At 42.9% G+C, this 72,089-nt stretch overlaps 1 long non-coding RNA gene across 2 annotated transcripts; it reads right to left on the bottom strand.

Annotated features, from left to right (window-relative positions):
* Positions 1–50,694: 50,694 nt before the first annotated feature.
* On the bottom strand, positions 50,695–70,461 carry LOC146400892 (uncharacterized). 2 transcript variants are annotated; one of them, XR_014812774.1, is made up of 2 exons: positions 70,039–70,461; positions 50,695–53,541 (listed from the first exon to the last, which is right to left on the bottom strand). It is a non-coding gene; the product is annotated as an uncharacterized LOC146400892 (long non-coding RNA). The 2 variants fall into 2 exon arrangements; XR_014812773.1 differs by having other exon boundaries at positions 50,695–53,701; positions 70,039–70,440.
* Between the last annotated feature and the right edge of the window lie 1,628 nt (positions 70,462–72,089).

Raw genomic sequence — 72,089 nt, 5'->3', positions numbered from 1 at the left:
ATCCTTGTTAGTCATTGAGAAGGGGTTAGGGTGGGAAAACAGGATCAATGTTATGAGAGAGAAAAGGAGTAAAGAGAAAGTCAGATGCTTGAAGAGATAAAATGACCTGTCAAATTGTTAATGAATACTTTCTTAATGAACTTGAAGCATCTGAGCTTTCACATTAGCTGTAAGGTGATGTGACTTACCAGTTGTCAATTTCTTTCTAATTCATCCAGATATGAACAGATGAATCTTTTTTTTTTTTGCTTATTTACTGACCAAATAATAAAAGTCTGAAATACACGTTGTAGCCATATTTCTCACTATTTTATGTTCTTATTTAAAGCCTACATATATTTTTATAATAAATATATATTATATACTTATGTATTATGTATAATATTTACTTATGTTATATATAAACATATAATATACTTAATATTTATATATTTATTTGTATATTTTTATTGTATGTATTTGTATAAAAATACATATGTATTTCCCCCAAAAACTCTGGAGTTAGTAGAATGTGTACGTAGGTCTAGAACTTTACTTCTTTTGAAACGAGTAGTTCAAGTTGTTCTTATACTTTCAGACTTTTGAAACTTAATATGTTATTAAGGTAAAATAAAAGGTATAAAGGAAAAATTTTACCCGTTATAAAGGTAAAATAAAGAAAGACTATAACATGCAACTGTGTATTGAGAAGAGAAGAAGGGAGAATGGGAAGGAAGAGGAGGAGAGAGAGAGATTTCCAGAGATTTCTAGAGCTTTCCATTTGTGCCTACCTAGTAGTCCCAAACTTGCATAGCACCTATAGTTGAGGAGAAAATTAATTAGCATGCGGTGGCTTTGACGTCAGTTACACCCACCCTAACTTCTCTGTCTCTGTGAAAATGAAGGAATATGAAATGTAGGGCCTTGTGTGAATTAGGTATGAAAATTGTGTGAGAAAACATAAATACCATATGTGAAACCTCCTAATACAGAGACTGGCAGCTGAAGGGGATCAATAGACCTGCATTTCTCTTCCACTTCTTTTAAAATTGTTCTTTATTTTTTCTAAGTACATGATTTAAAAAAATATTTTCCAGTGTTCTGTAGGTTAATTATTGCTCTTACCTAATAATATCCAATGAAAAATAATTATTCATTTAATTATAGATGCTAATAGCTCTGATTTCTGTCCTAAAGATCCACTTAACATGAATTTCATTGTAGGAAGAGTCTTAATAATTCACTGAATCAGCAATTCTAGGAGTCATGGTAGGAGGGAAAAACTATCAATAATTTAGCTGGTATTTAATTAAATACTGGGTTTTTTTAGCTGAAAATAGCCTAACTCTGATAGTTATACATGATGATATTCAAATTCAACAGATTCAGCCTCACAGTGACAGAATTCAGCCTCACAGCCTGATAGAATGCCGTCTGTCCAGGAACACCAGTCTTTCTCCTGATGCTTTGAGTCTTCACGTAGGGATAGACAGAGACTTTCAAAACGCTTTTTAAATCTTTGCAGTTAGAAACATATCTATCTCTATCTTTATTTTTATCTTGATTTCTAGCTCCACCTCTGTCTCCGTAGCCATCTTCATCTCTGTGTCTCATCTTCCCATTATACATGTCTCCCATGTATATATGTAGCATTAGTAGTATGCTGCCATTTAATATATGAAATATGACACAGTCCATTTCAGTAAGTGGAATAGTTAGCAGAGAATTATATTAAGAACCAGTCTGAGCTAACATTAACCTTTTCAGAATGATATGTGCTTCTTTGGTGAGAAATAAGAGAAATGACCACATTACCAAAATTTAATATAACCAAAAACATACAGGCAAAAACTAAGGTCATAGTCAATTTAATTGTTCTTCTGCATTAGGAATGACATATTCCTCTTGAAAAAGGAAGTTTAAGCATACTGCTTTAGTTTAATATGAAAGGAATACATGGCAGCCAATCTATGGTGCAACACTTTTATGTAAAATTCTTCCATTAAGTTGTACTCTAATCAGTATGCAAAGGAATTAGGTTTTGTTTAATCTTAGAAAATTCACTGACACCATTTTTAAAATATCTTGTATCATTTCTACTTCAGTCTTGAAAGCAACAGCTATATGCTTTTTCTTGCCTTAATGATTAATGACTTAATCATTATACGCTTTTTCTGAACCTTGTTGATTAATGACTCCCTGGACATCCACCCTAATAAATGCACCAAGTCTCTCTAGCATCCTTGTTTCTTCAGTTTGACCTCATTCTGGTGGTTAATGACTGATAACACATGGCTCGGTTATATGCCTAATCATCAAGGGGTGATGGTTGCATGGCTTTTTAAAGGGCCATGAAACCAAGAGGTTTATGGTAAAGGCACCTCTGGGAACAGCCCATGTTTTCGTCTCTGTGGACATTGTGAAGGTGCTCTCTCTTTTCCATTTCAGGTTATGGTTGTAGGTTTAGGGAAGTCATTCAACTTAATATCTTCATGGCACTAGCCTTCCTGGGGAACAGTTTAAGATGGATGCTGTTGATTCCTTCGAAGGAATTGCAGGGGGGTGGGAACTATGCAAGGGTCCTCTGCATTTGGTTCTGAATCCTGACACTACAGACAAGACAAAGGGAGCAAAGTTATTTGAAAAATCTCAAACCAGAGAGGAAATAATATTTAGAATAAATAAGGAATTTCTACAAATCCCTGAGAACAAGAGCACAAAAAGAATATGAATAGGAAATTACCAGAAGGTGAAAGTGAGGAGAGAAAATCTCACTTAAGTTCCACAGAGGAACATGTTCAAAAGATGCTCATCGTAGCAGCATTTATGGACCTTATGGATTAAAGCATAAACATTTATAGTAATAATTTATGGATTCCTGGAATCATCCAACATCCACTGGGGGAAAAGTTGAGGTAATGAAGACCGTGGGGGTGCCCTCTAGGAACTCCTATGTAGCAGTTTGAAACTAGAATTTTCTATAGTGATATAAACTGATGGTAAGAACAGAATTACACAAGTTGTGTTAGAATCAGGATGTAATGTATATTTTAACCTCATTTATGAACGCTTAAAATATACATTCACAGAACAACAATGCATGTTTTGCAAGAGGCGGGACAGGAATGGAAATGGGAGCAGTTCATCATTATGTAGAGCATCCCAGGAGCCTTCCTGAAACAGAGTCCTTGGAGTGGAGTTCATTGAATTCCAGCTCTTGGATGGAGAAGTATCCATATGGGAACACAACTTGCTTACCAACTAAACTGGAAGGTAAAATAAGTGTACTTTCTTCCAATCATATGAAATTGAATTGTTGAGATACTACAGCTAAGTCTGTACCTGGAAGACTAGAAACCTGAAGGCCTTGCTCGTAAGAACATGGGTCGTGGCCATGGGGTGCACAAGAGCCCTGCAGCTTGAAGACCCTAATTCCCCAATCCCTTGCATCTGTGGTGTAGAGCACGAGCTGAAGGCTCTGTATCTTTATCTGTAAATCCTGGACACATTCAAGGAGTACAACAATTTTTTTTTTAAATCCCTCCATGGTATAACTTCAGATTGCACTTTCTGAAACACGCTAAGCCTTCCTTGGAGATTCAGAGACTTTGGGTGGCATGTAGACCAAATCCTAATCCACTGGGCCCAGTGCTTCAGCAAAACAAATCTGCCAGTAGACCTGGTCCACCCAAGACCATCCTCTCCCTGGACAAGCTTGTCAAAAGTCGGGTGTGTGAAATGAGCCAGAAAGACAAAGACAAATACCATATGATATCCCTTATAACTGGAATCTAATATCCAGCACAAATGAACATCTCCTCAGAAAAGAAAATCATGGACTTGGAGAAGAGACTTGTGGCTGCCTGATGGGAGGGGGAGGGAGTGGGAGGGATCGGGAGCTTGGGCTTATCAGACACAACTTAGAATCGATTTATAAGGAGATCCTGCTGAACAGCATTGAGAACTTTGTCTAGATACTCATGTTGCAGCAGAACAAATGGTGGGGGAAAAAAATGTAATTGTAATGTATACATGTAAGGATAACCTGACCCCCTTGCTGTACAGTGGGAAAATAAAAAAAAATATTAAAAAAAAAAAAAAAGTCGGGTGCTGCCTCTTTTTACTGCTTCGGCTAACAATTGGAAATCTCCTAATCTCTAGCCCAAGTCTGTCACTGTGGTGACCCGGGTCTGTCACTAGGGGTACCAGCGTGACCCTCTCCATCCTGTCTTCCTGTACCTGCCTTTCTGTGCTCTATTGCTATCATTGTATTGGGTCTCTCTGTCCATTTTTCTGTCCAATTTCTATGACAAGACATTGTGTTCTAGCATGTTGGCTTCCGTGACTTTGTCTCCTTTCAGATCATTAATTCACAAGTACTAATTGTCGTTGCTTAGATCCTAAGTTTGCGAAGCTTTTTATATTAGAAGAGAGAGCGTATGCTTGATAGGCTGGGAAGAATAAACATCACAGACCTTTTTTTCTGTCCTTCTGGAGTCAGGCAAGCCACATTCCAATAGGCATTTTTCTGTTTTCCTGGTCCTTCAGTTACTTATAATGAATGCATTTATTTTGTAATACCAGGGATTACACATCATTCTGCAAAGGGCTCAAGGGAGCATTAGAATTACTTAGTCTAAAGGCATACATTTTGTCCTTTATTCTCTTTCTGTCCCTGGTTTTATTTATTTATACTGTTTACTTTTCAGTCATGTTTTTGAGGCAGGGAATTTCCAAGCTCTTTGAAATCTGATTTTACATTTACTTTTTTCTGCTTTGATGAGGACCATTAACTTCTGGAAATGGGACTGTGCTTTCATTTCACAGGCTCACTTCCAATGCCTAGTTTCATTTTTCTCTTCTCTCTTTGGTCCTAAGGCTTCAGGTTGGCAGCATAATGGAGTGTGTCATGTTCCTTTTATGTTGAAAGCAAATGACTAGAGGCAACTTGTAGCACTTTATTCAAATTAACCAACACTCTGTGAAGGTAGAAACCCTCAAGGGACAGATTTTCACCATGAATTTTATATTGGACAACCTTGGATTAATGGATTAGCCATTAGCGTTGGTAACTAACATCTGTGTATGGGGATTGGGTTATAATTAAGCAACATTTAATTGACTATGATTTTATAGATTATTCAGCCTATAGAGGGAATAATTCGTGCTCTACTCTGCATTATGTTATATTTGTGTTTCTGTCTGCCTTAGATATCTGTGAGCTTTCTGATGTGCTCATTGCCTTGCACAGTATCTGGTAAATAGTAAGCACTAAAAAAAATTTGTTGAATGGCAATGGACAGGCAAAGACCATAGGAACTTAAGGCAAAGAGGGTTTTTCAGAACTTATAATTGCTAATTTCCACCTATATATATTTTTTTTTTTAGTTTTTGCAAAGCCAGTTGAAAGTGAAATGCCATACCTGGCTTTCTCCAGCTCTGATGTTGGGTCATAAATGAATTCTTATTCTTTTTTTTCCTCCACTAGTGGCATTTTTTTTTTTTGTCTTTGCTACATCAATATTTAAAAATTTTTTTTAAATTAAAAAATTTTGTGTGTGTGTGTGTCTTTATAGGGCCTCACCTGTGGCATGTGGAGCTTCATTTTCCTTGTCTCTATAATGGAAATAACAGCCTCAATTTGTCTCAGTTGTAAGGAGACTCAGATAATATGGGAAAGTCCTTTGTGAAATACACAGTTCTATACAAAGTAAGGATTTATTTTTATTATTTTTTTAAAGGCTGAGTACATCATTCTAGACTTAATATTTATTGGGTTGCTCATTTAACGTTGTTGCTCATCTGTGGATGGTGCTAGAATTTTCAGACTATAGGAGTTTCTGTCATGGTCAGTGGTTGAAGAACCTGAATAGTATCCATGGGGACTTGGGTTTGATCCCCTGGCCTCACTCATTGGATTAAGGATGCGGTGTTGCCGTGAGTTGTGGTGTAGGTTGCAGATATGGCTTAGATCCCAAGTTGGTGTGGCTGTGGTGTAGGCCGGCGGCTACAGCTCTGATTTGACCCCTAGCCTAGGAACCTCCATATGCCACAGGTGCGGGCCTAAAAAAGCAAGAAAAAAAAGAGTTTTCAGACTACACCCTCATACTAAGCTGGAGCCGACAGAGGATATGTTAAGCAAACATAGGTTCCTATTTTATTTCTGCAGCAGGTGCTCCAGGCTCTGTGTAGGATGGAGTTTCTCCTGGAAATACCGTGGGCCCAGATCTGATGTGCCAATCAACCCTAATCATCTCCAAGTCTCTCTTCCCATCCTTGATCTTTCATTAGGTTTGAATTCTTTATTTTTTATTACCTATTGAAAACCGTATTTGCTGAGGAAAACAGTATTTGTTCACTTAAGCTATAGACTGTGTACATCATAGGAAATGGGATTTTGCCCAATAACCAAGGGTTAACTAACTCATCCTCTCCTGGCCTTATTAACCTAATTAGGTAGCCTCTCTTTTGTACATGTGGGTTGACTGCCTCAAGATTCTTGAGAAATTGAACTTGATGATGATATTAATTTCAAAACATTATTTGATATTCAAAATATCAGTTAATTTCAAATAGTGAACTTGATAATTAATTTCAAAATACATGCAGATATCAATACATCATTGATTCATTGATGAAAGCATCATTAATTTCATTTTCAATATATTCTAAATCCTATAATAAATGCTAGTGTTGCAAGACTAGCCCCACTTTGACCTGCAGCATATGGAGGTTCCCAGGCCAGGGGTTGAAATGGAGCTGTAGCCATTGGCCTACACCAAAGCCTCACAGCAACATGGGATCTGAGCTTCGTCTGGGACCTACACCACAGCTCACCGCAATGTCAGATCCTCAACCTTAACCTGAGCGAGGCCAGGGATCAAACTTGTGTCCTCATGGATGCTTGTCAGGTTCGTTAACAACTGAGCCACCACGGGAACTCCAGAAATATTTTTTAAAGTACAATAAAAGAAAATGTGGGAAGAAGAAAGGATATTTTGAACGCTTATTTTCCCTTTCTGTATTTTCCCTGACCTGTGTAAGCCCGGGACAATGTGCTCAGGTGATATGCAAACACTAGGCTGTTTTATATAAGGGACTTGAGCATCTGTGGATTTTGGTAGCTGTAGGGCTGCTGGAACCAATCCCCCATGGATACTGAGGGAAGACTATCCTTTCTTTACAGAGGGCTATGTATTGTCTAGTCAAATCTTCATAAATCTACACAGATCTGTTGGTGTTAGAAGCATTGGTTTAAAACATACTATTAAGAATATTATAGTTCATTTAAGTGGTCAAAAGAAGGAACGTGACAACCAATAAAGCTTTGACATTTAGTTGTGCTGCAGGTTCTGTAGACTCTTGTTACATTTACCAAAGAAGTCACACCTTCACATCCAAGAAAAGAAAATTCCATGGTAAGACATCAATTCACAATTTAAAAAATTGAACAGTCCTTTGCAATTTTAGCAAATGATGTTTTGGCTTACATTTCATGATTTTATAAATGTGCGATGTTATTAAATGTCCCCATATTTAGAATTCAGTTGATGTACTCAAGAAACAATCAAGGAGTTCCTATCATGGCTCAGCGAAAACGGACCCGACTAGCATCCATGAGGATGTGGGTTCGATCCCTGGCCTTACTCAGTGGGTTAAGGATCCAGCATTGCTGTGAGCTGTGGTGCAGTTTGCAGATGTGGCTCAGATCCCGCATGGCTGTGGCTGTGGTGTAGGCTGGAAGCTGCAGCTCTGATCCAATCCCTAGCCTGGGAACTTCCATATGCTGCAGGTGAGGCCCCCCCCCCCAAAAAAAAGAAAAGAAAAGAAAAGAAAAAACCAAAGAAAGAAAGACATTTAATCAAGGCTCTGATCAGTCATATATTTGTGATGTTGAGTTCCTTTTTGGCAGTGATTTTCCCATAGGGAAGTTGTAGGGCAGCAGAGGGGGAAAGAAACAACAAAAATCATCTTGATCTAAGGATAAAATACCTATGGCAATAACAATAATCCCAGGGAACAAGTGGTACCCGTCACAAAATGAGTATGGAAAGGTTTCATGGATTTCGGAGAAGGGCGATTTCATTTCTAGCTGTGGGAAGGAGAAAGAATCTAAGAGCCTAATGGGGGAGGCAATTTGTAGGAGAAGGAGGGGAGGGACCTTCCAGGGGAGAAGACCTGTAGCCTCAGGTGTCTGCAGTGAAGGTGGGCTATTCAGGAGCGGACTGAGGCCAGATGGTGATTTGACCTGAGGGTTACAGAGAGGAGGTGAGTGTGGGCAGTTTATGTGGGCGGGGGAGGGGGAGGGGCATGATGGCAGTTGTGATTTAGGGTGATGATTTGGGCAGCAGGATGAAAAGAAAGACATGCAAAGCTTATGTTTGGAGCTGCTATTTCATGTGACTGCCTCACTCTCTGAAGGGGACACAGCCAAGCAAAATCATCCGTGACTAGAAACAGCACAAAAGCCTGCCTCTCCTGCAGGACACAGGCCACATGGCTTGAACCAGTGTGTGCACTGATTGAGACAGAGGGAAAGAATTAAAATCCTAGGACTATGAATGTCAAAAGGACCTAGAGAGCATCTAGTTAATGTCCACTATTTTATGGTGAAAGCAACCGAGACCTGCAGAGGGAAAGTGACCTATAGAGGCAGCTAAGAGCACACTTGGGACTGTGGCACTCACTGGGTTTCTCTCAGAGCAGTGGGCTCTTACGGTTTTACCTGTTATTGGTCAATCTCCATTCCTCCCTCCAGCCCCTGGCAGCCAATGGTCTACTTTCTGTCTTCATACTTTTGCATATTCTGGATATTTCATATAATATGATTTGGGAGAATATCTTCCTTGTGTTGACTGCCTTTGAACTGGGACATCCGCTTTTTCCTGCATTTAGATGCAAACGGAAGCAATGACTCTTCCTGGGTCTTGAGCCCACCAGCCTTCAAATGGAACTATGCTATCAGCTCTCTTGAGTCTCCAGCTTGACGACTTGCCCTGCAGGTCCTAGAACTCATTAGCCATCATAATCAAGTGAGCCAAATGCCTATAATAAATCCCTATCTATCTAGCTAGCTATCTAATCTCTCTCTGTATGTATCTGTGTATGTCTCTCTCTATATCTCTGTAGCTACATATCTCTCTATATAATTCTATATATATATATATCTATATGTTTATAGCACTATCGATAGCTCTAGAGCAATCTATTATATATATATACATATACGTATATGTATATGTGTATATATATGTGTATGTATGTGTGTGTGTGTGTGTACGTATATATATATATATATAAAACAGAACTATTGCTTCTGTTTTCTGGAGATTGCAGACTAATACAAATGCCTTGATAGCTTCCTCCCTCCTTCCTTCTCATCACCAGGGCCCTCAGAGAGTGGGATGTTAGGGTACCTCTCTTTGAAGTGTTGTTTCTCCCTCCTTCATGGATTTTTTTTTTTTTTTTGTCTTTTTGCCATTTCTTGTGCCGCTCCCACGGCATATGGAGTTTCCCAGGCTAGGGATCAAATCAGAGCTGTAGCCGCCAGCCTACACCACAGCCACAGCAATGCGGGATCCAAGCCGCTTCTGTGACCTACACCACAGCTCACGGCAACACTGGATCCTTAACCCACTGAGCAAGGCCAGGGATCGAACCCGCAACCTCATGGTTCCTAGTCAGATTTGTTAACCACTGCGCCACGACGGGAACTCAAGTTCATGGATCTTTGATGCTGACATGATGAGGCTGGTGTAAGTGGAGTTCTGTGTTGGCCAGAAGGTGTTGAAGAGAGTTTAGCAGAGGGAGGTGTCTCAAGCTTCTTGGGGCCTGCCCTCTATGGAAACTTGATGATCAGAAACTTTGTTTTGTTTTTGTTATGCCAGTATTTTTGTTTGTTTGTTTTTAAAAGTTTTATTGAAGGAGGGTTGCTTTACATTGTTTTGATAACTTCTATATACCAGCTCCATTTCAACCCCTGGCCTGGGAACCTCCATATGCTGCAGGTCAAAGTGGGGCTAGTCTTGCAACACTAGCATTTATTATAGGATTTAGAATATATTGAAAATGAAATTAATGATGCTTTCATCAATGAATCAATGATGTATTGATATCTGCATGTATTTTGAAATTAATTATCAAGTTCACTATTTGAAATTAACTGATATTTTGAATATCAAATAATGTTTTGAAATTAATATCATCATCAAGTTCAATTTCTCAAGAATCTTGAGGCAGTCCAACTAACATGGCAAGTCAACCCACATGTACAAAAGAGAGGCTACCTAATTAGGTTAATAAGGCCAGGAGAGGATGAGTTAGTTAACCCTTGGTTATTGGGCAAAATCCCATTTCCTATGATGTACACAGTCGATAGCTTAAGTGAACAAATACTGTTTTCCTCAGCAAATACGGTTTTCAATAGGTAATAAAAAATAAAGAATTCAAACCTAATGAAAGATCAAGGATGGGAAGAGAGACTTGGAGATGATTAGGGTTGATTGGCACATCAGATCTGGGCCCATGGTGTTTCAAGTTTTATTGAAGGAGGGTTGCTTTACATTGTTTTGATAACTTCTATATACCAGATAGCAGAATCTTATCTTTGTGTTTCATTTGTTAATTTCTCAGATGACAAGGTTGGACTTGTAGGTTTCATACTGTTGCCCATAAGGTTGTTTCTTTATTACCTACCATATCCTCTTAAAACCAAAAGTTTAGATGATAGATGACAATAAAGCCATCACTGCCTTCTGTCTGCCTTTAGGGCTTATTTCTGGTTAACACTTACTACCCTTTACACTGGGAGTGAAATATTCCTGTTTCTCACTCCAAAAGAGGACTCAGTCACTTGCACTGGAGATTAATCCCTTGACTTCATGGGCTTTGATTAAGCCTTAAAACCTGTGTGTAGATTTCATCTCCAGGAAAACTCAGCTCACTTTTGGGGTGAAGACAATGCCCATGTTGGTTTGGCCTCGCATTTGCACACACTTCATTCCTTGACATATGTTTTAATCTCCTGCTCAGTTTTAGGCCCCTAAGCTCACAGGTTTTATGCTTGCCTCTGTATTTCCCATTCTTATTATCACAGCTCTCAGAAAATACTGAGTAAATAACAAATATTTGTAAATGGATATCTTACTGTGATATCGCCTCTGAACTTCAGGCCAAATGCCCATGGAACATGAACTTTGGGTGTTTCAAAGACACCCCATGTTGTGTTCTTTCTCTAGATTTTCATGTGGCTCACTCTACCCAATGTTCCCTCCTATCACCCCATCAAATAATTGCCCCTCTCCAGTTACTGTCTCTGTTTTATTGCAGCTGTCCTGACATGAAATTTTATTGAATCCAAGAATCTAAAAATGATTATGGCATATAACCAACACTCAATAATAAGAGTTTGTAAATCAATGAATACCAAATCACAGTTCCCTAATAACCTGGTTATCACTTCCATTGGTCCTTGTCACAGAAAATGTTACAAACAGTCACCAAGTCACTTAAACTAGAGATCCAGGGGTCATTCTTTCTTATGATTTATTTATTTACTTATTCTTTTTCAGCTGCACCCTCAGCTCATAGAAGTTCTCTGGCCAAGGATTGAATCCGAGCCACATCTGCAACCTATGCCACATCTGTGACAATACCAGATCCTAAATCCACTGTGCCAGGCTGGGGATTGAACTGGCAATGCCACAGAGAGAAGCCAGATCATTAACCCTCTGTGCCACAGCGGGAACTCCTCTTATGGTTTATTTTTAAAATTTAAGTTAAGGTATAACTAACATTGTATATAATACACTATCATTATATGTTCTGTTTGATGAGTTTTGGCAATTATTTACCCATATAACAATTATATATGTTATAATTATAATAATTATGTATATTATATATTATATTACATTACATTATATTATATTATAACAATTACCAAAATAAGACAGACAACATTTGCATCACCCAGAAATGGCTGTTGTGCTCTTTTCCAGTCAACCCACTCCCCAAAGTAGATAACTTTCTGACTTCTGACACCATAAATTCATTCTACCTACTTTTTAAAACTTCATTTAAATGAAATTATACACTATGCACTCTTTTGTGTCTGGGTTCTTTTGCTTAACTTTTTTTTTTTTTTTTTTTTTGCATAACACATTGTAGTGAATGTTGCTATGTATACATCAGTAATTTGTTCATTTTTATTGCTGAGCACTCTTCCATTGTATTAATATATCATAATTAGTTTACCCATTCCCTATGATTGGTACTGAGGTTGTTTTCCAGTTTGAGGTTATTATGAATAAGACTTCTGTGAACATTTTTGTGCAGTCTTTGAGGAGTAACCTGTTTTTATTTCTCTTGAGTAAATACTTAGGAATGTGTAGGTTTGGGGGTCCACAAGACCACCCAGAGGTTCAGTAATTCGTGAGAAAAACTCAGAACTCAGCAAACTGTTATGCTCGTGGTTATGGTTTATTACACTTTAGAGATTAAAATTAGCAATGGGAAAAGACTCATAGATCAGAGTCCACGTGTGAGCTCTAGCTGTTTTTTCCTCAGTGGAATCCAGCTGCAGTGCTCAGACATTGGTATTTCCAACCAGGAAGCTCACATGATCCTCACCATCAAGCTTTTTATTGGTGGCTGGCCATGCAGACACAACTGACTCTTCACATGATGACTCTGGTTTCCAGCCCTTCCAGAGGTTAAGCTGATACTGTGCGGCCCACACAGATCGCACAGACTCACACATAAATCATTCTCAGGCCTGGCTCAGGGCAAACAAAGACACTCCTACCAGAAAGGATAATCCAAAGGATTAAAGATAATCACCCAGAGCTGAGGGCACACAGCCAAACTTGTCTTTGAGGAAGATTAATCCTTTACTGCACAGAATATATCTGCTAGGTCATAGGCAGGTTTATGTTCACTTTATAAGAAACTGAAAAATTGTTCTCCAAGAAGCTGTACCTTTTTACATTCCCACCAGCAGTGTATGAGAATTCCGCTTGTTTCACATCTGTACCAACATTCCGTATTGTCAGTCTTTTAGATTTTAGCCATCCTTAGCAGCTGTGAATAGAATTTCACTGTGGTTTTCCTTTTCACTTTTCCTATAATCATCATAGACATGATGTGTGTACCTTTTAATGCTCACACCTTTTAGTAAAAATCATTTGACTTTTGTGTGTATGTTCTCAGAAGTCATTTTTGAAACCTTTTTGGCCTTTATATTCTATATCCATTCCTTTAGCAAGCCTTCTTGATTTCATCTCCAAATAGTTCTATGCTTTTTTTCATCTCTACCACCACCACCCTAAACTAAGCCCCCTTGAATCTCCATCCCAAACTCCTATAATGGCTTTTTTTTTTTTCATCCATGGCATATGAAAGTTCCTAGGCCAGGGATCAAACTGGCACCACCACAGCAACCCAAGCCACTGCAGTGATAATGCCAGGTCCTTAGCCTACTGTGCCACAGTGGAAACTCTCTGTAGTAGATTTTTAGTAGTTTACCTATATCCTCTATGACCTCCCCCTGATCCAATCTCTATTACAGCTTGAATGATCTATTTAAAGTCAATTTCTATTATTTTATGATCCTTCCTAAACACACCAAAATAAAAGCAAAATCAAAACAAAACAAAGCAAAACCAGCTTCATGGCCTTCCCACTTCTCTTGGGAAAAAGGCATTTCCTAGCACAATGGGTAAGACTTGCAATGTCAAGCCCTCATATACGCTTCAGTCTTCTTTTCCATCCTTCTCAACCTTGCTTTCTATACACCAGTTGTGCTGGTTTTCTTTCTATCCCTTGTTTTCACCTCTTGTGCTCCTCTACCATAGAGTTTATATTTATACTGTTACTTATGCTTGGAATCTCCCCCTTTCTTCTATTTTTCAGTAATTTAACTTATTCCCATCTTTCATAGTTCAAGTCAAGTCTCACTGGCTCAGAAAAGCCTTTCACAACCTCCTCGACTAAGTCAAATTCCTCAGTGATGGGAATTCCTGGCACTGCATAGCTCTTCTCAGGAAGATTAATCACAGCTGCAATTCTAAATTTATTTGTATGATTTTTGATTAGTGTCTCTCTCTGTGTCTCAGTGCCAATAGAGGAGGGCTCAGGTATGCTGGAATCAACTCTAAGAACCTGTTGTGGGCCTCTTTTCCTAACCTCACAATCAGAGACAGCACGCTGATACCCTGAAGTTAGCCAGCGTGTGAGTATTCATACCTTGGAAATTGGCAAGCACTATAAGAAGTATTTTTCCCTTACTAAGGAGCTTGAGGTTTGAATGTTTCCTAGCACACTACTAGAAGAACCAGATTCTTTTTTCTCCACCGTTGTATCCTCACCAAATGGGAAAGTCCTTGGCCACATTGATTTTTCAATCAGTATTTGTTGGATAAGTTGGATAAAAATCCAACTTCCTTGGGAATTTTTTTTTCTCTTTATCATCTAATTCTCTTTAGTGTTTTGAAAGGAGGGCAGGAGTTCCTGTCCTGGCTCAGCGGTAATGAACCTGACTAGTATCTATGAGAATGTGGGTTTGATCCCTGGCCTCACTCAGTGTGTTAAGGATCCAGTGTTGCCATAAGCTGTGGTATAGATTGTGGATATGGCTCGGATCTGATGAAGCTGTGGCTGTGGTGTAGGCTACAGCTCTGATTCAACCCTTAGGCCAGGAGCTTCCACATGCCACTGTTACGGCCATAAAAATATCAAAAAAAGAAAAAGAAAGAAAAAAAGAAAGAAAGAAAGGAAGGAAGGAAGGAAGGAGGGAAGGAAGGAAGGAAGGAAGGGGTGCAGTGGTCTGTTTAATATTTTTGACTAGGTTGCAGCAGTAAAGATAATAATTTTGTATTTATAATTGTTGCCTTTTTTCTAGATGGCCTATAGAATAAATTCCTCTCTTCTCTCATGCCCCAAACTTGCTGGCTCTTCAAAGGCCTCCTTGTATATTAGGGCAGATCAAGTGACCTAGCATAAGATGAAGACAGGAGATAGTAGTATATATGCTCTAACATATATGCGTGCGTGCACACACACACACACACACACACACACGGAGTCAGTGTATATATTCCAACAGAGAAAATACATAAAAATTTATATGGCCGATACTCATGAATGGAAATCACTAAAGTTCCATTTCCGCTCTTCTTATTCAAGTTGCACTGGAATTATTTTCTTTAGCGTGTGTGTACTGTCCTGGGGAGAATAGTTCAGGGCTCAGTTTAAGCTGCTAGCCAAGTTAACTGCTGCCTATGGGGCTGCTGCAGCCTGACACAGCGGCAGGTTTTTCAAATGTGAGTCATTCCATGTTATTATCACAGTGCTTGTCATGACATCATGTGGTAACACATCTGAAAGTCAATTGTATTAGTATTTGTTATATTTCATATTTTTTCTTTAAATTGGGCAGCTTTTAAAACCTTAAATTTACTTGAAAGGCATTTTGTATCATGCTTCTAAGTGTTTAACCCCCTCCCAAGTTCCCATTAAGCTAGCACATAGAAGATGTCCACCAGGAGTTCCCATTGTGGCTCAGTGGAAACAAATCTGACTAGTAATCATGAAGTTTTGGGCTCGATCCCTGGCCTCGCTCAGTGAGTTAAGGATCTGGCATTGCCATGAGCTGTGGTGTAGGTTGCAGATGTGGCTCAGATCCTGCGTTGCTGTGGCTGTGGTGTAGGCCAGCAGCTGTAGCTCCCATTCGACCCCTAGCCTGGGAACTTCCATGTGCTTCAGGTGCAGCCCTAAAAAAAAAAAAAAAAAAAAAAAAAAGGGACAATGTCCACCAAAAGCTGTCTCATGGACTGCCAGTGGTATTCTGGGCACACTTTGGGAAAATAATTAATAACATAGGATGTAGATTTTGGAGTTATCTACATTTGGTTTGGAATCTTAGTCTCCCAGAAGGCAAAGCTCCCTGACATCCAGGGCAGAGAGTGAGAGAGATGCTATTCAGAGCCGGATGACGCAGGGTGGACCCCTGGGGAGATGTTCCATAGATTAATTTCTTCTTCCATTTACTACTCGCCTTTATTCCTGGCTTGATCATCTGTTTCTGGCTCTTACTAAGCATATTTTTATTAGGATGCAATTGTTACATCATAAAATACATAAATCTTAAGTGTATACTGATCAGCATTTGTTCATTATTGCTTCTAGATTCACTGTTTGAATTGAATGTCTGAACATCTGACCTCTTGGTATCAGATTTGATGTTTACCAAATGGCTGCTTTTAGGCTTCTCCGAGTTCCTTTATTCATACAGAGAATGATGGATGAAGCTGAGTTAAAAGTACTGAATGATTACTGTCGTGAAGTCCTACCCAAACATTCTTGCTAGTAATATTCTTTCCATCATTCTTACTACCTATATGAAAATGAGGGCTTTCTGACTTGGCCTAATCTGTACCTTACTATCCACACCTTGCCCAGGGACACATAGCATCCTTCTTCTGTGGGAACTACTTAGCAACCAGCAACTTGCAGTTCAAACTCAGCAGCTCTCTGGGGGCAGATTCAGAAGTGTGAAACAATCAGCCAAGGGTTGCTGATTTGTGTTTCTGCCTCAGACTGCAAGAAATTAGCCACCTTTGGGATATTTCCACAGCCAGCCCTTGAGTCATGATCAATCAAAAGCAGAAATCAGGAATTATGATAAAAAGGACCATGCTTAGACACCAGGCTGCCGCAATCCATCCATCAACAGAATGTAGTTCCCCTGCTGGCGCAGTGGGTTCAGGATTCCACAGCTGTCACTACCATGGCACAGGTGCAATCCCTGACCCAGGAAATTCCACATGCTGTGGGTATGGCCAAAAAAAGAAAACAGAGCCAAAATGTATTGTTTGCCTACTGTGAACTTGGCCATTTTGGTATCACCTCTGCGAATGCTCTCCTGATCACACCAGTCCTCACCGACCTTCTTACCCTCTGAGCCCTGCTCTTGTGGGCTTGCTGGGCTGCTGCCTCCATCACAATGAACCCTTCTCCTGTGATCACATCTTTCACAAGGGCAGTGTGCAACCTTGGGAAACACAGTTATCTTTGTTACAGTTTTGCGAAGGGGCATGTCTTGTTTTCATAAGTTCTGCCCCTCAATGGCCACACAGAACCATGATCAGGGAGTTCCTGCCATGGTTCAGTGGGTTAAGAATCTGACTCGGGAGTTCCCATCGTGGCGCAGTGGTTAACAAATCCGACTAGGAACCATAAGGTTTCAGGTTCGGTCCCTGCCCTTGCTCAGTGGGTTAACGATCCGGCATTGCCATGAGCTGTGGTGTGGGTTGCAGACGTGGCTCAGATCCCACGTTGCTGTGGCTCTGGTGTAGGCCGGTGGCTACAGCTCTGATTGGACCCCTAGCCTGGGAACCTCCATATGCCGAGGGAGCGGCCCAAAGAAATAGCAAAAAGACGGAAAAAAAAAAAAAAAAAAAAAAAAAGAATCTGACTCTAGTGGCTCAGGTCACCGCAGAGGTGCAGGTTTGATCCCTGGCCTGGCACAGTGGATTAAAAAATCCAGTGTTGCCGCAGCTGTGGTGGAGGTCTCAGCTGTGGCTCAGATTCAATCCCTAGCCCAGGAACTCCCATATGCTGTGGGTGCAGCCATAAAACTAAAAAACTTTTGAAAAGAACCATGGTCAATTCAGTGGCAGTTTGGGGGAAAAATATTCTTACTTAACATAAGGAAGAACTATCTTACAGGCAGAAATGTCTATGAGCCAGATGGCTTCTCTAAGAAAGCAAGTATCCTCTAATAGGTATCATTCAAGCAAAAGATACACAATCATCTGACAGTGATGATGTAGGCAGAGAATCGGAAAGTTCAGAAGGGCAGTTAGACTAGTTGAGCTCCGAGTCCCTTCAGATAATAGATTCTATAATTCTATGTATCCCAAAGTGCCCTGAATGGTTACCTGCACAAGGCATAAGCAGTAGAGTGGGAAAAACAAGATCTGCAAGCCTAAATACTTAGTAAATGGGCTCTTCTAAAAACCAACATTCTCTACTGGCAGGCTAATGAAGTGTAGAGTTAACTAGTGCTGTGTTAGCTATTTAATTGAAACTCTTAGATATAGAGAGTGGGATCTTATGGCCGTCATTTATTAGGTTAAGTCACAACCGAAGGCATCCTAGCATTTTTACGGGGTCAGCTAGCATTCCAATCAGGGAGCCCAGAGTCCAGAGGTCACGCTTATAAATGGTTCTGCTACCTGGAGGGGCAGAGGACTTATGAACCCTGGGCATCCGTCTATTTGAATCCTGCTTTGTTCTTTACTAGTTATAACAGCTCAGGAACTTAATCTACCTGCCTTCCAGTTTCTTAATCTATAAAATGGGGATGATATTAGTGAGTTCCTTATAGGATGCTAAGAGTGTAACATGAGTTAATAAGGCTATAGTTTTTAGAGTAGCATATGCCACATAGTAAGTGCTGTGTAAGTGTTACATGAAATCAATTGCCATTAGATGCCTTGCTTAATAACATGCCTTAATGTCAGAAATGGGTTCTCCCTAGTGAAATTAAAGGTATTCAACTTGTGTAGATTGGTTAGCATAACCTAAAGACACTGTCCTTCCACCCTTACATGAACAGGCTATGACAGCAAGGCTTACAGGGCAGCCAAGGTTCAATCCTTAATTATCCTCGGTTCAGCACCTGAGTCAGAGGATTCTGGTTTCCTGATGCCAATTGTACAGGAAACAGATTCCTACCTCCAAAATATTGTCACTGTGTCTTGATGAGACATTTAATATATGATGGTCATTGGAAGAGTAAAAACACAAAGTACTGGAATCAGGGAGTTTGCAAACCGATTGTATGCTACCTGGTATGCCTACTTGAGAATGAATATTTGTGGAATCAATATATTTCTGTGACAGATTTTGTTCTGAGACTTGTTTTCACGAGAGCCCAGTGGAGAGGGTGTGGTAAAAAGCTAACTCTCACCCCTATCAAATGTTTAGAGTACGATTACCTACAAACACGGTCTGTCCTAAGAATTGCGTGGGACCAAACTGAATTAGGTTCACTTCACAAGAAAGAGAATAGACTAGGGTATATCAAGAAGCCATGGTTAAGTATGATCCACTGAACCCAATCATTCAGAAGGATCAAAGGAGACACGGGGAGTCTTAAGCCTCTGTAAATGCATGAAACATAGGTACCAATAGTAATAATGATGCTAAGGAGAAGGTGAGAGCGACTGAGATTCTAAGGAGCAGGAATTCAAAGGTTGAATGAAAGGGGTGATATCAAAATATGGAGAGATTAGAAATTAGTTAAGCTGATTTGGGCTGGGCAGACAGTACCCAGCCTCCTAGCATGGCTTCTCTCAACACTTCCAACAAACACTGGCCTGCATGCACATCACCAATGATTGCCTAGACCCTGAAGCCAGTGACCTTATCTCAGTTCTTTCCTTTGTTCATCTTTCTGCCATGTCTGCCCTGTGACATACCTTCCCTTTTGGAAGATGGCAAACACAAAGCCATAATGTCAGCCTCGGGCCTTGAGAGAGCTGGGGCTGGAGATCCAGATTTGCAAAAGCAGAACTGTTGATGCTGCGGTAAGGGCGTGGGGATGCTGTGCTGGGTGCCCGGATGCGACCTTAGATGAAGATGGCCTTGGGAGGGCAGGGAGGGAGCTGGGCAAGGCAGCTCGGAAGACAGGAAGGGGATCAGGATCTCAGAGAGCGAAGCCTAAGGGTGCTGTGGGTCGCGATGCGCTGCTGTGAAGGGTGACTCTGGCAGTTGTCAGGGCTGTGGCTGTGTCGCCTTGTTTGCGCAGAGAATAAGGAGGACAGTGGATAAGCTGTGGGAGGCAGTGGGAGAAAAGGAGTGACGGTGGACCTGCCTACTAATTCATTAACTCCATGGATGCATCCGCTAGAAAATATCCATGAGTCACCGAGAGAATGATGTTCCTTGTCTTTCTCTGCCCTCTGTTTTTAATCTCCTCCCGTAGCTCCCCTTCCCTGCTTCACGGGTAAATTCAATTACAAAATGATGGAACCTGTGTGTCTCTTCTTGACAAAGCATAGGCCCTGTTGCCATGGGACTCCCTGCAGTTTTCCATTATGAGAATTATTACAAATATACGTGCACAAGAAGAGCAGGTGAAAGGACTCATCCACATGAATGGGTAATTATATTTTTTACAATCCTCTCTTCTAATCAGTGGGAAATATTTGCATGGAAAGCATTTGGACTTAAAAGTAATTGGTTTAATTTACACTGTGTTTCTGCAGGGTCTGGACACCCCTTATGAATCAACTTTCCTTCAATTTTTTAATAGAATGTAGAGGACAGTACTCTAGTGAACGGTGGCATTCATCCATCTAAAAAGATGTTTGCAGAAAGCTCCACATGTGCTGGCAAGGGTCTCAGTCACTGGAGATGTAAAAATAAGCAAAATTAAAATTATCCCTGCCCCCTCCCCTTTTTGGCTTTTTAGGGCCACACCTGCGGCATATGGAAGTTCCCAGGCTATGGGGGCGAATCAGAGCTGCAGCTTCCAGCCTACACCACAGCCACAGCAATGCGGGATCCGAGCCACATCTGCCACCTGCACCACGGCTCATGGCAACGCCAGATCCTTAACCCATTGAGCAAGGCCAGGAATCGAACCCACGTCCTCATAGATTCTAGTCGGGCTCATTACCACTGAGCCACAACGAGAACTCCAGACAAGTTTTAATTTGCTTTATCAGCTGTTTTGCTTAGATAAGTTTTTAAATCTGTCTGCCTCAGTTTCTTTATATATAAAATAGGGTTGCCATGAATATAAAATACTGAGAATGCAATTATACTCAACAATGTGTTCAAGTCAGATGTATACAAAAATATTTTGAAAACTAGAAAGCAACATACCTAATTAACACATCAATTACTGCGGGTTCGAGCAATTGGAGGCCCTTTGGTTTGTGAATTGTATGGTGTGACTTGCCTTTGGAGGAAGAACAGTCACATCTGATGGATAAACTCCTCCTTGTTGCTGGTGCTGGGGGTGCATTGGGCGTTACTAACCCCACCTCCAGGAGCCTCACCCACTGGGAGTTTATTTGGCTTCCTTGGTTTATACTCAGCATAAAGAGTCTAAGTGAACTTTTAAAACTCTTGACTCTGCCCTATATCATGCTTACGAAAAGCTAAAATTCCAGAGTTCCCATTGTGGCTTAGTGGGTTAAGAGCCTGACTAGTATCCAGGAGGATGGGGATTCCATCCCAGGCCTTGCTCAGTGGGTGAAGGATCCAGTGTTGCCACAAGTTCCGGCTCAGGTCATAGATGCGGCTTGGATCTGGTGTTGCTGTGACTGTGGCGTAGGCCAGCAGCAGGTAAGGTGCAGCACCCCCACCCGGCCCCCAAATAAGGATCTGCCACAAGCATGACAAATAAATAAATAAATAAATAAAATTCCTTTTTAACATTTTAAAAAAGCTTTTGTTATCATTATGCTTAGTTTCTTTTTCTTTCTCTTCTTTTTGCTTTTTTTTTTTTTAGGGCCACACCCACAGCATATGTAGGTTCCCAGGCCAGGGGTGGAATTGGAGCTACAGCTGGCGGCCTACACCACAGCCACAGCAACGCAGGATCTGAGCCGGGTCTGTGACCTACACCACAGCTCACAGCAACGCCGGATCCTTAACCCACTGAGCGAGGCCAGGGATCAAACCCACATCCTCATAGATACTAGTCAGGTTCATTAACTGCTGAGCCACGAAGGGAACTCCTGTTGAGTTCTTTCTGTTAACACAAAATACATGGAAGTTTCCTGCCACCTTGCTCTGCAAAGCTAATCAGGTCCAGGTTATTTTATGAGGATGGAATGTGCGTGTTAGCTGAGGTCCTCGAGATCTGCAGAGCAATGAAAGGGAGATCATCCTTACACTGTCCTGATATGTGCTGGGTCAGGGGTAGGAGATATCAGGGCTGGTTTTGGCAGAATGATCACTTAGGAGAAGCAAAGTCTGGGAAAACAATTACACAATTCCTTCCAGTCTTTGTGAATAAAGTCCCATAAGTACTAATGAATGTGTGGATTTCCACAGTGAAATTAACTACAAACAAATGGGAGTGCCCTTCGTGGCTCAGCAGTTACCGAATCCGACTAGTATCCATGAGAATCCAGGTTTGATCCCTGGTCTTGCTCAGTGAGTTGGGGATCTTGGCGTTGCCATGAGTCATGGTGTGGGTTGCAGACGTGGCTCAGATCCCGCATTGCTGTGGCTGTGGCATAAGGCAGCAGCTGTGCTCTAAAAATGCATGTTGGCTAAAGGAATGTGAGGAACGAAGGCGTCACAGTAGAATTCCCTCCTCTCCCTTCTTGTTTTAAATCCATTTCATGAAGTGATGAAAACAGATTGCTCTGGCTCTTCTGTTGTATAGACCCCATTCCGTTTGTCTGTGGAGTCCAGTCAGCTGGGGATGACAGCCCATTCATTCATTGCGACGTCTCATTCCACGTTACATCCTTGAAGGCTTATTCCTGTTACTGATAACCTACCTGAATTCCTCGGGAGGTCAGGATGGCTGACTCCTCTGAGACTGAGTCTTCAGGAGTTAATTAATAATCTCTCAGTCAGTTCTCAGGACACCCATCACTCCATGTTGGTGCTAGTATTACATTGGTGATATATTTTCCCAAAGGTCCTTTGCCTTTGCCTTCTGTTATGTTCTGTTTGTACCAGAACAGATTGTCAATTGTTTTGATTGTCAATTTGCCAGATGGTTGCCAGAAGTCAGTGTGTCGAAGGCTTTAGGTATCTAATGGCCACTTTCCACATTTTCACTTCAAATATTTGCATTTTTTATATCAATACATACATCTGTCTTCCTAGGGATGGTTTATATACTAAATCGAGACGGATTCATCACTAGGGATGTATTACTCATAAAATGAAAGAACATTCTAGTTCTAGAATGAAACCCTGGACGTTTAGATTCCTACAAGTGAGAAAGTCAAGCCTCATTATTTCACTCATTTGCTGATGCCTAACGGCCGCTTGGGATGTGAACTGGAAAACTTGAACAACTTAATAGCCCATGAATTAGATGACACAAAAAGCAGCAGAATTTAAAAAAAACAACAACAAAAAACAAAAAGCAGAATTTTCTTTCAAAAAAGGCATCAAGATTAGGAGACGTGTCCACAATATTTTTAAAGGTTCATGAATGATATTTTTAACTGTGACTACATTTGGTACATTTGTTTATGTCTCTGCGAAAGTATGAACAACAGTGGACTAAGATTATAGTAAAAAAAAAAAAAAAATTGATTTTTTTTCCTGAAGCATTTTTTAGTGTGTGTGTTTCAGGAAGTGAGACCATGCAACACCCAAGAAGAGGCCCCTCCTTTGCTCTCTCCGTGGTTAACCCTCAAGCACCCCTGAGATAAGTCACAGATCCCCAGTCCAAAGCTGACACTGAAGGCCCTTAGGGACATGGAGGAAATAGGGTTTAAATGGCAAAAGGCGGAGTTCCCATTTATGGCTCATCGGAAATGAATCCGACTAGTATCCATGAAGACATGGGTTCAATCCCTGGCCTTGCTCAGTGGGTTGGGGATCTGGTGTTGCATGAGCTGTGGTGTAGGTCGCAGACATGGCTTGGATCTGGCACTGCCTTGACTGTGGTTTAGACCTACGGCTGTAGCTGTTACTCGACCCCTAGCCTGGGAACTTCTGTATGCCACAGGTGCAACCCTGAAAAAAAGGCAAAACGGGATGCTTCCAAAAGCCTTTTTAAAAATGCTGGAGAGTGCAAAGGAGAAGATGAGAAAGGAAATAGGAGAACAACTGCAATGATGAGAACAACTATTACCTCTCAAGTGCTTACCGCTTGAGAGCAGTTTGCATCGTCTCGTCTGATGGCGAGTTTCCTTAAAGCTTGTCCTGGCCAACTTGTGGGATGGAGGACATCACAGGAGAGCCAACTGAAGCAGCACCTGGCCCACCCGTGCAAGTACCTTGGTGGCCTTGCTGCCTGCGCACCAGGAAAGGAAAAGTCTCATCCTGTAGGGCATAAGTCGAGAGGACAGGCTGGCCTCACAGCTCTGGAACTGAATAGTTATCTTGATGAGACGAGATGGCTACTCTAATTAAAATATGGAACATCCTTACAAGGCTTGATGACTTCTGACTCTTTTATTGTCTGCAGCTTATTTGAAAGTTCTGTAGACAAAAATCGCCACAAAGGATGCTGCAGTTTAAAGCCATCAGCCTGCAGGCACCGCAGATTGTGTGCCTTGAGGGGAATTCAGGATGGAGAAAAACTGGATCCTGGTCCTAGATAGTTAAGCTGCATATCAAAGGAATGATTCGATAAGCCCAGACTCTTGCATCTTTTCATGCATGGAAAAGCACTAAAACCATTAACATGAGAGGTCTGGTTTTTGTGATTAGCAGCAACCTTTTGATGTTCCACTACCTGTTTTTTCTCCAGCAAAAACTCCTAAATACCCTTAGGACTTCGGAATAGTCCCTCAGAGCTATCTGAGAGGCTGCCTCCCAGGCTAAAGCTACATACAGGCTGTCCATTACCTGCACCCTGAACCTTCCGCAAATGAGCAGAGAGGTAAGACCAGATTCTATTGCTACTTCCACAGCACTGCGTTTCCCGCTAAGAAGGCACCAAACCTGAGAACAAACCCCTTTTTAGGGGGAAGATGACCGATAGCACATATTTCCTTTGCAACGACAGTTTTCAAGTTAAACTTTGTTCCTTTAATGGTTTTCCCGTTGCAGCTGTTTGCTGGTGACTGTGCCCTGGAGCATATGCTCTATGTCCCGGTGGCGCCCCCTAGTGGCAAAGAACTTCTAGCTGATTTTTGAAAACGGCCTCCTAGATGGAATTTCTAAATCACGTGACAAAAACATTTCATGACTGAAAACAATAAATTTATTTATTTATTTATTTTTAAGGCCGCACCCACGGCACATGGAGGTTCCCAGGCTAGGGGTTGAATTGGAGCTACAGCTGCCAGCCTACACCCCAGCCACAGCACTGTGGGATCCAAGCCATGTCTGGGACCTATACCACAGCTCACCACAACACCAGATCCTTAAGCCACTGAGCGAGCCCAGGGATCAAACCTGCATCCTCATGGATCCTAGTCAGATTCATTAACTGCTGAGCACACGGAAGGGAACTCCAACAATAAATGTATTTTTTAATTGAAAAGCACGTAGGATATTTTAAAATGCTTATTCCCATATTTACTACTTGAGGAATATTCTCTTATAAAGGTTTGTCCTAAAACCAGGAAGATTCACCCACTGTAATTTCTCATTATGACTGGTCTTAAAAGCCAGTGGCCTTTCGACATTCACATCCTTTTACTGTTCAATATTCTTGAAGATAGAGGGCCCCATTCGTCCCTGTGGCCACAGAGCCTGTCAGCTCACTGGGGGCAAAAGCTCACTGCTTCAGCATTGCAGCACCAAAGGGTACATACACACCAGCATTAGTGCAAAACATCTCTTCACTGTTCCAGCTCTACCCCAGCTTGGAGGATGAGAACTCACAGTCTGTGAAGCCAGGTTGGTGAAGAACACATTTCCCACAGACCAAATGTTTGGTTTGAGGTTTTGCTTAGGAAGGATAATGAATACAACTGGGCAAAGCGGAGCGTTTCATTGTGAAATGGCTTCGATGTGCTTTCACAGAGGTAAGCATTTCATATGTCTCTTCTTAGGAAACGGCTTTCAGAGTTGGTGGTCTCAGAACATCACATCAAAACGAAGTGTTTGCTCTGTTTTATTTTGCATTGAATTTCAGCTCTCTGGGAGTTCCCGTGGCGGCAGTGGTCAAAGAGAGGAGAAGTGGAGGTTTGATGCCCAGAACGTGTGACCTCTCGGTGAATCACCGTGGCTGCTTGGATTGGAACCGTGGAGGTGAAGTGAGCGAGTGGGTAGATCCTGTTGCACCTCAGGGGTCCACGCGTCCCCCTGGAGGGGTGAAACTCTCTGAGTGGCTGTGCTGAACCCTCTCTGCTGAGTCCCTGAGTCCCTCCCCAAGAATTGCCATTGGCTGGAGAGAGCACCTGGCCCAAGTCACCCAGGCACCTCCCCAGTCAGCTTGAGTCCAGGAGAGAAAGGCCGGAGTGCACAGAAGGGCTCTTCCACTCCTGAGCTCCCAGTGGGATCACGTCCAGCTCCTCTCTCTCTGCCCCTCTTCAGTCCTTCCTCCCCCACACCCCTGTTGGTGCTGAGGGGTCACCCCAGGAACCCTTCTCCTAGGACCTGTTCCTGTGGGAGCCCACATGGTGACACACACAGAGTAATTTGGGCAAATTTAACGGCACCATGTAAAAAGCTCTTTAGGATACTTTAAGGTTTGAGGACAGCGTAGAACAAAAGAGTGGCTAATTCATACAAGAACATTTTGTGTCCCTGTATCTCAAGAAGGTTGGAAGGATCGTGAAAGAGAAAGCACTGTCAGCAGATGTGAAGCTACTTCTTGAAATTGTTGACTAAAAAAAATATGCACAACCTACAAGTTGAGAGTTATGTTTTATTCAGTGGACAAAATGAGGACTAAAGTCCCAGAGGCAGCATCTCAAGGGACCCTGAGAAAACTGCTCTGAGGAGGTGATGGGGGAGCCTGGATGCGCAGGAGTTTTGCAGCAAAGGGCAGAGCCTCAGGAAGAAAGTTTAGTGTTAGAAAAGAAAACTAGGCACGTCAAGGTATGGAATTTAGCACTTTTCTCTCTATGGAAAGATGCGAGGTCCAGGCTTCCTGAACTCATTCCTTTGATATTCACCTCAGCTCTCTGGGGCCAGTGTTCTGTGTTTTCCAGTCCTGGCGGCTCAGAGTGGCTGCAGTCTGATGGCCTCTGGGTGGCAGGTGTTCTTTGCTTCCTTCCTGAGGTCCCTCAGGTCTCACCAGGATCAAAGGTGGCTGCAATCGCTGATGACTGTGACATCATTTGTTTACTGACATGGCAGGCAATATTTTACTTCTCAGAATGATATATCAACTGAAAGCAAAGTGTGAGTAAACCATCTGATGTCCCTGGACCAGTGCCTTTCTTATTTCAAATCTCAGTTTCTGCGTTTTTTAAAAAAAAAGTATTCGTTTTGCTACAAATGTCCACATGCCATTTATTGAAACAGAGTCATCAGACGATGATACAGGAAGGAACCTGTTCACTCACCTTACAATTTTGTGTTCAAAGAAGCCCATCATTTCCCCGTTAAGTGAGAAGAAAAGCATTTGATTTATTATCTTTAGGAGCAATATGTGCTTAAGTCATAGAGCGAGAAGGAAAAATAGAGTGCATTTTTTCTATCTTAATTTGTATTTCTAATGGGAGCAAACAGTTTAGAGAAGGCTTTTCAGCTCTTTCCACAAAGGAATCTCCATTTTTATGTAAATTACCTTCGCATAATGGGGTTTGTTCCCCAAATTCTCTTAAGGTCTGTTCCTGATTCCTCTCATTTGCAGACACTACAGATGATTAGAAAGGAAAAGTGTTGCCACATGCAAGACTAGGAGCCTTGACTCTTTTTTCTGTTATGGATTATAATAATAATGTAGATGCAATAAAAATGTGTAATAATGTATAGATAATGTATAACAATGTATCGATAATAATGTATTAATAATGTACACAGAGCAGACAATAACTGTGTAGGTTTAATGGGTAATTGGAAGTAAATATGGAGATTGGCTTACATCCCAGAAAGGCTGCTTATCTTTGCGGTGCTTATTCTTTAAGCATTTTAAGCCATTGGGGGTTTCTTTCAGGTGGGCATTCAGTCAGAAGGCATTGCATTACACACCTGTCTCTACTTCAGCCTAATTTGGAGTTATTTTATTCCTGATGTGTCCATATTGTTATAATGTATGAAATAAGATTTATATCATTTATTTAATTTTTTGTAATTTTATGATTTTTATTTTTCCATTATAGTTGATTTACAGTGTTCTGTCAATTTCTACTGTACAGCAAAGTGACCGAGTCATATATATATATATATATTTACATATTCTTTTTCTCACATTATCCTCCATCATGTTCCATCACAAGTGACTGGCTATAGTTCCCTGCGCTATACAGAAGAATCTCATTGCTTAAAGATTTATATTCTAATAAAAAAGGAAGGATAATTCTTTTAGGTAGAATTCTTTTGCTACCAGTTATCACATTCTTGCATTATCATTATTATTATTATTATTATCTTTCCTTTTTGGATAAGGCAAAGTGCATTCCTAACGCCTCACTAATTTTCATAAATTTCCTGAGGGATAGACTGGGCAGATTTAAACATTTTTTTCCCACTATGGGTTGGGAAGTTGGGACATAGAAAGTGTGGCCCTCACAGCACATATTTTACTGGGACACAATGCATTGCCGTCGTACTTGGTGGCAACCAGAAGAGTATAAGAAAAAAGACAAAAGTCTAATTTTCTTTGTTTCTTTCTCTCTCTCTTTCTTTCTCTCTTTCTTTCTTTCTCTCTTTCTTTCCCTCTCTTTCTTTCTTTCTTTCTTTCTTTCTTTCTTTCTTTCTTTCTTTCTTTCTTTCTTTCTTTCTTTCTTTCTTTCTTTCTTTCTTTTTTAGGGCAGCACTGCAGCATATGGAAGTTCCCAGGTAGGGGTCAAATCAGAGATTCAGCCACGGCCTACACCACAGCCACAGCAACGCCAGATCCAAGCCTTGTCTGTGACCTACACCACAGCTCACGGCAACATCCATCCTTAACCCACTGAGTGAGGCCAGGGATGGAACCTGCATCATCATGGATACTAGTCAGGTTCTTTACCAATGAGCCACCACAGGAGCTCCAAAAAGTCTAATTTTCATGAAGGTCAGAAAGTGCAGCAGAAGTCCACTAGAGCCAATTTTATAGTTCTCCATTGGTCATCATTGGACTTGAGGCTGATTTGAAATTTTATTTTCACTCTTTGTGGAGATTGTTAACATAAGCCCCTTTCTGGGGGAACAAATTGAACTTGCCAGAGAACATTTGACATGAACTTTTTTTTTGTCTTTTTAGGGCCACACCCGAGGCATATGGAGGTTCCCAGGCTAAGGGTCTAATCGGAGCTGTAGCTGCCAGCCTACACAACAGCCACAGCAATGCTGGATCCGAACCGTGTTTGCAACCTACACCACAGCTCACAGCACGCCAGATCCCTAACCCACTGAGCGAGGCCAGGGATGGAACCCGCAACCTCATGGTTCCTAGTCGGATTTGTTTCCCCTGTGCCATGATGGGAACTTCTAAAATGAATCTTTAGTGTTGAAAGGGAACCATATCTATTGGTTAAAGAAGGGTCAGAACAAACTCTACTTGAAACTAAATATGAGCAGTGGGTCCTGGAGGTTTAGAATATATTACAATAAAGTTTTTAATAATAGTAATACAAAACATGGTTTTAACTAAGTGAAAATAAAACAAACAAAACCCCAAATTACTTGTGGGGTCTATGAATATTTTTAACACCAATTTCCTCTTCCTCTTCTGAGTGGGGAGGCGGCAGGAGGAGTAGGTCTCTTGAGTCATAAAGAACTTCTTGAAAAGTATTGAGAGTTTGGGAAACCTGAAAAGACTGTTGTGAAAATAAAGACCAAAGATGCAAATTTTATTATCATTTTCAATATTATTATTTTTGCCCACATCCACGGCACATGGAAGTTCCCAAGTCAGGTATCAAACGCAAGCCACAGCAATGACCCAAGCCACTGCAGTGACAATACTGAATCCTTAACCTGCTGTGCTGCCAGAGAACTCCCAAAGAATCAAATCTTCAATATCAACATCAAATGCGATCACTGACATGTGGAATCTAAAAAAAAAGGGACACGAGGAACTTCTTTGCAGAACAGACACTGACTCACAGACTTTATGGTTTCCAAAGAAGACAGGTTGGGGGTGGGGGGATGCACTGAGGGTTTGGGATGGAAATGGTATAAAATTTTGTTGGGTTGATCATTGTACAACTATAAATGTAATAAAATTCTTTGAGAAAAAAAAAGAATCAAATCTTCAATGAAGTCTCCATCGCTTGCTATTGATGGCGCATATGGAGCAGCAAGAGAGTCAGGTGGACATCCTGGCCTTGGCAATGAATCACTTAGTTCACGAGAATTAGGTTCTTGAATTGATGAATATCCTTTTATGCTTTTATGTGGAACCAGCTAAGTAAGTTGAGCAAGGAGACCCGGGTCTCTTAAGTCAGTAAGCAAGGCTTGCTTTCTTTGCCTTTTTCTATTTTTTTTTTTTCTTTTTGTTTGCACAAATTGTCCTTTTCCTTTCTCAGTCAACAGGACAACCTTGGCTATAGCCATCCTGCATCAAGGGTGTTGGCTTTTAGCACCAGAGCAGAGAGTGGAGGTCCCTTCATTCCCATATTAGAATTCAAAGCCTGGGGGCGTTCTCATTCTGTAGAGGTGCAGCATGATGGTTTCAAGAAGTGTTCCCATTACTGAAATCAATACTGCAGTGACCTGCTAATATTCCCACTTTCATCATGCTGAACCCACAAGGACTAAAGAAACTTTTCTTATAACTTTCTTCTCCATAGCAAGTCATAAATATTTCAAGTTATCAATGAGGCACTTCCAGTGAGAGTTAGCATCCGTGATTCACCTTTGTGAAGAGGGAATTCAAAGTTTCTCTACCCCAATGCCCCTTTCAGAACTCTATAGGGAGGTGTTAGGGCAAGAACTTCCACTCTCAAAAGCAGATGCAAATGCTAGGAGGTTCATTTTTTTTCTTTTTCTAGAGCTGGTGTTCTCTAAGCAGATCACAGGGATGCATTTTCTTCTGTGTGTTTGGACTTTAGAATCTGGGCTCGGGAGTTCCCATTGTGGCTCAGTGGTTAATGAATCCGACTGGGAACCAGGAGGTTGCGGGTTCCATCCCTGGCCTTGCTCAGGGGGTTAAGGATCCGGCGTTGCCTTGAGCTGTGGTGTAGGTTGCAGACACAGCTTGGATCTCAAGTTGCTGTGGCTCTGGCGTAGGCCGATGGCGACAGCTCCGATTGGACGCCTAGCCTGGGAACCTCCATATGCCACGAGAGTAGCCCTAGAAAAGGCAAAAAAAGACCAAAAAAAAAAAGGGAATCTGGGCTCAAGCAGCCCCAGCCAGCTGTCCGTTTCACTTTTGCTTTGTGGACATCCTGACTGGTTGCAACAATGGGCACATGCCTCCACAGACCCCAGATTGCAGGAACTGCTCATTATGTATGACAGTGCCAGTTTGGACTCACATACCATTGCCAAGGCTGCCAGAGTGAAAAAGGAAGATGCACAAAAACGTGTGCTGTGCAACATAAAAGAGGCTGCATGGAAACAAAACCCTGACTCTTGCAAAGACGGCAGGTAGTTGCCTGCAACTGTTCTCACCCAACCCGGCCTGCTTCCTGCTATACCCTAAGAGAACTTAAGGTCTGTGATTCTTCATCTTTGATTCCCTCCTCATCCCCTAGGCTCCTGCAGCCCCGAGAAGTACTCGCCCCTGGGCTTTGTCCGTGGCATGCTAGACACTCACAAATATGTAGAAAGCACACTTCTATGTCATAAATCTAATACTAGGCAAACATTTTTCTTAGCCTGGGTTATGCTCATTTCATCTTTGTTTCCATAATTAAGCTGCCGTTTGTTTAGCCTATGTTCTGTGACTTAGGCACAAACTTGTATGGGGCTGGGAACACTGCAGTTTGTAGTTATCCTACTTATTGAAAGTCATAGTTTCGGTATGAAAGCAAAGAGATGCCTGAAAGGAAGTGACAAAGGGAGGGTGAGATTGAAGATGGAGAAAAAGTCAGAGGAAAAGAGGAATGGCAGAAAAATTTTGAGGATAGTTGAGATGGTTTTGCGGATAGCTAGCAAAACTGCCAAGCAAATACTAAGGGGGGAAGAATGAGAACAAAAACCGGACCTTCCTGAGAGCAGAGAACGTCAAAGTGGAGCAGCGAGAGCGACCACGTGGGGTCGCAGCTACAGAACCTTCCCTCATTTGCCTCCCCTCCTGCTTTGAAGGACTCATTCTCTCCTCCCATTGTCACTCCAACACAGAGCAGTGACACCGACAGCACTAACAGCCTGAGCCCGGCCAGAACACAGGCTGGGACTTGAACCCATGTGCTGGGACTCGAACCCAGCCTAAAGCCAGATGGGAACTTGAACCCATGGTTTTAAATTAAAATCACTCACCCGGTGTCTGGACTCACGGAGGTTCAGGTTCTTCGTGCCTCTGTTCAGAAGGAATTCAGCGAGAGACAAAGTGATCGGCAAGAAGTAGATTTATTACGATAGGATGCTTGTGAGAGATGCAAGCAGGCAGGCAAGGAGCCTCTGCCCCAGGATCTGGTGGGCTACAGTTTATCATCCAAGGGGAGTGACGAGGCGGGGGTCGGAAAAGACCATCTCTTCCTCCTTCTTGAGTTGTAGCTCCTCTTTAGTATCCAGTAAGAGAGTCTTTGACCTTGTAAGGTCAAACTCGGACGGTCATGGTACTTCTTCAAATCAGCAGAAGGGTGGTCCTTCAACTCCTGCCCTTGGTCTGAACCTGAATGCAAACCTCACCCCTTCCCTCACCCAATGACGTGAGGCAATTTTCAAACCCCCACTCGTCTAGCAAGCCTGCTTGCTTTTGATGCCCCTCTTGAACAATTATTCTCTTACGGGGTCTCCTAACATCCCCTAGGTTTTCCTCTCTATCTTTGGTCCCTTACTGGGACGTCTACAGCTACCTGTGCCTACTCCATTCCTATCTGTAGTCTTTGCTTTTTAGTTCATTTTGTTTTCAACACAGCTTAGTATCACTCAGAGTAGTTCTTTTGAACACTGAACTGAAGGGCTCTGTTTAAAAAGAAACCTTCCCCCACGGCTACCCCTGGACCAACCAGGATGGGAAGATGCCATCACTGGAGTTGCCTTCTCTTCCCACAGCCTGTAACTTCATGTTTTGCACTTCACTGATTGTCCATGGGTCGACACTCCATGTATCCTTTGTGGAAATCATCCAATTAATTAAACATGTTGCTTCAAAGGATGCTGCTGTGACTTCAGAGACAAGCCTGGGCCACCCTAGGAAGCCGTTTTGCTTCATGTGCTTGCTTCTGGGTGGAGCACCCTTTGAAGCCCCAGATCAGACTGAGAAGGCAGTGGATGCACCAAGCAGCCACTCAATGCCCTGACATCCTGTGGGGGTTGGCACATGCTTTCCTGTCTGACTGGCATGAGGCTCCAGGCCACCCAAACCTGTTCACTTTCCAGAGAGCTGGCCGTTCTCTATCCAGTACTGTTGTGTCCTAGCTTATCTGCATTTGTTAGTGGTATTATTATTATTATTTTGCGGCCTATGGAAGTTCCTGGTCCAGGGATTGAATCTGAGCTGCGACTGTGACCTACACCACAGCAACACCAGATCCTTAACCTGCTATGCCACAGTGGGAACTCCTAGTGGTAATATTCTGTATTCTGTATGTGTAATAAATTTTTACCCTAAGGTGAAAGAAAAAAGAAACTTTAATCAGGAAGGCGCAACAAGCTCCATATTAAACATTTTTCCTGGACGGGCTAAATTCCTAAAGATTGTAGCATCCCTGTGAATGCCTCGGTATTCCCAGGAGCATTAACAGGAACTGTGAGCATCCGTTGATTATTATTTAGGTGATGTGGCAGTGCGTTATTTTTCTGGGATTAGTGATTAGCCTAATTAACAACTGTTTAATTCCATGTTTATTGCTTGCCTTACATATTTTGTGTTCCACACTTTTTCTTGATTTATTCTATTTTATTTGAGGATTGAGGTTCAATAGCTATTTTAAACATGGTGTCCTGCCGGGAGTTCCCATTGTGGTGAAGCAGAGATGAATATGACTAGTATCCATGAGGATGCAGGTTTGAACCCTGGCCTCACTCAGTGGGTTAAGGATCCAGCACTGCTGTGGCTGTGGTGTAGGCTGGCAGCTGTAGCTCTGTTTAGACCCCTAGCCTGGGAACTTCCATATGCTGCAGGTGCGGCCCTAAAAAGCAAAAAATGAAAATAAAAAGACACGCTGTCTCGAATGCCTTTGACACCTCACCACCACTGTCTGTGGTATCCGCCTCCAGCTGCTAGGGCTTGGTTCCTTACAGTTCATAGTGGCTTTCTTCTCGGGACTGTTACCTATGGCCAAATGGGAGCCAAATCAATGGGGTAGTTATCTTCTACTTTTCCCCTTCCCTGAAGAGCCGCCCAGTGACCGACTGGCATAGGGATGCGGAAAACTGCCCTCTCGCACGAAGAGAGGCCATTCCTGGGGTCTCAGGTCAAGGCCACTTGCTGGCTCAGTAGCCCCCACCCCCATGCTCCTCCTAAGAGCCCTCCCTTTATAAACCTCTTTCCCCAAAATACCCGCCTCAATCTCCAACCAGGCACTGTAATATGTACAAATAATAGATTAAAAAATGCACACATCCACGTTTTTATTCCCAAGTGGAGACTTTGGGGTGTATATTTTGGACATGTGAAAACAGTGCTTTTTTTCTCTCTTGCTTTTATCTAACTTGAACACTATTTGCAGCTGAGGCTGTAGCCACAATACTCTTTGTGCTAAAAGGGTCCTCAACTATTGAATCATCGTTTGCTGTCTGTGAATCTGTCCCACAGAGGTGGATTTCAATCAGATTGGAGAATTCTTGAGAGATGAGGTTTTTTTTAATTCTGGAAAGGGTGTGCTTTGGCATTGCTGGCTGGAGCCTCAATCTCCGCTTGGGGTGGTAGATGTCTGTCTCTAACCCACTCAAATCATTTATTTTTCTTTTTCTCTTTTTTTCAGGGTTGCACCTGAAGCATATGGATGTTCTGAGGCTGGGGGTCCAATCGGAGCTACAGCTGTTGGCCTACACCACAGCCACAGCAACTCGGGATCTGAGCCAAGTCTGAAACCTACTCCACAGCTCACAGCAATGCCGGATCCTTGACCCACTGATCAGGGCCAGGGATGGAACCCACATCCTCTTGGATACTAGTAGGGTTAATTTCCTCTGAGCCACAATGGGAACTCCTTTGAATCATTTCTTTATCGATGGTCTTGCTTTGTAGGTGTCCTCCAACTGGGGACCTAGGGGACTGAAGAAGCAGCTTTCATAGAAACAACAGGAGGTCACACTCCACAGCCTTCTCTCTGCCCCTGGGGAATATTAGGGCTACATCTTGCTGACTTTCGTTACTGTGCCCCATACCTGCAAAGCCTCTCTCTTCATTATCAGCTATTTCATCTCCTTCCCTCCTTCCTTTTTCCACTTGTAAGGATGAAGTAGAGTGAAGAATGCCAGCTCTGGGGTCTACCTGCCTGGGTTGGATCTGCCTCCCATGCTCCTGGCTCTGGCTCTTAGAGCAAGTCCCTAAGTCGCTCTGAATTCGTTTCTTTATCCTAAAAGCATTTGCTTCCTGGCATTATGAGGATTCCATGTGTTGATGAGGGTAAGACATTTAGAATGGTGCCTGGAGCTTTGCAACTGCTTGTAGATCATCATCAATAGTTATTAATATCTAGTAGTTATTCGGACTTCACCCAAGGCACTCTGAGGGCCACAGAGATGGGCCTCTTTGTTCCAGGCAGGAGAAAGTGAGCTCCTTAGAATCCAGAGACCCTGCCTTTGGAGGGGCCCTCCCTTCCCCTTTCCCCCCTTTTTGTCCCCCTGTTTCATGCTGTCACATCCTTCCCTTTGTCTGAGGCAGATTCTTTGAAATCTCATACACTGACTCCATGGTTCAGGGCCTGCCTGGGACTCACAGGCGCCGGGACTGACATGTTGAATGAAGTGCGTCCTTTACAACCCTGCCCGCCAAAGTCCTTGACACTTTTGAGGTAGGAGGTAGATGGGCCCCTGGGCTGAGAACATCTGGGACTTGTGAGGCTGAGTACACTGGGCCTGGCTTCTCTGACACCTCAAGGAGAAAGTTCGTGGCAGGAGCTGAGCTCTGCTGGCGTAGAAAGATAAGATGACCATTCAATCTCTCCTGGGGTCCAGGACAGCTTCCCAATTACGTGTGTGCAGTGAGACTCTTAGGGGTCAGAAGGAGAGGAGGTGCCAGGCCATAATAAGTCCTGATACCGTCCCAGCATCCTTTGCTCTGGAATCCATATTTGCCAAAAGATGTGCACACATATCAAGGAAGATCCTATGTCCAGTCAGGGGTGAGAAATAAAACAAGATAATTGGCTAAAGGTAAACAAAGACCCAGAAGAACTGTCCTATATAAGCGACTTAAATCACCTCTCTGGTGCGCTCCTCACTTAGGGGGATGCCTGCACCTGCACCCCTCTTTAGAGTGTGTATTACTGCTTTGCTTCTGACTTAAATAAGTAAACCACTTCTCTGTGCTCTCCCACGTGTTGTCCTGTGACTTTTTTTTTTGTGTGTGTGTGTGTGTGTTTTTGCCTTTCCTAGGGCCGCTCATGCAGTATGTGGAGGTTCCGAGGCTAGGGGTCTAATTGGAGCTGTAGCTGCCAGCCTACACCACAACTCACAGCAGTGCAAGATCCTTGATCCACTGAGCAAGGCCAGGGATCGAACCCACAACCTCATGGTTCCTAGTCGGATTTGTTAACCACTGAGCCACGACAGCAACTCCTATCCTGTGACTCTAACAATAATCTTTATACCTGCTTTCAGTCTTTGCCTCCTTGAAACATTCTCATTTTCAGCCGGGAGCAAGAATCTGGGCAATTCTGCTTTCAGTCTCTAGCTGGTCTAGTGGACAGGATTCCTGGTTTTCACCCAGGCTGCCCAGGTTCAATTCCTGAGCAGAGAATTAAGATCTCGCTCTGAGCCTCCCTCCTCGCTGACTCTCCGAGATCATGTTGGCTCTCTCTGAGTGGGTGCAGAGATCCTTGACTCTAGACAAATCTTCCTTGCACTGGCCAATTAAGTCAAGAAGTGTTGTTCTGACTAGTGATATTTACTAAACTTTTAAGACACTGAATTATTTTCAGGTTCAATGCTCTCCTCCATCCTTAATTTCAGTCTGAATTTCGACATGATTTAGCTCAAAATTTCCTAAAACTGAGAAAATTGTTTTAAAAGGTAGAAAATTTCATGTAATGGGAAAGAACCAGAGCACTTAGGCAGATGGCATTTCTTTTAACATATTCTATTTAAAAAAGAATACTTCATACCTGATACAGAAAATAGGTTATTTTCTTTTTTTTGGGGGGGGGGGTTGCACCTTTGGCATATGGAAGCTCCTTGGCTATGTATGGGTTGAATCGAAGCTACAGCTGCCAGCCACAGCCACAGCCACGGCAACACCGGATCTGAGCCTCATCTGTGACCTACACAACAGCTCATGGCAGCGCTGAGGTCAGGGATCAAACCCACATCCTCATGGACACTAATCGGGTTCTCAACTCACTGAACCATGACAGGGACACCTCTATTCCTCTTTATCAACAAACTCATTTTCTTTTTCTGATAATACAAGCTATACATGGACACTAAGGCAATTTAGTAAACAAGGCAAAACAAAAAGTGTGAATTACTTACAATCTCACCATATGCAGTGAGGCACTTTTCATACTTTCATAACTTCTTTGGATTAGAAAAAAACATGCCATTATTACACTTCCTTTTTTTTTGAACATCTGTTTTATATAATTTAATTCCCATTAGTTTAATAGCTATAAACAAAGTGTATCTTTTCCACTTAAATCCTAAGTGCGCAAAGCACTTAAAATTTTCACATAGATGGAGGTAATTATTAACTACAAACCAAGATGCTTCAAGGATTTTTAAAATCAGTGTTCTGGAAGGAAGAGAGAAAAGCAGGGACACTGGGCCATTCCTCTAGTAATCCTTTTGGTCCAAAATATAAGTATAGTATTTTGGAGTCTGAATCGCTCATTCCAATCATCTTATTTCAGCAAGGAGGAAACAGAGGCTTGGGCAGTTTGTGCGCTTTGCTCAAGGGCACACACTTTCCAGTTCTCTCCTTTGCTGAATTTTCCCATTAATGATCCTCACACTGGCCCTTCCACCTTTCTAGGTACATGAACCAGATTCTGATCTTTCTGACAGTGCATATGAGCAGTTTTCCCCAGAAAAGTGATGTGTCTTCTACCTCTGTCTTTGTAATATTATTTTTTAGATGAACTGTGTCAACATCCATTCTATCTTGATGATTTCATTTTCTGAGAATTTGGCATTGTCTACGAGGATCTAAAGCCAATGGGTGCATTTAGAACCATCATTTTGAGAGCTATCCTAGGGACATAGATATTCAAGCAGTTGCTTTGGGAAATCTTTCCTGGCACAGCTGGCTTCCAGCCAGGGCTAGATGGCTTGCCCTGTATCTGATGGCTTGCCATGTATCTGAATTGAACAAACTTTCGGTTGAAGAGTCAGCGTTTAATTGAATATTAGTCTTGGGTTCAGCACTGTCCTCCAAACCTCAGTGATTATTATGAAAACATTTTTATCTGTCTCAGCATGGACTCAGTTTCACATTTCAGCTCTCATTTTACTGTTGTTTCTTCTCTGGTCTTTTTATTGCTAAAACCAATCTTGAAAAGAACGAAGTTTACTATGCTATAGTTGAGTTAACTACAGCCTGTTGGCGATCTTTTTACTGTCTCTTTAGAAATGCACTTTTCGAGTTCCTGTCGTGGTACAGCGGAAACGAATCCTACTGGGAACCATGAAGTTGTGGGTTCGATCCCTGGCCTTGCTCAGTGAGTTAAGGATCTGGCGTTGCTGTGAACTGTGGCGTAGGTCGCAGATACAGCTCCGATCTGGTGTTGCTGTGGCTGTGGCGCAGGCTGGCAGCAAAGCTCCAATTAGACCCCTGGTCTGGGAACCTCCATATGCCTCGGGTGAGGCCCTAAAAAGGACAAAAAAAAAAAAAAAAAAAAAAAAAAAAAGACACACAAAAAGAAATATATTTTTAATTGAAGTATAATTGGCATGCAATATTGTGTTAGTTTCAGACGTACGAAACAGTGATTCAACGTTTATATACATTATGAATTGATCACCAAGTTTGATCACCTAGTCATCTCTCATCAGGCAAAGTTATTACAATATTATTGACTGTATTCCCCATGCTATAGATGACTTCCCCATGAATTATTTATTTTATAACTGGAAGCGAGTACCTCTTAATTCCCTTCACCTATTTTGTCCAGCCCCTCACCCCCAGCCCTCTAGAGACCCCCAGTTTGTTCTTTGTATTTCTATTTGTTTTGTTTTATCTGTCTATTGTTGGTGATTTCTGTCCAGTGTAATTATTGTATTTCTTTTCCTTTCTTTGCACTTTGCTTCCCTTTCCTTTCCCTTTCTTTCTTTCTCTCTCTCTCTTTCTCTCCTTTTTTTTTTTTTTGCTTTTTAGGACCATACCCTTGGCATGTGGAAATTCCCAAGCTAGGTGTCCAATCAGAGCAGCAGCTCCTAGCCTATGCCACAGTCACAGCAAAGCCAGATTCAAGCCCCATCTGCGACCTACACCACTGTTCGCAGAAATGCCAGATCCCTGACCCACTTAGCAAGACCAGGGATCAAACCTCGATCCTCATGGATACTAGTCGGGTTTGTTACTGCTGAGCCACTGCAGCAATTCCCGATTATGCTATTTCTGTACATCTGTATAGAATAGATAATTGTTAGGACTTATGAATTAAGGAGAGACATCTAGACTTCAGAAGAAATGGAATATCCCTGAAAATTCAAATCAAAGGTCAGCAGGTTTTGAGGCAAAAGTCAAAAATTGGAGGATATGAGATCACTAATGTGTGGAATCTAATAAAGAATGATACAAGGGAACTTGTTAACAAAACAGAGTCAGACTCAAAGATTTCGGAACCAAAGGGAAAATGTTGGGGGGGCTAGTGGTGGATAAACTGCAAGGCTGGGATTGATATCTATACCTATATATCTATGGATCTATGTATCTATATCTGTATCTACTATTTCTGGAATAGATGAGTGACAAGGACAGGACAGAACAGGGAAATCTACTCAAAACTCTGTTGTGACCTATAGGGGAAAAGAATTTGAAAAGGAATGGATATAGGTATGTGTTTGACTGATTCACATGGCGGTACCCCTGAAACAGATACAGTATTGTAAATCAACTATATTCCAACAAAATTTAATTTTAATAAATAATAAAGAATTGTCCTAAAAAGAAAAAAAAAAGCAGTTTGGAGGAATATGAAAGAAGGTGGTTGAGTGAAAATTTTGAGCGAGTCCCCAGAGGTACCCAGTAAAAGTAGGAGCTGAAGATCAGAAGAAAGAATCTTTGGTAGAAAGAATATCTAAGAAATTCACTTGAGGGAGCTAAGCCTGGGTGGGAGCAAAGTAGCTTTAAAATGAGAATACACATTTCTTGGGAACAGAAAGAGAAGGATTTGGCTGGAAAGAGGCTGAAGTTTTGAGAAGGCCTGAGTAAAATCCCTCCAGCTGGCCAAGGAATTTTGATTTCATTTTTCCCTACAATTGTAATGGAAAAACAAAACAAAAACAAACTACCCTTAACCATACAGAAAATTAACCATTATATCATTTTTTTCTTCGGGATTCTTTACCTTTAAATACACTGGACTAAAATGATTTTTCTGAGCACATTATGGATGACACATTTTCTAAAATATGAAATAATAAAATTGCAAAGGACACTAAAATTTCAGGCTGTATATTTTAATTTTTTTCTCAGGAAATCTCTAAGGTTTTTTCTAGAGCATGAAAATTTCTGGCAATTTTTTTCTCTCTCTACTAGATAGAAATTCTTTGAACCCAGGAATTTCCCTACTTGCTTTATTCAAACATATAACCATATAACAAATATTTATTAAGTGTGTTGGGTGGGTGGCATATCCTACTCTTTTTTTTTTTTTTTGCTTTTTGCTTTTTAGGGCTGCACCTGCGGCATATGGAGCTTCCCAGGCTAGGGGGTGGAATCAGAGCTGCAGCTGCCAGCCTACACCACAGGCATAGCAATGTGGGATCCAAACCACGTCTGTGACCTACACCACAGCTCATGGCAACGTCGGATCCTTAACCCACTGAGCAAAGTCAGGGATCGAACCCACATCCTCATGAATCCTAGTCAGGTTCATTAACCACTGAGCCATGAAGGGAACTCCCTTCCCTCCCTCTTTTTCTCAGTTACCATAAGCACCTTAACATTTTAAGTTTATGTTTATTTGAAAATTCATTTTGAAAATTTATTACTTTATGGGGTACCGTTCTATGAGTTTTGACAAATCATAAAGTTATAGACCCACTACTGTATAGAACAGTTTCATCATGTCACAAAATGCCCTTTTGCTGTCCCTTTGTAGTCAAACTCTCTCCCTACCCTTAACCCTGGCAGCTACTGATCTGTCCTCTGTTTGTTCCGTACAGTTTTGCCTTTTCCGGAATATCATATGAGTGGAATCATACTTTGTACTTTCGGGGTCTGACATCTTAGACTCACATAAGGCATTTGAGATACAAAAATGTTCATGCAGAAGTTTGCATTGTGGCTCAGGGGTAACGAATCTGACTAGCATCCATGAGGACTCGGGTTCAATCCCTGGCCTCACTCAGCGGGTTAAGGATCCGGCATTGCCGTGAGCTGTGGTGCAGATCACAAACAAGGCTTGGATCCTGTGTTGCTATGGCTATGGTGTAAGCCTCAGCTACAGCTCCAATTCAGTCCCTAGCCTGGGGATCTCCATATGCCATGAATGTGGCCCGAAAACACAAAACAAAACAAAACAAAATGTTCATGCATCTATCAATACATCAATATTTCTTTTTGTTACTGAACGGTATTCCACTGTCTGGATGTACTGCTATGTGTTTATAAATTCACCTATGCACCTATGGTAACACTTTGGGGTTATTCCTTTTTTTTTTTTTTTTTTTTTTTTTGGCGTTTTGCCTTTTCTAGGGCTGCCCCTGCGGCATATGGAGGTTCCCAGGCTAGGGGTCCAATAGGGGTTGTTTCTAGTTTTGGGCTTTTATAGTAATGTTGTTGCAAATACAGTTATACAGGACTGTAAGTTTTTATTTCTCTTGGGTAACTGCTAAGGAGGGATCATTGCTCATGTGGTAAGTATATGCCTGAATTTATAAGAATCACCAAAGAGATTTCCCAAGTGACTGTGCCATTTTGTATTCTCACTAACAGTACACGAGAGTTTTAATTGCTTGGCATCCTCTCCAGCATTTGTGTCTCACCCACAACCTCCACCTCCTCTATAGTATTTAAGCACTATTTACATATCTTTTATGGTTTTAATTTGAATTTCACAGATGGCTCATAGTGGTGAGTGTATTTTCATGTGATTACTAGCCATCTATTGTGTGAAATGTCTGTTCAAATCTTTTGCCCATTTTTTAAATTGGTTCTCTTGTTTTCATATTGTGGATTTTAAGAATTTTTAAGGTATTTTTGCATATACATTTTAATCAGATAGATGATATGAAAATATTTTTATCAGCCCATGTTTTATCTTTTTATTCTATAAAAAGTGTTTTTTTTTCCCATGAGGCAAAAGTTTTAAAATAAGTCCAATTTATTTTTTATTTTATGAATCTTTTTAGCGTATTATATCTAAGAACTCTTTGCCTATTCCAAAGTCAAAATGATTGTCTACAGTGTTTCCTCCAGACTTTTATGCATTTATTTTTTCTACTCAGGTCTATGATCTCTTTTGAGTTGTTTCTTGTAGAGGTATGAGAAATAAGTCAGGAATCTTTCCCTTGCATATGAATATCCAATGTTCTATCATCATTTGTGGAAAATCTGTCCTTCCTCCATTGCAATTGCCTCTGTCTTTTGTCAAAATCAATTCTAGACCTACTGGGACTCTCTATTCCTTTCCATTGATCTATGCGCATTTTTTTCTTTTTCTTTTTTTTTTTTTTTTTTTTTTTTTTTTGGCTGCTCCTGCAGCATGCAGAAATTCTGGAGCCAGGGATCTAACCCACATCACAGTGGTGACCTTAGCCAACAGCAGTGACAACACCAGGTTCTTAACCCACTGAGCCACGAGGGAACGCCTCAATTTTTTTTTGTCTTTTTAGGGCTGCACCTGCTGCATCTAGAAGTTCCCAGGCTGGGGGTTGAATCAGAGGTATAGCTGCCAGCCTATGCCACGCCACAACCTAGGATCCTAGCCGTGCAACCCCAGATCCTTAACCTACTGAGCAAGGCCAGGGATCGAACCTGCATCCTCATGGATCCTAGTTGGGTTCATTAACCACCAAGCTGTGAAGGGAACTCCCCTCTTTGTAGACTTTTTGGTGATGGCCATTCTGGCTGGTGTAAAGAGATAGTTTTGATTTGCATTTCTCTAATAATTTGTGATATTGAACATTTTTCATGTGTTTTTTGGCCATCTGTAGGTCTTTTTGGAGAAATGTCTATTTAGATCTTTGGGCCATTTTTTGTTTTTGTTTTTGTTTTTTTTTGGTATTGAGCTGCAGGAGGTTTTTATAAATTTTGGAGATTAATCCCTTCAGTCACCCCATTTGCAAATATTTTCTCCCATTCTGTGGGTTGTCTTTTCATTTTGTTTAGAGTTTCCTTTGCTGTGCAAAAACTTTTAAGTTTAATTAGGTCCCATTTGTTTGTTTTTGTTTTTGCTGTCAAGACTCTTAAGAGGTGGTAAACTAATTTAAACTTGAGGATTAGGAAGTGCAGAGATTTAAGGAAAATTTACCTTTATCCTCACTCTTGCTAGATCTGAAATAGGTATCTATAGTGGAAAATAATTTGAAGAATTCTGTTAGTGGCTCCTCTATGGAGTAAAATGACTAATTAGTTGTTTTAATTGATAAGATCCTCAAGTAATCTCTCCAGTCTTTATCTATTCTGCCAGCCCAGATAATAATGAAAGCAGTAGTATGTAACCTAAATGATTCTCGACTATCTTTTTTTAAATTTTTTTGTCTTTTTAGGGATCTACTTGTGGCATATAGAGGTTCCAGGCTAGGGGTCCAATTGGAGCTGTAACCACTGGCCTATGCCCCAGCCACAGCAACTCGGGATCTGAGATGCTTTTGCAACCTACACCATAGCTCATGGCAGTGCCAGATCCTTAACCCACTGAGCAAGGCCAGGATACTAGTCAGATTCATTTCCACTGAGCTACAATGGGAACTCCAATTCTTGACTATCTTGAAGTCTATTTCTGCTTGTCAACTCATCTCCAATCCTTCAGTTTGGTAACTTAATGGCAGTGGGACCGCTTGCTGTGCCTTTCCCTGGAGGAATGGTACAGCAAAGTCACAAGGCTCAGCCTCCTCCAGCTTCTCTCAGACATCTGCCTGCCCAAAGCCCTCAGGGTTCACTAGACTCTTCTCTTCCTCTGCAGGACTTTCATTGCCACACTGCTCTCCTTTCATCTCTTCCTCCTCTTCCTTCTAAACCCCATGTTCCCTACCTATATGTGACAGTTGCTCTTGCAGAGCCCCTGTAACTGGTCTCTGATCTCCAACTTTATTTTTTTTCCTTTAGCTTGGCAAATGAATAAAAATGTCTATCCTAGTTTTAATAAAGTAGTATTACTATGATTACCATTGCTGTTATTCATTTCTTTTTTTTTTTTTTTTTTTTTTTTTTTTTGTGGCTGTGCCCATGGCTTGTGGAATTCCCTGGCTAGTGGTCAAATTGGAGCTGTACTGAGGCCTATGTCACAGCCACAGCAACATGGGATCTGAGCTGCATCTGCCCCTACACTGCAGCTTATGGTAATGCTGGATACTTAGCCCACTGAACAAGGCCAGGGATTGAACCCCCATCCTCATGGAGACTGTGTTGAGTTCTTTTTTTTTTTTTTTTTTTTTAATGATTTTTACATTTTACATTACAGTTGGTTTACAGTGTTCTGTCAGTTTTCTACTGCACAGCAAAGTGACCCAGTCACACATACATGTACACATTCTTTTTCTCCCATTATCCTCCATGTTCCATCACAAGTAATTAGATATAGTTCCCAGTGCTATATTGCAGGATCTCATTTCTTATCCACTCCAAAAGCAATAGTTTGCATCTATTAACCCCTGATTCCCAGTCATCCCACTCCCACCCCCTCCTCCTTGCCAACCACCAGTCTGTTTTCCAGTCCATGAGTTTCTTTTCCGTGGAAGGGTTTATTTGTGCTATATATTAGATTCCAGATGTAAGTGACAGCATATGGTATTTATCTTTCTCTTTCTGTATCTTGTGTTCTTAACCCACTGAGCCACAAGGGAAACTTTGTTATTTTACTGTTACTACTTCTGCCATCGTCCTCACCAATGATAGGAAAGGATTCTAACTACTTTTCATTGAGTACTTACTACTACTCGAAAAGCACTTCCCATGCCTTTTGAAAAAAGGAATTCAGTGGTCAGCTGAGGGTCACCAGTTATTAAGTGGAGGCAGGATTTTAGCGTGTGTGAGTTTGTAGCTTATAATTTTTGCACTCTGATGTCATTTAACTTTATGTGTAGTATGCATCTATTTGGGCTTTACAAAAATGCCAGCTTTCTTCTAGTGTATTAATTTGAGTAAAGTTGTAGTCACTTTTCATTGACTTTTTCTGGGTGCCCCTGAAATAAGTGGTGGGCAGGATACCTCATTTCACTGTCTCTGGCAGAAAGAAATGAATGAAAGCAGGTGAAAAAAATGCACCTCTATCCAAGGCCAAGGGCATATTGAAAGCAGGGTGGTACTAGCATAGGATGCCCAAAGCCTGCACAAAGCCCCCGGTGATAAATTTTCATGTGTGTATCCCTTCCCAGCTCTGATCACTGACTATATGTTGGTAGCTGAAAATCAGATACATTGAGGTTATTTATGCCACATAAATTAGCAAATGCTACTGTGTGAGTTTTCTGGCACTGCATGGCAGGACTCTGTCATCAAGGTTTCAGAAGGACCATGCCCCCCAGAGGCTCTGGGGCCGAATCCATTCCTTGCCTCATCCAGCTTCAGTCCTGTGTCCACTTCACTCTAATTCCTCTGCCTCTGTGGTCATGTACCCTCATGTCTTCTGTCTCTAAACTCCTACTTTCTCTCTCTCTCTCTCTTATTTTTTTTTTGTTCTTTTTGCCATTTCTTGGGTTGCTGCCACAGCACATGTAGGTTCCCAGGCTAGGGGTCTAATCGGAGCTGTAGCCACCGGCCTACGCCAGAGCCACAGCAACTCGGGATCTGAGCCGCATCTGCGACCTACACCACAGCTCACAGCAACGCCGGATCCTTAACCCACTGAGCAAGGCCAGGGATCGAACCTGCAACCTCATGGTTCCTAGTCAGATTCGTTAACTACTGAGCCACGATGGTAACTCCAGGAGTTCTCATCTTATGGCTTAAGTTCAGTAGGACTCAGGAGACAAATGACACTTTGACACCTATGTGTCATTTGTTTTCAACGGCTTTCACAGTTTTCTGAAGCTATGAAATAGGCATAATTCATGTTTATAGAGTTTTTTGGAGCAGAAATTGTATCAATAGTTCTCCTCTCTAAATTATCCCTCAGAAGTTTGTATTTCCTGGGAGGGTGGCGGGGGAGGGCTAAGACAAACCTTGATATATACCAAGAATCAAAGGGAAAAAAAAAATCAAAGTTTGAAATGCTTCATAGTGTATAACACTTTGAAACAAAACAAAGACTCAAAAAACATCCATTTTTCTGAAGATACAATAATACACCGAATAATGATTACCAGCAGATTTTATTTTAAATCCGAGCTAATACTCATTGAAAAAAGCCGCACTCTTTCTTACCCTCTTATTAAATTGATTTTTCAGAAGCCACCCACTCTGAGAATACTGACGTTTTCTAGGCAAATAGCTAATGAACTTCTATTGTGGAGCCCAGGTTCAAGATTGGGATCTAAAAGACACACCACTATGAAACTGTTAGAAACACACAGGAAAGGGATTGGGACATTGCCCAAAGGAAATGAGTCAGCCGGAGGGGAAGTGTTTTCTTGTTTGTTGTTTTGTTTTTTCTTTTTGTAGTGATGTTTGGCTCAGAGGCAGAGAGCACCCTTGGAAAATCAGAGCATGAATGCCTTGACCACTGGGCCACTGTCATCCTTGCTGGCATGTTCAGGGCCATCTAGGGAGCATCATTAAAAGGATTAGACTTTTAACATTGACAGTAAAGAGAAGCGGGGGAGGAAGGAAAAAAGGATGGTTACTTTGCATTTCAGTCCCTTTCTGAAGCTCATTTCCTCTGAAAAGATTTTTGATCATTTTCTTACCCACTGCATAGCCAAGTACTGGCCCTGCTGGGCCTGATCAAAACACTGGGGTGCTGTCCAGCCCTGGGGTTCCAACCCTGTGGAGTTTATGATGCTTTAGGGAAAAGAAGGCATATAAACGAAAGAACTAAAGAAAAGTTCAAGGTCATAGCTGAGTAAGGATTAAATGGTAAGGAACTGACAAAATGCTTTAAGAATTCAGTCAAAAGACTAAGTGTGGTAGCTTTGGATCCAAAGGAGATTTTGTGGAAGGAATAAGTCTGGAAGAAAGGGGCAGGAGTGAGATGAATAGAAAGCAGCGATTCCGGAAAGGTGATACCAGAATACTGGTTCTTGTTCGTGTAGCCGAAGAATGAACTTCAAGAACACACAGGCAGGAGTTCCTGTCGTGGTGCAGTGGTTAATGAATCCAACTAGGAACCATGAGGTTGCAGGTTCGATCCCTGGCCTTGCTCAGTGGGTTAAGGATCTGGTGTTGCCATGGGCTGTGGTGTAGGTCACAGACACAGCTTGGATCCCGAGTTGCTGTGGCTCTAGTGTAGGCCAGCAGCTACAGCTCTGATTAGACCCCTGGCCTGGGAACCTCCATATGCTGCGGAACAGCCCTAGAAAAGGCAAAAAAACAAAAAAACACAGGCAGTAAGCAAGCAATGTCTTTACTGCAGGAAAGCAAACAGCTCCCAGGTCTGCTGGGAGGGGGGAGAAGAGCCCCCCTCTATTGTCCTATAGGAGTTTTTATCCTTTAAAGATGGGGGGTACCAACCTGGGGTCCAGAAAGATGTGGTTTTCTCCCATTGGCCTTGCCCAGTTACCTATGTCAGTCCTTGTCCAATGGGGTCTTAGGGGTGGAAATGTCCCGTAAGTCTCATAGTTTCTTTGTCCTTTCCTTCCCCTAAACTGAGTCACAGGGAGTTAGGGATTTGTGTCCATCTGGGGGTAGGTACACCCCCATGGTAAACAAGGCCTGTGGGGTTGTTACTCCCTGGAGCCCTGAAGCCACCAATGTTTCCCAATAGCCACATCAGAGAATGCATGGAAGCCCATGCTCCTACACAGACTACCTGAGTTAGGATTTGCCTCAGCAGGAGAGAAGCATTTCAAACAGCAGGAGTGTTGCGACTAGGGTTCCCCAGCACAGGGATAAGGGCGCCCCTGGTGACCGGCTCACAGTTGGGGCCCAGGCAGCATGGCATGGAGAAAGGCAACAAGGATTAGAAAGATCCTGGGCAGGAGTTCCCGTCGAGGCTCAGTGGTTAACGAATCCGACTAGCAACGATGAGGTTGCAGGTTCGGTCCCTGGCCTTGCTCGGTGGGTTAAGGATCCGGTGTTGCCATGAGCTGTGGTATAGGTGGCAGATGTGGCTCAGAGCCCACGTTGCTGTGGCTCTGGTGTAGGCTGGCAGCTACAGCTCCGATTAGACCCCTGGCCTGGGAACCTCCATATGCTGGGGGAGCAGCCCAAGAAAAGGTAAAAAGACAAAAAAAAAAGAAAGGAAAGATCGGGGGCAACCATTACATGAGTGCCAAGCCAGGCAGGCCCAATTCTGGTCCTTTCTTGCTCTTTATGACAGATACCATCAGAAATTAATGAATCTTTATGGTAACCATTAGGAAAAGCAATGAGACATTTAGAATTAACATATACACACTACTATATATAAAATAGATAACCAACATGACCCTATGGTAGAGCACAGCGAACTCTAGTCAATATTCTGTAATGACTTATATGGGAGGAAAATCTGAAAAAGAATGGATATCTGTATATGTATAACAGAATCCTTTTCTGCCCACCTAAAACTCACACAACATGGCAACTCAACAATTACCTTCAATAAAAAATAAAAATCAAATTAAAAAAGAAATGAATAAGCCTCTAATTTGGTTCCATCTTACTGATTTGTTGTTCCTTCATTCCCATTATTAATAAAAATATAAAAGGATTCTAGAATATCGTTTGTGCAGTTTGCTGGTGTTTTAAGGCAGGCCTTTGATCAAGCAGCCTGGAAATCAGGTGAGACAATAGCCACAGAGGTGGGCGCTGGGACCCCCAGGTGACCTCCCAGGGCAGGGCGGACTGGATGGAGAACTGAGGACCTTGTCCTGTCCTGGGAATCTCTGGCTTATTTATTTATTTATTGTCTTTTTGCTATTTCTTGGGCCGCTCCCGTGGCACATGGAGGTTCCTGGGCTAGGGGTCGAATCGGAGCTGTAGCTGCCAGCCTACACCAGAGCCACAGCAACGCAGGATCTGAGCCACGTCTGCAGCCTACACCACAGCTCAGGGCAACGCCAGATCGTTAACCCACTGAGCAAGGGCAGGGACCGAACCTGCAACCTCATGGTTCCTAGTCGGATTCGTTAACCACTGTGCCACGATGGGAACTCCTGGCTTATTTATATTAGCTCTTCTTTGATCAAACAGGACAATTGTGCCCAGGCATGTCGATAAGGGGTGTTCTTTTGGAGCGCTGTAGTTCTGAGAATTGAATCCGTGACAGGCAGGCAGGGAGGAATTGCTCTCAAGTGCCCTGAATACAGTTTTCCAAAGTGGTCTTGTTTCTCGGAGACACCCCATGGCAGTGATGGCACCTCTACAATTGACCAGCTACATCTGCCACTGCGATTTATTCTCCTCGCAGAGCAAAGCCCAACCTGTCTATTCCCTGACTTTTTTTGGAACTTAATCGTCCCATGCTGCTTGACTCTTTCTTTCCCCAAGTTCCTTCATGTTCTTATTTGTCAGAATAGTATATGTATTCCTATGTTACCTCACATCTTTTTGTGAAAGGAAGTAAAATGCAAATACATAATACTTTTTTTTTTTTTTTTAGTTTAAATAAGGAATTATGAGGGAAAAAGCCTAGAAGAAACCAATTATGGTATTTATCTGCCAAGAGATAGGATTTTTTTTTTTTTTTTGTCTTTTTGTGATTTCTTGTGCCGCTCCAGTGGCATATGGAGGTTCCCAGGCCAGGGGTCGAATCGGAGCTTTAGCCACCGGCCTACGCCACAAGCCACAGCCACGCAGGATCCAAGCCATGTCTGTGACCTACACCACAGCTCACAGCAACACCAGATCCTTAACCCACTGAGGAAGGCCAGGGATTGAACCCGAAACCTCATGGTTGCTAGTCGGATTCGTTAACCACTGAGCCATGACAGGAACTCCATGCCAAGAGGTAGGATTAAACTTACCTCTGCAGTCTGCTTTTAAAGATTTTCCAAAAGCGGAGTTCCTGTCATGGCTCAGTGGAAATGAATCTGACTGGTATTCATGAGGACAAAGGTTTGATCCCTGGCCTTGCCCAGAGGGTTAGGGATCCTACGATGCTGTGAGCTTTGGTGTAGTTCGAAGATGTGGCTCAGATCCTGCATTGCTCTGGCTGTGGTGTAGGCCGGCAGCTGCAGCTCCTATTAGACCCCTGACTGGGAAACTCTATATGCTGTGGGTGTGGCTCTCAAAAGACAAAACAACAACAACAACAACAAAATCCAAACACCTTTTCAAAAGAAATAACGTATATTTGAGATGCGATTTAATGTTTGTGCTCCATGTCGGGAATTCATTTACCTTTAGCCTAGGTTCACAGGTGGCTTTTTTCTTTTTCTTTTTTTTTTTTTTCTTTTTCTTTTTTTTTAAGGTTGCACCCTCAGCATGTGGAAGTTCCTAGGCTAAGGGTCAAATTGCATCTTAAGCTGCCGGACTATGCAACAGCCACAGCAACATAGGATCCGAGCCTCGTTTGCGACCTACACCACAGCGCACCTTAACTCGGGATCCTTAACTCACTGACCAAGGCCAGGGATCGAACCCTGCGTCCTCATGGATGCTAGTCAGATTTGTTAATCACTGAACCACGATGGGAACTCCACAGGTGACCTTTTATGGCAGTTCCTCTTTCACTTTGCCTCAGGGGTGTTCTCATTCCCTTGTTTCTAGCTCTTGATGTCCCAGTTCACTTTCAAGGTCATGGACAGCAGGTGTTCCCAGCCCATCCAGGATGCCCTCAAGGCCAAAGCCCTGGGACATGATGGGCACAAAGCCTCAAGGGGAGATGAAATTGTTGGCGTGTGTGGACTCAAAGCCAAGGACACTCAGTCGCACGCACTTGATGGTTGGCAGCCCGCCAGGAGGAATGCTGAGGTTTGGGCAGGTAGCCGTTTCCAGACCTGTGGACTCTGCTGAGTTGTCACCAGGCTACCACGGTGCTAGAGTTAGTTGTGTGGGGATTCCAGACCTTTGTGGGCTGTCCCTTCTGGGCTCACGCATCCCAGCCCCGGGTCTGCTGTGAGATGGGTCAGGGATGGTGTCAGCTGTGCAGCTATCTCTCCATCTTCCCCGCCAGCCCCTCCCTGTTTTCACACTATTCCTTCCCCTTCACATTTCTGTCCTCATGGGTGCAAAGCACACAAAACATGGTTACCCTCGCTCTTCAGTAAAGTAGGACTGCTTAGAAACACAGGACCAATTTCTCGGAAACTTTCCAATACATAAGATAAGCAGCTTTCATCACATCTTGGTGAGTCCCTTTTTACCAAGGGAGGTGAGGCTAATTTTCCTGAGGAGGCAAATTGACAACAGACGTGCCCCAATGTGATGCTGTTATGTTTTTTGTTTGTTTGTTTGTTGTAGGGTCACAGCCACGGCATATGGAAGTTCCCAGGCTAGGGCTCAAATTGGAGTTGCAGCTGCTGGCCTGCACCACAGCCACAGCAACACAGGATCCTTAACCCACTGAGCGAGGCCAGGGATCAAACCGAGTCCTCATGAATACTAGTTGGGTTCGTTACTGCTGAACCACAATGGAAACTCCCAAAGTGATGTTATGAAGTCGACTCCCAAGAAAAAACAAATGGGATTGAATATCATCCTGATTTGATTATAACAGCACATCATAATCTTAGAGATGATTATTAAAATCACATCATGGCTTTCCTCTTTTCTCAGGGCACAGAAGGCACAATTCTTTTCGCCTTTTAAAAATTAGATGTTTTCCAAACCTGGCCATCTTGATTGTTTTTCCTGTATCCTCCTCCAAATTCTCATATTTTTCATTAACATTAAGCCCTTTACTCGGTGCTCTGTGAAGGCTCTGTTGGACGCAAGTTCATTCCAGGGTTTTAGATACCATTTTGGTAACCACTTATGCTTTGCAGAATTTAGTTTCGTAATTTTTATACGGCACTGCTTTGCTAAGTCTTGACTGGCCTTGCTCCATGACATGGAGACAGCCAACCCTTCCTTAAGGCAGTAGCATTTCAAATTGTTTCATGCCTTTCCTGTAATAAGTACACCCCAGAGTACACTTGTCTGAGCATCTGGTTGGGGACACGCTGATGAAAAGATACATCACAGGCTGATCCTCATCACTTATGCTTAATCCACTCTTCCCTTCCAGATCTTCCTCAAAGAGCGCCAAGGCATTTTGCAAGCTCCCTCTGTCTCTTAGCACCTTACATGTCACACCATTGCTTTCTGTGACTCTGCATTTCCAGCTCTGACCCAGCTTCCAGGACTGTGGGGGCAAAGAGCTCCTTGTTTCCTTCTAGGTCACAAGGGCTGTTGTTCTTTGGGCAGCAGCTTCAGGCTGAGTGCTGAGATGGAGGTGGAGGAATAGCTCAGAGAAACTACCTCTCGGGGTGCTAAACCACTGTGCTGCTGCCTTGGGTGGTTTTTTTAGTATCTATTTTGAGATGCCACATGTTTTAGTTGTAGTAGAAGATTGGCTGTAAGTTACCTTAACTCTACCTTAAAGATGGCTTAGTCGAATAGGGTTTCATTTGCCTTTTATAACAAGACGTCTGGAGGGGATGGGATGGGTGGTAGCAGCATCAGTTCAATGGCTCATGAACACCGCCAGGGATGTAGCATCATCCTTCTTACTTCGGCTGCCCTTTAGTCTCACATCTTTCTTCTCATGATGTCAAAATGGGATCTACAGCTCCAGATGGAATGTCAGCAATGCATGGGTACGAGGCAGAAGAGGAGCCGAAGGTCAGAGCACCCTCTCCTCTCTTTCCTAGAAACCTGAGGCTATGCTTCGTTGGCTAACATCTGTGGCCAGACTTGTCCATGTGAGAAACCAGGCAAGAGATGAATTTTTCCAGTCTCACTTGTGGAGAGAAGACAAGAGAAGATAAGTGGAGGTGGATGCTTGATCACCCAACCAAAAGTGCTGCAAGAAGGAGGTGTTCCAAGGTCACGGTTTATAGCAGTCCCTTTAGAGCAGTTTATGCTGACCTGCTGTAGATGGATCTTTCAAATTATGAGGTAGACAGGTCTCCACTCCTGAAGATGAAAATGCCAGATAAACGTTCTCCCAGGCTTCCTTGCAGCTAAGGAAATCTCTGGGAGAAAGAGAGGAAGAGAAATTGAGCCTGTATCCAGCTGTACTTGAAGCCAGTATTACGTCCTGCCACTCTTCAAAGCTGTTCAGGTACATGGGTCAGTATACATAAGTCACCCCAGTTTTTTCCTTAAGACAATTTGGGTTGAATTTTCTGATACCTGAAACCAAAACATCCTGGTTAATGCATACTCACAGTGCAATTTTTCTGGTATGAAATAACAAAATTTCTTCCAATGGTATTCTTTTTTTTTTTTCTTTTTTAGGGCTGTTTCCACAGCATAGTTCCCAGGCTAGGGGTCAAATCTGAGCTGCAGTTGCTGTCCTGTACCACAGCCGCAGCATTGCAGGATCTGAGCCACATCTGTGACCTACACCACAGCTCACAGCAATGCCAGGTCCTTAACCCACTGAGCGAGGCCAGGGATCAAACAACATCCTCATGGATACTGGTCAGGTTCCTTACTGGTGAGCCACAATGGGAAATCCAGTATTCTTTTTATTTTTAGCAACTTTATCAGTTTGCTGAGACCAGTTAAACCCCCAAATATTCGTCCCTTTTTTTCATTACCCCCCTCCCCCACATCACTTAAGCATGGTATCTGTGTTGCCTTAAAGATCTTTGGTCCATAATATAAATCAAGAATGTACATAAAATTACATCTAATTTTACTTGATACTTTTGCACATTTACATTGTTCTAGTGACTATTTGAAAGATGTGGTAATCAGCCTCAAACGTGGCCCCCAAAGGTCCTTCTTCCTGATATTGATCTTTATTGTCCTTTCTCACACTGAACCAAGTTGATCTGGTACAACCCACATAGAAGATCACATATCATTTCCAAGACAGGAGTTTCTGTCTTGGGATTTTCCTCTCTCCCTCTGTCTTCTCTGGGGAAATCCAGCTGGCGTGTTGTACGCAGCCCCATGAAGATGTGCATGTGGTGGGAAGCTGAAGCCTCCAGCCAACAGCCATGTGAGTGATGTGGAACCTTCAGCCCCAGCTGAATGTCAGCTGTTTGCAGCCTCAGTTGACACTTGGAAATCGACTGACACACATCAGAAATTTCCAGAATCTTAATCATAGAAACTGTAAAAATTATAGTTTGCTTATTCTGAGCCATGAAGTTTTGGGATGATTTTCTGCACGGCAACAGATAACTCATATAAGTAGGCTCATAGTTGACAATACAAGATGAAAACATTAAATAGCCACGTGAAGGAAATGGGATAAAGGATGGCATAATGGTGACAGGAGCGATGTTTGAATATAAAATACATGCTGTAAGTTCCTGTTACTTAGCTAGAGGTCAGCCACTAATTTGTCCTAAGAGTTTGGCAATCAGTTCAAAAAAGGGAGACACGGTACAAACCAGAAAGAAGTCTCTCCAATAGATTTTCATGCAGAGAACATTGTACAGTATCGTAAAAAGTTTCAGGAGGAGTTCCCCTCGTGGCGCAGTGGTTAACGAATCTGACTAGGAACTGTGAGGTTGAGGGTTCGATCCCTGACCTCACTCAGTGGGTTAAGGATCTGGTGTTGCCGTGAGCTGTGGTGTAGGTTGCAGATGCGGCTCAGATCCCACGTTGCTGTGGCTCTAGTGTAGTCTAGTCGCTACAGCTCCGATTCGACCCCTAGCCTGGGAACCTCCACATGCCGAGGGAGTGGCCCTGGAAAAGACACACACACACACACACACACACACACACACACACACACACACACACACACACACACAAAGTTTCAGGAGTTTCCCGTTGTGGTGCAGTGGAAACAAATCTGACTGGGAACCGTGAGGTTGAGGGTTCAATCCCTGGCCTCACTCAGTGGGTTAAGGATCTGGCATTGCCATGAGCTGTGGTGTAGGTGGCAGATGCGGCTTGGATCTGGCATTGCTGTGGCTCTGGCATAGGCTGGCAGCTGAAGCTCTGATGTGACCCCTAGCCTGGGAACCTCCATATGCTGCGGGTGTGGCCCTAAAAAGACAAAAGACAAAAAAAAAAGTTTCAAAAACAACTTTGCAGAAGTAAAATTATTCATTCATGTTTATATAGTGTGTAATAATCCTCTTAATTTGTAAGAAATAAAATGTTTCCCTTCAAAATTGGGATAGACTTAATTCTAGACCCACAAAGTGGGTCCAAGTATACAAAGCTCATAATATAAAGAAATTGGTGGGAGTCAGACCTCACAATTCAGATTTTTCTTCCATAAGCACTTTTTTAAAAAAAATAATTTTAAATTAATTGTTTAACGTGAGAACGCATTGGTAAGAACTAGGGAGAAGTGGGACTTGTGATTATGAAACAGTTGTATTTGATCTATAAAGCTCTGGAAAATATACCCCCCAAATGTTCCAGAAAATGTTCCAGGTCTGCCTTCATGTATATATAAGACAGCTAGAAAAATACTACAAGAAAAAAGGCAGCTAACTATTCACTTCCCATATGGATTTGTTAGATCTGAGGGTTTTTTGAGGAAGATACGCATCAGCACATAAAATTAAATATGGTAAATTTGAGTGCATTATAATCATGAGAATGAACTTGCAACAAGATGAGTAAATTCGGCATTGTGCTGAAGTTGCCTGGTGCCAGCTCACTTCCCACTCTGTGATCAATGACTTCTTGCTGATAGCTTGAAATCACGGTACCAGCACACAGATGGATGAATTTCTCATATAGACTGTTACACAAACAAAGCAAAAGAGTCTATAGATTATGATTCCAGGAGTTCCTGTTGTGGCTCTATAGGTTAAGGACCTGACTAGTATCCATCAGGATGTGGGTTCGATTCCTGGCCTCACTCAGTTGGGTTAAGGATCTGGTATTGCCTCAAACTGCCGCAGAAGTCAGATGCAGCTCACATCTGGCGTTACTGTGGCTGTGGTGTAGGCCAGCAGCTACAGCTCTGATTTGACCCCTCGCCTGGGAACTTCCATATGACACAGCTGTGGCCCTAAAAGGGAAACCAAAAAAGAATATTATTCCATTTATATATAAGCTGCAAAAAAAATAGGCCAAACTGATCTATAGTTGTAGAGGCCAGAGAAATGATTACTCTTGGGGTGGAAAGAGGGGGGTGAATGGAAGGAGCATGAGATGGGATCCTGAGGGTGTTGCTAAGATTCTATTTCGTGATTTGACTGTCAGTATCATGAATATGTCCACTTTTTGAAAATTCAGAGACACATACCCTTGTGAGGTGTACATGCTTCTATGTGTATTATATCCTTCAAAAAAAAAGTAAAAAAAAAAAAACCCAATAAAGTATGCAAGCAAGCTCTTAAGTTAAAAATGAGTCAACAGGATGAAAGGTTACAAAACAAAGAGAAGAAAGCAGTATAATAGAAGGCACTGAAATCTACTAAAAGTAAAATTCTTTTGCAAGAATTCATGGTGTTTGACACATTGTAGGTGTCATTAAAAATCTGGAAACAAGAGAATATTTCTTTTAAAATTTTCCTTTAGTCAACTCTTCAAATACATCGTTTCAAACACTTCTATGGAAGCTCTTCTTGTTTTAGCAACAGAAAACATTTTCTACTTCAGTATTAAAAATTAAAAGAGTATCAATTCCCCTTTTATATACATTTCCTACAATCACACCTTTCTAGAATTCCTAGCATTCAACATGAGACAGGCAACTAGAATAATGAGACACTGGGAAATAATTTGATACATCATGTTTCAAAGTATGACCTAGCATTTCTCCTGTTTACAAATAAAAAATTTCAGAGACCCATTTTTATCTCTACTTTGTCCATTCTGATACTTACACAAATGACTGAGGATGCCATCTGTTGGTTATGGGCAGATTTGACTTTTTTTGTTTTTTAAATGCCCATGAACGGACTCTTATTTGTTTTCATGAGAGTTTGATAATTCAGGTTCAAAACAAGAGTAGCCTTTGTGCGCTGCCTGGCATAAACTCCCCTAGAATTCATCAGTTAACATGGGCAGAAGCTTTTATTGTTTTAAGCAACAAAAAAATTATTTATTTGTATTACAATGAATATTTTAATAATTATTCATTTATATTCGTATAAAGTATAGTATAATGTAACACGGGACAATACAACATGAGATAATATACTCTCGATCATCTTGTTTGCTAAACTTCAGAAGATCTTATCTTAATGAGGAAGATACAGTTAATAAGGAATGGGTCGCACTCTGTTAAGTATCTTTCCGCAAACCTCCCATAAATATTATTTCTCACAAATCGGTTTCTGATAAGTATTCAAGGGCTGTGAGTTTGGGATTATACGCGCTGATAAATACCTGGAATGCAACTCATTTTTGTTGCTGTTTATGTTCAAAAGCATATGACGTAACAGCCAGAAACCCTGGAGGTCAGAGAGCCGTCCTTTTAAAAATGTTAGACCACATGATAAAACCCTTAAAATCTAATATCTTTTAAATTTAATTGTGTATTGAAGTAGAGTTGATTTACAAAGTTATGTTAGTTTTGGGTGTATAGCAAATTGATTCTATTATACGTATACATAGATCCATTCTTTTTCAGATTATTTTCCCATATAGGTTATTACAGAATATTTGAAACCAAGCAAAACCCAGTGGGGCCTTTCAGGCCCTTCCCCCCACATCCTGGGCTTTAGCTCCTCTCTGAAGCATAACATGTATCTTATTGGAGGTTTATGGGAACATCATGACCTAACCTCTGTGGACATTTATAAGAACCAAGGATTGCAACAATCAACCACACCCCTCCCTCATCTTGCCTTTAGAAATGTTTTGCAATTCTGGCTGGGAGTTTGGGATATTGGGGGGAGGGGGGGCATAAGCTGTCTCCTTGCAGGGCCTGCAATAAAACTTTCTCTGCTCCCAACTCTGACATTTCAGTTTGTTTGGCTTCACTCTGTGTCAGGCACATGGACTTGCTCTGACAACTTTGGTGAAGCCAGCCTAGGAGTCTGGGCCTCTGCCAGATTGGCCCTGGCCATAGCAACATCTTCCTGACACCTAAGCAGCTGCCAGAGCCCACTTTGCTCTGGGGATCTTGGATGAACTGTCCCCCCAAAACACCGGCTGCCCACAGTATGAGGCTATTTGGAATGGAGGAATGTCCAGAGCTGTGGTCCATGCTCACTGTCACTTGGGGTAAGTCTCTTTTGAGAGTGGGTGGGCCAGTCTGGAGGGTTCCTCAGTTTGGGAGTGAAGGTGGAATTTTAGACCACACCTCTGATATTCTATATGTGTGACTATAACATTTGCTGTTTATGTTTTGTGTGTATGGCTTTGGGGTGAGCCACTCATGGTCCATTCTCTTTCTGGAGTCAGGCTGCTCTGGAGACCTCTGTCTGGGAACAGAAGTGGCATTTCTGGGCTGCTCCTTGCCTGGTCCTTTGTTGTTTGTGTGTGTGTGTGTGTGTGTGTGTGTTGTACTTGTATTGGTCAGTTGAGATGTCTTTGGTAACAGGGCTCATAGGTGACCCCAGGTATCCTTCCCTATTGCATTGTGTTTTGCCTGTGGTGAGCATTGGTTGGGATTTTTCCTTTGCAATGGGTGGGAATCTCCCTTTTTGGTGCCAGGGATCCTGAGAGATAGTTTTGCATGGCATTTGTCTGTTTTCTTAGATGGAAAATGAAGCAAGGTCTAAAAGGAAAAAAAATCAGCATAACCCAGCTGAATCCAGACTTGCAGACTCCTTCTTATCAAACTGGCCCATGTAACCATTTGAGCTCCCTAGAATAAAGATAGCCCCAAGGCCACAGACTACATGACTCAACAAAACGACCCCCCCCATAAAAATCAAATGACACCCCCCCCCCATAAAAATCAAGCATTCCCCTCCCGGGGCTAGGGGTGCTGAGTCTTGCTTGCTTAGTGCTCCTATCCACTCTGGGTTAATAGACCCTGCTTGCAATCGCATTTCTCCAGCCTCTGCCTCTCGTTCTCCACCATTCTAACACATTTGAGATTTGATAACACCTGCCAGGATAATCAGAGCTCTATTCCATTTGAAAGTCCTCCTAGGGTATGTTTTGCAAAACTGGGAGACCGTCTAGAGAGAGAGATTTGTTTTTAACACTGCGTGGTTGCTATATTCTTTAGACTCTGGAAAAATTTGGTTAAGATATAAACTTTTGAAATTCCCAAACTGGTTGTTTTTGCATGTGCAGTTCAAGAAAGCTGACGCCATGAAACCTAGTGTAACGGAGGAGAACCCTATGGGGCTTTCCTGGGGCAGGCTCTTTCCCTATATCCTCTGATTTAGCTCCTCTCTGAAGTATAAGGTGTATCTAATTGGACGTTTATAGGAACATTGTGAGCTGCCCTCTGTGGACAGTTAAAAGAACAAAGGATTTCTGCCCCAGGAAGTGTGCAGCAACCAATCATACCCCTCCCTCCCTTTGCATTTAAAAATGCTTGGCAGTTTGGGTTCCAGGAGTGGGATATTTTGGGAGTGTGGGCCAGCTATCTCCTTGCAAGGTCTGCAGTAGATTTTCTCAGCTCCAAACTCCAACAACGTTTTTGTTTGTTTTGACCTCACTCTGCATCAGGCACGTAGACTTTCGCTAACAATTTTGCTGAAGCCAGCCTATGAGTCTGTGCCTCTGCCAGGTTGGCCCTGGCCAGGGCAGCCCCTTCCTGACCCCTCAGCAGCCACTGGAGTGCATTTCACTCCAGGGATCTTAGAGAGAATGTCCCTGAAAGGTGTGGCCACCCAAACCATGAAGCTGTTTGGAACAAAGAAACATCCACATTTGTTGCCAGAACTCAGCCTCTGTCATCGGTGCCAAATAGAAAAGCAGAGAGTTTGGGGTGAGGGAGAAAAAAATAGCTTTATTGCTTTGCCAGGCAAAGGAGGGTCACAGCAGCGTAATGCCTTAAAGACTGTGCCCCCTTAGGGAAGATTGGGAGGTGGTTTTATAGTTCGGGGAGCAAAAAATAGCGCTGCAGCTAAGGATCAGGGAAGAGGCAAGCTTGCATTGTTTTCAAAGCTGGTGTTGTATGGTCTCTTGGTGTTCGTTTTGGAATAAAGAATGCTTTATTAACATCTTCCATTTGTTGGGGGGGTTACTTCTGTAGAAGAACTCAAAAGATATGGTTATCATATTCCTTGAGGAGGGACCAAGACCCTGCCCCAAAGCTGCACTATTGTTCCTTGATTGCTCCTCCCTGGTCTCTGCATCCCCTCCCTTCCCTGATTAGCAACTGTTTGAGCCTGCCCTTTGGATCTCAGGGAAGGTCCTGAAGGCTGAAGCTTGTACCCTAAAAACAAGCAATGGAGGACACAGAAAGTCCTGTGTGCCTAGGAGCCCCACAGAGCACTAGCTCAGTTTCATTTTCCACTTTTCATTGATATTCCTCATTCTTGTTGAGAACAGGTGTTAGGCATGACAGGGAATAATTTTGGATAAGGATGTTAATCCAGAAACTCGGCAAAAGGAACCTGGTTTTTAGGGGGATTGAGTTTTAAATCCCCCCTCTTCCCCAAGTCTTCCAGGGAACAGGGTGATGACTGCTCTGGCTACTTCCGGCTGAAATGAGGTGTAGTCCTGCCTCAGTTTGGGGAATGGACACCAAATTACAAATATTCCTGAGTTCCAAGTCTTAGATCTGAGTCTTGCATGATGAGGATCTCAATCCTTTGATCATGCTGGTGCAACAGACCCCGTTAGAAGTAGGACTGACAACTGGGACTTCAGTAGAAAAAATAGGAGTTCCCATCATGGCGCAGTGGTTAACAAATCTGACTAGGAACCATGAGGTTGCAGGTTCGATCCCTGGCCTTGCTCAGTGGGTTAAGGATCCAGCGTTGCCATGAGCTGTAGTGTAGGTCACAGACGCGGCTCGTATCCTGCATTGCTGTGTTTCTGGTGTAGGCTGGTGACTACAGCTCCGACTGGACCCCTAGCCTGGGAATCTCCATATGCTGCGGGAGCAGCCCTAGAAAAGGCAAAAAGACAAAAAGAAAAAATGTCACATTCCCTGAGTAATTTAGGAGAATATGACAAACCCAGTCTATAACTTGAATTTTGGGGAGAATCATTATAGCCAGGCAGCCAGTTCTCTGCTTTTATCTAAGTAGATTTTTAACTTCAGATGTGATACTGACATATACACAATGGGAGTTGCTGGCTATTACGCATTTCTTTCTTTTTTTTTTTGTTAATGTCTGATCTCAAGCAATTTAGAGGATACCTTGAAGACATAGGTTTGCAACTACTAGCTGTCAAGCAGACATTGCTTTAAGAATAGCTGGAGACATCCTAAGTCTGACACAGCTCAGAAAATTCAAGTTCTCAGCTATAGAAGGACTTGTCCAAAATCACCATGACAGTGCCACCTAGCATTACTTTGGATGTCTGAATCATAGCTCCTCCGTTGATTTAATGGTATTTTCCTTAATCGCCAAGGTAGATATCACTGTTAATGATTTTTGTGCTTTTCTAGATATGAAATTGACAATATTAACAGCTTGAACCTAGCCCAGAACACAGATTGGGACTTGAACCCATGTGCCAGAGCTCAAACCCAGCCTAAAGCCAGATTGGGCCTTGAACCCATGGTTTTAAATTAGAATCATTCACCCTGTGTCTGCACTCACTGAGCTTCAGGTTCTTCTTGTCTCCGTGCAGAAGGAATTCAGCGAGAGACAAAGTGATAGGCAAGAAATAGATTTATTAAGATAGGATGCTTGTGAGAGATGCAAGCGGGCAGGCAAGGAGCCTCTGCCCCAGGATCTGGTGGGCTACAGTTTTATCAAGCAAGCACGGAGTGGGGTTTGGAAAAGCCCACCTCTTCCTTTCTGGGAGTACTGGCACCTCCTTGGTATCCGGTAAGGTGGGTATTCAAATCCACAGAAGGGTGGTCCTCAAACTCCTGCCCTTGGTCTGAATTTGAATGCAAGGCTCACCCCATCCCCCACCCAATATCTTGAGCCTCCACTAGACAAGCAAGCCTGCCTTGTTCTGATGGCTTTTTTGAGCAATTTATTTACTTACAGTGATCTCCCAGTGTCCCCTAAGTTTCCCTCGTTATCTGTGGTCATTTACTGGGACTTCTAAAAAAGTACTTGTGTCTACTCCATCCCTATCAGATACAAGGAGATATAAGAATTTCACCCATAAAATATTGTCCTGAAGATGTCTGTCTGAAGACCTGTTTTTCCAGTTTTCCCCAGAGCACAGAGTGCCTCACACCTGCTTTTTGTCCTGAGCTTTCAAGGGGTGTTGAAGGTCAGCAGCTATGGTGGCTCATGACTCAATTTGTGTAGAGGCAGATGGCAAGCCAGTTCACAGGGCTCCCTTATGGACAGACTTTAGGTCTGTCCTCTTTGGAGACCTGGGCTAATCTGGAGGTTCCCTCTGTTTGGGAGCAGAAGTGGAGTTTTAGACTCCACCTGTCTGATTTTCTGTTGGTGTGACCTTAGCTTGTTTGTTGTGTTTTCTGTGTATTGCTTTGGGGTGAGCCCCTTGTGGTCCATCCTCTTTCTGGAGCCAGGCTGCTCTGGAGAACTCTGTCTGGGAACAGAAGTGGCATTTCTGGGGTACTCCTTGTTTGACCCTTTGTTTGTTGTTTGCATGTGTTTTAGTACTTGCATTGGTCAGTTGAGATCTCTTTGGTACCAGGGCTTGTGTGTCTGACACAATACTTCCCTATTGTGTTGGGCTTCTCCTATGGTGGAGCTGGTTGGAATTTTCCTTTCGCAATGGATGGGAATCTCTCTTTTTTGTGCCAGGGAGCTGTGATCCAGAGAGACCCTTGTGCATTGCTTTTTTTTTTTTTTTTTTTTTTGGGATAGTTGACAACACCTGCCATGATCATCAGAGCTCTATTTAATTTGAGAGACACCCCCCACTCCAGGGTATGTTTTGCAAAACTTGGAGATCTTTTTTTTATCTTTTTTTTTTTTCTATTTCTTAGGCCGCTCCTGCGGCATATGGAGGTTCCCAGGCTAGGGGTCTAATCGGAGCTGTAGCCACTGGCCTACGCCAGAGCCACAGCAACGCAGGATCCAAGCCGAGTCTGCAACCTACACCACAGCTCACGGCAACGCTGGATCCTTAACCCACTGAGCAAGGGCAGGGACCGAACCCGAAACCTCACGGTTCCTAGTCGAATTCGTTAACCACTGCGCCACGACGGGAACTCCAAAACTTGGAGATCTTTAGTATGCTTCTAGAAAGAGAGAGAAGATTCTTTAACACTTGCATGGCCACTAGAATCCTTAGACTCTGGAGAAAATTGGTTAAGATGAAACTGTTGGCTGTATAGCAGAAATTGACAGAACATTGTAAATCAACTATAATAAAAATTTTTTTTAAAAGAAACTCGAAATTCCAGTTGACGTGTTTGTCCTTTGTCTCTACCTTCTCTCTTCTGTTTTTGTTTTGTTTTGTTTTTTTGCGGATGCAGTTAGAGAAAACTAGCTTGATGACGTCACCTAGGTGTAATAGAAGTTAAATGAAATCTTCTTATATATTATCAAATCGCCAACAAGAGAAGTAACTTGCTGAAATTTTGTAAGTGAATTAAATGCAAAGAAGATAAAACCTTTCAGATAAACTCTACAGGAATAATTATGTGTTAAAAATGTCTATCTAAAATAGTTTTTCCAGATTTTGGTAACAGTTGTTTCTCTCTTGGTTTTCACTAGCAAATTAAGGTTTTTGAGAGTTGAGGATTTTAATCTAAATATGTAATTGAAGCTACTAAAAATATTGAAGGAATCATTCCATTATATTGTAGGAAAATGGCATATATATTTTGAGTAGAAAAGGAATTTTATGTATGACAGGCTGAGATTAGATTAAGCCTAATTAGGTAAATGGATTTTTTTATTAAGTGTAGGCTGGTACTGGATTAGATTTTGTTTCTCTCTGCTAAGAGAATAATTTACTTAGAATGCTGCTTTTGATAACAGATCATGAACTTCCTTGCCTTTAAAAGTTAGCTGTATTTGTTTTTAAGTATTCACAGTGACCTAAGATTCTATCTTTTAAAATGCTTTTAAAACTGATATTTTTGACAAATTTCCTTTCAAATTCTGACTAAAGTTCTTTGATTTCAGAGGGTCCCTGAAGCATCTCAGAATAAAAAATATGTTTAACTAGGATTGGTTGATATGTTAGATTACACAGAGGAAAGTATTGTAAAAATGAGTGATAAGCCTCCTAAGGTGATACAGTATGAATAAATGTTATTACTATAGATATTCTAGAAATTATATTTAGGTTTCTGAACTTTGGATATGTCCTAGTATAATGTTACAATTTTAGTTATCTTAAAATGTTTTCATAGACTCTTGGTAAGAGGGGGGAGTTCCCATCATGGCTCAGTGGTTAACAAATCCGCCTAGGAACCATGAGGCTGTGGGTTCTATCCTTGGCCTTGCTCAGTGGGTTAAGGATCTGGCGTTGCCATGAGCTGTGGTATAGGTCACAGATGAGGTTCGGATCCTGCGTTGCTGTGGCTGTGGCAAAGGCTGGTGGCTACAGCTCCAATTAGACCCCTAGCCTGGGAAAGTCTGAAAGACAAAAAGACAAAAAAAAAAAAAAAAAGACTTAAAAAAAAAAAGAACTCTTGGTAACAGGGATTTTGTAAGATTGTAAGCTGATGAATATGGTGATGATTTTTGGTTTTTCCTGAGATGTTACTTGCTTCTGATCTGTTTGTTTTTTTTGTTTTGTTTTTTTTTTTTGTCTTTTTGCTATTTCTTGGGCTGCTCCTGCGGCATATGGAGGTTCCCAGGCTAGAGGTCCATTCGGAGCTGTAGCCACCGGCCTACGCCAGAGCCACAGCAACGCGGGATCCGAGCCGCGTCTGCAACCTACACCACAGCTCATGGCAACGCCGGATCGTTAACCCACTGAGCAAGGGCAGGGACCGAACCCGCAACCTCATGGTTCCTAGTCGGATTCGTTAACCACTGCGCCACGACGGGAACTCCTGTTTGTTTGTTTGTTTGTTTTACATGTGGGGAAATCTTTCCACTTGGGCCAGTTGTGACCTGCAGCAGTTTGGTGGTTATACTTTTGTGGGCAGAGTTGAAGCATTTGTCCTTTCTCTCTACCTAACCTCTCCAGAGATTGAAAACGCTTAGATTCCCAAAGGCTTTTTCAGATAAATTAGGAAGGCCACCTTCTAATGGGTGCAAAAAAAAAAAAAAAAAAAAAAAATCTCAGGGTATTTTGGGGACCTCAGAAAGGGAGGCATTCACACAAACCTGTAAGGTGAAGTCTGACAGTTCCTTGGCAGGGCTGTCCTGGCCCTGAGAGGCTTTATGAAATCTCAGTCTGAGATTTCTTATGAAAAAATTCCGCACAACCAATTTAAAGGAACAAATTATGATCAATTCACTGGACTAACTTTGAAAACAAACTAATCTTAACTTGGCTGTATTTGATTTTAAAATGAGGGTACTTTTAGAGAGAAAGAGACCATTTCAATGGATATCAAATTCTGATTCTGTTAGTTGAGGTCTGAATATACTGTCTAAGGCCCACCTCCCAGATAGTTCCTTTGTTATAGCTGGAGAAGGGTGAGTCAATCTGCTTCTAAATCTTGTTCAATAGAACAGCAGGGGACTCTAGGACAGCTCTGACACAGTCAGAAAACTAATAAGTAGGTATGGGAACTGGAACCAAAAGCCTAAGTCCAATTACAAGTTGGACAGCAACATGTTGCAGAAACCATGGCAGCAGAAAGAGACAAGCAGCAGTCAGAGATGCGGAATAGCCAGGTTTATTCAGCACCAGTGCAGGCTCAGAGGAGTTGCCTCCAGAGTCTGAGCAGCAGGTTTTATTCTGGATGCGTTTATACAATACAGACCTCTGGGTTTTGTTTTTCCCATGCAAGCAGCCCAAGGCGCATCCCCTTCCCCAAGCAGTGTTCCTGCCTAAGAAGCTGAGTAAACAAGATTTCAGAAATGAAACTGATAAGCAATACTTGCAGCATGGCTAGTAGAGCTGCTAGCAAGGACATGGACCTAGTTGCTACAAGATGACAAGAAGGGTGGTATGGGGCGAGCAAAGCTGCTGTCAGGCATGTAGCTGCCTGCTCGGCTTAGGGGAGAGTTGTTTCTTTAGTTAAAACCCTTACTTCATCCCCCGCCCTTGATGTTCAGGGTGCATCTGCACCCATCAGAATGGATCCTGACAGGGTCAAGGGGAACCAGGTTAATAACAGCAAACAACAGACATCACCCGGCAGCCAATTCCTCAAGCTTCAGCCGTGCATTGACTGACCAGCTTCCAGCGTGGTCAGAGCAGGGCTTTGAGATCGTGGGATTTAACATCATGCAGGGCCAACGAATGATGTTAAATCCCAGATACTTGACTTGTTTCTTACAGATTTGTGCCTTTTTACTTGATACTCAGCCTCCATTAGGAGGGAGAGGAGAGCTTTTGGTCCCTCTGGGCATTGAGCCTGTGTGGTGCTGGGCAGCAAGAGGTCATCAACATACTGCAGCAAGACGCAGTCTGGTTTTTGTCCAGGAAATTCAGCCAGGTCAGAGGCCAGGGCGCCGCTGAGAAAAGTAGATCCTAGTTCTTGAATCCTTGTGGGAGTCTTGTCCAAGTGAGCTGCTCCTTTGTCCCAGTGTGTGGATTTTCCCTTTCAAAGGCAAACAGGGGCTGACCAGCAGGCACCACTCAGTGGCAGAAGAAGGCATGTCTTAAGTCCAGGCAAGTGAACCACTCGGCAGTGGAAGGGATCCGCCCCAGCAGGGTGTATGGGTTAGGTTCTGATGGGTGCACCGTGATTGTTGCCTCTTTTATGGCCCTTAGGTCCTGAACTGGGTGGTAGTCTTGTGTCCCCAGTTTCTTTATAGGCAATAAGGGGGTGTTCCAGGGCGAATGACATTTTATCAACAGTCTGTGCTCAAGTATTCTGTCCAGGTGAGCCTGGATTCCCACTTGAGCTTCTCTGGGAATCAAGTACTGCTGCGGCTTTGACATTGAGCTCCAGGTTTCAGATCAGTCAAGATAGGAGCGTGGTGCCTTGCTAGTCCTACAGGGTTTCTTTTGGCCCAAACCAATGGGTACACAGTCTCTAGTTCCAGGGGAATGGTCCCCTCTTCTGGAGGGGAAGTGTACAGGTGCATTCTTCTTCCCTCCTTTCAGCAAGTGCCATGATTAAAAGAGAGGGCAGTTCTGTTAATTTGAGTTGAGCTGATCCATTGGCAGAGAAGGAGATTTGAGCCCCCATCTTGGCCAGCTGGTCTCTTCCCATCAAGGGAACTGGGCAGTCAGGCAGGTAAAGAAATTCATGTACTACCTCATGGCCTCCTAACCAGCACTGATGGGGACTGCAGAAGGGCCTTCGGGTTTGGGTGCCTCTGGCTCCAATGATGGTAGTTTCTCTTCTCGAGGGAGGAGCCTTGGGTTGCGTGACCACTGAATTCAGCACCTGTATCTACCATCAAGTCTATAGGCTGGTGCCCTTCTTGAATTCTGACCATAGGCTCCTGGGGGCCTAGTTGGAGAGAGCCTGGTCCCCCCCAGTTGGATTCTGCTTCGACTCAGCCAATCAGATTCGCGCTGGATGGATGGCTCGGGTTGGTACCAGCTAGATGGGGGTGCCACTTTTGTCCTTCTCTTAGGACAGTTGGGGCATTCATTTTTCCAGTCTCCCTTCTCTTTACAGTAGGCACATGGATCGTGTCCGAGGGAGCTCCTTTTTCCTGGCCTTGGGCCTCTTGACTGACGGGGTGGTTCCACTGGAGGTACCGGTTTTGACAGGGCTGCCGCCAGAAATGCAGCTTTTTCTTTCATTCTCTTCTGTATCACGGTGGGCCACCTGGTCACGGTTAATGAAAACTTTGTTGGCTATTTCTAGTAATTCTGTGGCATTTTTTTCTTGCAAATCCTTCTCATTTCTGTAACTTTTTATGATGTCCAATTGGGCTTGTCCCACAAAGGCAGCATTTATCATCCATTGGTTCTCAGAGGCATCAGGATCATAAGGGGTGAAGATCCAAAAAGCCTCACATAGTGTCTCATAGAAGTTGGCCGGGCTTTCATCTGGCTTTTGCAGCCTGTCAGGGGGCTTGGCCATGCGAGTAGGCTTTTTAGCCCCAGCTTTTACCCCCTGCAGGAGGGCCTGTCGGTATCTCTCCAAATTATTTCTTCCCCCTTCGGTGTTGTAGTCCCAGTGAGGCCCTTCCTCCGGGAAGCCTTGCCTGGTCCAGTTTTCCACGTCCAGTTGATGCCCTGGGGCATTGGTCTAGAGCCATTTCTGGGCTTCTGTGACAATTCGGTGGCACTCTTTGGTTTAAACAACCGCCAGTTGGGGCAGTGTGTCTGGAAAATGGATTCTAAGAGGTTGATCAGTGCCTGAGGCTTTCCAGAGTATGAGGGAGTGTGATGCTTCCAGCTGAGGAGGTCTGTTGTGGAAAAAGGCTGGTAGTAAAAGATGGATCCCCCCCCTTGTATGGTTCCATCGAGGGCATTATGCTGTGGTCCCCGTGTCTCCCGTAAGAGCATTTGTAGCGTTGGGCCAGCTGCTTCCTGGGCCAACCAGAGACACCTGCTCACTCACCAGTTCTGGTGAATCTGGCCGTGGGGGCGATATTGCCTTGGGGACCTTGGGAAGAGGAGGAGGAGAGACAGAAGGTGGTGTCTGGCAGCTGGAGAGCTTTAGCCCCCAAAGGAGGGGCCAGTAGCACATGGGGAGGTGGCACAGGGGGCGAGTCCTCGACCTCTCCTTGAAAAATAGGTGGCTCCTTTTCTCGAGGCAGAGTTTTCTTCTTGGACTGAGCTACGAGGACCTTACACTGTCCCTGGCCTGAGAAGCAGAACCAAACCCAAGGAGGCCTTACATGGGCAACTTCTAACCATTTATCAATGTATGGAAATTGGTCTGGGTGTCCAGGCTCTCCTGTTATAACATTATATACTGCTCGAATCTTGGGCACAACTAAGGTCCCTTCCGAGGGCCAGCTGACCTGTACTGAGGGCCACTCTAGGGTACAGGGTGCTCAGTTTTCCAGATCTCAGTTCTACACCATAATCTCCAGAGAATCCTTTCTTAAAATTTTTAACCATACATTCTAAGACAGTGGGTGTCTAAGCCGATTTTCCCATTGTGTGAATTCCCACCCTGTGCCCATGTCAAAAGACAAACAGTAGGGGGCGCACTCACTTTCGTCCGCCTGATCGCCCCCCCCTCAGAGGTTTAAGTGCTTCTTGGCATGTTGCTGGTCCGTATAAGCCCCGGACCCAGACCAGTCTCACAGGGAGGGAAGAGAACCTTCAGAGCCTGGCACAGCCTTAAAGCTTTATGAGGTCACCACGGAACTGCAGCTTAGGACCCACTGAGGCTCCGTAGTTCGAAGACGGTGGAGCACGGGCTCTCATTCTCTCCAGTCACCCACACACATACACACCAGAATTGACAGGCCAACCGATCCCAAGGAAACAACTCCTGTCCTGAGTGACCCTTTGGTCACTGAGAAGTGATCAGTCTCTCCTTCTGCTGTATGGCGGGTTCTGACTCGCGCAAATGTCCCCAGGGCACTTACCAGTCTGGCGTCCCATCCTGGAACCTGTTTCCCTTCTTCCTTCTGAGTCCCTTTGGGAAGCGGTGTGAGCCGGGTCGGGATGGCCCAAGTGAGAGTTAAGATCCTGCAAAACGGCCGGGCATGTGCTATCTGCCTGTCACTGGGCTGGCGACCTCGGCCTTCCCCAATTCCCTGACAACGGTGGCACAAGGGGCCAGCTTGGTTGTCGGCTTCCTGGCCAATATGCCAACATGCCAGAAATTGTTGCAGAAACTGTGGCAGCGGAAAGAGACAAGCGGCACTCAGAGATGTGGAATAGCCAGGTTTATTCAGCACTGGTGGGGGCTCAGAAGAGTCACCTCCAGAGTCTGAGCACCAGGTTTTGTTCTAGGTGCTTTTATACAATACAGACTTCTGAGTCTTGTTTTTCCCATGCAAGCAGCCCAGGGCGCACCCCCTACTTCCCCTAGTAGATGGTTGTTCCTGCCTAAGAAGCTGAGTAAACAAGATTACAAAAATGAAACTCATAAGCAATGCTTGGAGCAGGGCTAGCAGAGTTGTTAGCAAGGATATAAGGCATGTAGTTGCAACAAATTACAAGAAGGGTGGTATGGGGTGAGCATACCTGCTGTCAGGCATGTAGCTGCCCCCTCAATCTGGGGGAGTGTTGTTTCTTTAGTTAACTCTTCCTTCAAGCAGAGCTTAGTCAGGTTCAAATATCTGTAGCTTAGGTTCAAAGAAGCAAAGAGATTGCGCTATTCACTAAAGATTCTAAGGAATATTCCCAAACCAAGGCTGATCAGTGCCATTCCACAATCACCCTTCTTGGTCCCAGTTTGTTGCTGCCATTCAGCCTCTGCTCACCAGTGCCAAATAGAAATGTGGAGACAGAGTTTGGGGTGAAGGAGAAAAAATAGCCTTTTTGCTTTGCCAGGCAAAGGAGGGGCACAGCAGGTGAATGCCTTAAAGATTGTGTCCCTTTTAGGAGTGATTGGGAGGTGGTTTTATAGTTTTGGGAGGGAAAGATCAGGGTAGCAGCAAGCTTGCATTGTTTTCAAAGCTGGTGTTCAGTGGTCTGGTGGTCTTTCCTGAATGAAGAATTCTTCATTAATATCTTCCATTTGTTGGGCATTTTAGTTCTACAGAAAGGCTCAAAGATATTATTATGTATATTCCTTGAGGAGGAACCAGACCCTGGCCCCAAACTGCACTATTGTTTCTGTTCCTCTCCAGTCTCTGCAACCCTCCCTTCCCTGATTAGCAACTGTTTGAACCTGCCCTTTGGAACTCAGGGGAAGGTCCTGGAGGCTGAAGTTTATTCCCTAAAAATAAGAAATGGGGGACACCGAAAGGCTTGTGTACCCAGGAGCCCCACCGGGCCCTGCTCAGTTTCAAGTTCAGCAGAAAGTAGCCAGAGCCATCATCGCTCCTTTTCACAAAAGAGTGTGGAGTGGACCTTGAAAGTTGGAAACTCTAGGAGTTCCCATCGTGGCGCAGTGGTTAATGAATCTGACTAGGAACCATGAGGTTGCGGGTTCGGTCCCTGCCCTTGCACAGTGGGTTAACGATCTGGCGTTGCCCTGAGCTGTGGTGTAGGCTGCAGACGTGGCTCAGATCCTGCGTTGCTGTGGCTCTGGTGTAGGCTGGTGGCTACAGCTCCGATTGGACCCCTAGCCTGGGAATCTCCATATGCTGCGGGAGCGGCCCAAGAAATAGCAAAAAGACCAAAAAAAAAAAGAAAGAAAGTTGGAAACTCTAGTAGGGAATAACAAATGTGACTCCATATTAGATCTGTTTCTTTTAGTTTAGCCTTTTTAAAGCATATGCATAATGCCCCATTTTGTGGAACCCTGTCCTTCTGCTTGGTTGTTAAACTAAAATAATTTTGCTCGGCTCACAGAGAAACTCCTGACCCAGCCCACCCACTCATGGTTGCAGGAAAGGAGAAATGATCACATCCTCTCTGAAACCAGGAGATATGTGTAATAACTTATGACCTATATTGCCTGCTTTAAACTGTTGTTTCTTCCATTAGCAAAGGTTTGACTGAGCCTCTGATAGTACATAACTCC

Source organism: Sus scrofa, chromosome 8, assembly GCF_054392235.1.
Source record: "Sus scrofa isolate SSC_HxYL_T2T_F1_AM1 chromosome 8, Sscrofa_HxYL_maternal_Yorkshire_Landrace_v2.0, whole genome shotgun sequence".
In the NCBI taxonomy this organism is placed as follows: Eukaryota; Metazoa; Chordata; class Mammalia; order Artiodactyla; family Suidae; genus Sus; species Sus scrofa.
This window is presented reverse-complemented; position numbering and strand designations above follow the sequence as displayed.